Source organism: Myotis brandtii, unplaced genomic scaffold, assembly GCF_000412655.1.
Source record: "Myotis brandtii unplaced genomic scaffold, ASM41265v1 scaffold65, whole genome shotgun sequence".
NCBI lineage: Eukaryota > Metazoa > Chordata > Mammalia > Chiroptera > Vespertilionidae > Myotis > Myotis brandtii.
Window position 1 is genome coordinate 203880 of NW_005370516.1, and position 72089 is coordinate 275968.

At 42.1% G+C, this 72089-nt stretch overlaps 1 protein-coding gene and 1 long non-coding RNA gene across 3 annotated transcripts; one reads left to right on the forward strand and one right to left on the reverse strand.

Moving 5' to 3' along the window:
* The first annotated feature begins 4302 nt into the window (after positions 1-4302).
* On the forward strand, positions 4303-60216 carry PAH (phenylalanine hydroxylase). 2 transcript variants are annotated; one of them, XM_005880709.2, is made up of 13 exons: positions 4303-4474; positions 11121-11228; positions 21292-21475; positions 33851-33939; positions 45413-45480; positions 48264-48460; positions 50098-50233; positions 51295-51364; positions 54811-54867; positions 55653-55748; positions 56285-56418; positions 58395-58510; positions 59614-60216. In XM_005880709.2, exons 1-13 carry the CDS (start codon positions 4412-4414, stop codon positions 59655-59657), a joined length of 1362 nt encoding a protein of 453 aa, XP_005880771.1. In that variant the 5' UTR covers positions 4303-4411; the 3' UTR covers positions 59658-60216. The 2 variants fall into 2 exon arrangements, with proteins under 2 accessions (XP_005880771.1, XP_014384215.1); XM_014528729.1 differs by lacking the exon at positions 4303-4474 and adding an exon at positions 8574-8639.
* LOC102251079 lies at positions 14261-19113 on the reverse strand. Its single transcript, XR_314411.2, has 5 exons — positions 18902-19113; positions 18619-18663; positions 18227-18359; positions 16803-16927; positions 14261-14471 (listed from the first exon to the last, which is right to left on the reverse strand). It is a non-coding gene; the product is annotated as an uncharacterized LOC102251079 (long non-coding RNA).
* Positions 60217-72089: the final 11873 nt, after the last annotated feature.

A 72089-nucleotide genomic window follows, 5' to 3' on the forward strand; every position in this document is an offset into this window, starting at 1 on the left:
CTTTGTTGTTGAGAGTATTACAAATGTCCCCCTTTCCCCCCTCCATTGCCTCCCTCCACCTGATCCCTGCCCCACCCCAGGCCTTCACTACCCTATTGTCTCTGTCCATAGGTAATGCATATATGCATATAAGATCTTTAGTTGATCTCTTTCTGCCCCTCCTCCCCTCTTCCCTCTGAGATTCATCAGTGTGTTCCATGTTTCCATGCCTCTGATTCTATTTTATTCATCAGTTTCTTTTGTTCATTAGATTTCTAGTTCATTTATTTTGATTTTTAGATTCACTTGTTGATAGATATATATTTATTATTCATATTTTTTATCTTTATATTTTTCTTCTTCTTCCTCTTCTTAAAGAATACCCTTCAACATTTCATGTAATACTGGTTTGGTGGTGATGAACTCCTTTAGTGTTTTCTTTTCTGTGAAGCTCTTTATCTGACCTTCAATTCTAAATTTTCTGGGTAGAGTAATCTTGGTTGTAGATCCTTGCTATTCATCATTTTGAATGTTTCTTGCCACTCCCTCTGGCCTGCATAGTTTCTGTTGAGCAAACAGCTGACATTAATATGGGTGCTCCCTTGTAGGTAACTAACTGCTTTTCTCTTGCTGCTTTTAAGATTCTCTCTTTGTCTTTAGACATTGGCATTTTAATTATGATGTGTATTGGTGTGGGTTCTTCTTGTTTGGGATTCTCTGTGCTTCCTGAACGTCTAAGTCTATTTCTTTTACCAGGTAGGGAATGTTTTCTGTCATTATTTCTTCAAATAGGTTTTCAATATCTTGCTCACTCTCTTCTCCTTCTGGTTGCCCCCATTATGCGAATGTTGGTATGCTTGACGTTGTCCCAGAGGCTCCTTACACTATCTTCATATTTTTGGATTCTTTCTTCCTTTTGCTCTTCTGATTGGGTGTTTTTTGCTTCCTCATATTCCAAATCATTGATTTGATTCTTGGCATCCACTACTCTACTGTTGAATCCCTATAAAATATTCTTTATTTCAGTTAGTGTATATTTAATTTCTGACTGGTCCTTTTTCATGTCTTTGGTGTTCTCACTAAGGTTTTTGAAATTCTCACTAAGATCCTTGAAAGTCTCACCAAGTCCCTGGAAGTTCTCATTAGGATCCTTGAGCAAACTTATGACCATTGTTTTGAACTCTGTATCTAGTAGTTTGCTTGCTCCCATTTCATTTAGTTCTTTTTCTGCAGATTTCTTCTGTTCTTTTATTTGTGACATGTTTCTTTGTCTCCACATTTTGGCTGCTTTCTTGTATTTGTTTCTGTGTATTAGGTAGAGCTGTTCTGTCTCCTGGAGTGGCCTTGTGTGGTAGGTGTCCGGTAGGATCCAGTGGCTTATCCTCCCCAGTCACCTGAGCTGGGCACTCTAGGTGCATCCCTGTGTGGGCTGTGTGCATATTCTTGTTGTAGTTGAGCCTTGATTACTGTTGGTGTCACTGGGAGAAATTAACCTCCAGGCCAATTGGCTGTAAGGACTAGCTGTGACTACAGTGGAAGAACTGTTTTGCAGGAGACAACCCTATTTAATAGGACTCGTTTCAGTGGGGCTTTGGTGCTTACTGAGCCTGCCCCTTGAGTGTGTCACTTGTGGATATGTAGAGTTGTAATCTGGAATGGTCTAAAGCTGTCCACCAGGTGCACTGGCTCTGGGGCCTCCTGGAAATTGCAAAATCAGCCTGGGGCCACCCAACAGGAGCTATAGAGAGGTCTGCAGATGGCTGCTATTTGTATCAAGCTTGGAAGTGTCAGGTGAGGCCCAGCTGTGAAGCAAGGCAGGCTGATGATATTGCCAAGTCTCGGGCCTTTTACTAATAGGTTTGGGGCATGCTACTGCCAGCTGCTGCTTGCTTGAGCGATTTCAGCAAAGTCTGAAGCCTGAGTAAAACCCTCATTGTAAAGGCAAAGAAGCTGAGGCATGGACTTGACCAAAGGTACACAGCTAATCAGTGGTGGAATCCATTTGTTTTGAATCTCAAATCTGGGACTTTTTTGGGGGGTTGGGGGGGCAGATGCTTGGTCATTCCATCAAATAATTGTGGGAGGGGAGAGGGTGGATTTTTAGAAAACTCTTGTATTGGCTTGTTTTCTCTCAGTCCATTACCCCCTCCTGGGTAAATATTAGGCAGCCACTCAAGGCCTTGATGCCACTGATTTTTCAGATCCTTCCTGAACCTCTGAGTTTGCAGTGTTCTTTTATATGTTGTTTTGCTCCTATTGGCAACAAATGCCTCATCTCAGTTTCTTGATCTGAAAAAAAAGGGGGGAATGACATATTCCTGCCCACTTGAAAGAGTCCACTCTCCAACAGCCACCAACTTACTCCTAGCCCATCCCTTATTTTCTTAGGAGGCTGATCTCCGCCTACCCTTATTTATTTTCTGTCTTCTCCACCCCTTCTAGAAGGGCAGCATGGTGGGGGAGGCAGGGTCCTCTGTTCACTGACTGTATCATTCACTGTTGTATCCCCAATACCTACTGGAATGCAGTACAGATCCTCAATAATTATTTGTGGTCACATACTTTTTATTTATTATTATTTTAAATATATTTTTATTGATTTCAGAAAGGTAGAGGGAGAGATAGAAACATCAATGATGAATCATTGATCAGCTGCCTTCTGCAAGCCCCACACTGAGGATGGAGCCTGCAACCCGGGCATGTACTCTTGGCTATTTATTTATTTATTTATTTATTTATTTTAATTGAATCTATTGGAGTGACATTGGTTAATGAAATTATATAGATTTCTAGTGTACAATTCTATAGTACATCATCTGTCCACTGCATTGTGTGCTCACCACCCCAAGTCAAGTCTGCTTCCATTATCATTTATGCCCCCTTTATTATCTTCTACTTCCTCTCACCCCCATTTTCCTCTGGTAGTCATCATACTGTTATCTGTGTCTATTAGTTTTTTACTTAATCCCTTCACCTTTTTCATCCAGCTCTGTAATTCCCCTCCCCTCTTACAGGTGGCAGTCTGTTCTCTGAGTCTTTTTTTAGTTTGTTAGCTTATGTTGTTCATTAGATTCCACACAGCAATGAAATTATATGGTACTTGTCTTCCTCTGACTAGCTTATTTCACTTGGCAGCATGAAGAAAGTGGAACTGTTTTATGATCCAGCAATCCCACTTCTGGGAATATATCCAAAGAAACCTGAAACACTAACTCAAAAGAACATATGCTCCCCTATGCTCATTGCAACATTATTTACAATAGCCAAGATTTGGAAGCACTCCAGGTGCCCATCAGTAGATGAGTGGGTAAAAAAGCTGTGGTACATTTGCACAATGGAATACTACTCAGCTATTATGAGGGAAGTCTTGCCCTAGCAGGTTGGGCTCAGTGTATAGAGCGCCACCCTGTGGACTAAAAGGGTCCTGGGTTCAATTTCAGTCAAGGGCACATGCCCAGGTTGCGGGCTTGGTCCTCAGGAGGAGGGCATGCAGGAGGCAGCCAATCGATGATTCTCTGTCATCATTGATGTTTCTATCTCTCTCTCCCTCTCCCTTCCTCTCTGAAATCAGTAAAAATATATTTTAAAAAAGAAAATGAAGGAAGTATTACCCTTTACAACAGCATGGATGGACCTGGGGAGTATTATGCTGAGTGACACACTTTGAAATGCTACCTTCCGTTTACTAAGTGTTTAACTATATGGCAAGAACTGTACTAACTGTTTAATGCATTACCTCATTACTCTTATTACGCATATTCTTGAAACACCCTGGCAAGGGGGCTCTGCCATCCTCTTGGGGCAAAGTTAGGTAAATACCTTCAGGACACGTGGCTGGATTTCAATCCAGTTCTCTCTCTCTCTCTTTTACCTTTGCTCTTTAGCAACTGGGCTCAGCATTTCCAGTGTGATCTTGTATGTAGTTCTCTGAAGTCAAAGCCCAGAAAGGCAGTTTGTTCAGTGGTTAATAGAAAAGATTTTTAAAAAAATGTCAATTAGGGATCCTGACTCTGCTTCTGTGAGCAGAGGGCGGGACAAAGGGTTATTTCTTAAAATTGTATCATTAGAATCATCAGTGGTCTCAGGCTTACTCCAATGCAGAGAACCTGCTCCCCTTGCTTCTGAGAGTCCTGGAAAAGCCAAATCTGACTAATGACCAGCTTACATGTGGCCCTGGGCTCCTCCCAGGCAGCTTCCTCCACCCAGGGCGGGCAGCCAAGTCTGGCCTCCTCACACCCTCCAGCCCTGGAGCTCTCTGCGTCAGAACACACCCCCTGGGGCGGTACTGTGGCTGGAGCGCTGCAGGAGACACCTTTGCAAACCGCCCTCTTCTCCCTGATGTCAGGTTAAAAACCTCAGCACCACGTGTTGCTGACAAACCTGCCCGTGACTGACAGCCTAGAGCCAGAGACCTCACTTGCCCGGAGCCAGCATGTCAGCTGTGGTCCTGGAGAACCGAAGAGGCCTGACCAGGAAACTCTCAGACTTTGGCCAGGTGAGCCTCAGCCGCGCAGGGAGGGGGATGCTGGTGTCTCCTACTTCCATAAGCTCACCGCGATGTCTGTTTCCATTTGAAGATGATGAAATTGTCCAGGAAGTCATCAGATAATATAGGTCCTCAACAATTGTTTCCTGGGCAGGACATCAGCCCTGCGTGGCTTTCAGGGGGAAAGAGCACTACTTTAGGAGTTAGGGATCTGGCTTTTAGTAGCCACCAACTAGCTGTGTGTCTTTATTTATTTTAATATATTTTATTGATTTTTTACAGAGAGGAAGGGAGAGGGATAGAGAGTTAGAAACATCGATGAGAGAGAAACATCGATCAGCTGCCTCCTGCACACCTCCTACTGGGGATGTGTCCCCAACCAAGGTACATGCCCTTGACCTGAATCGAACCTAGGACCTCTTGGTCCACAGGCCGATGCTCTATCCTCTGCCTGAGCCAAACCGGTTAGGGCTAGCTGTGTGTCTTTAGACAGGTCACCCTCCCTTTCTGTTGCCTGCTTTTTCTTCTGTACATTGAAGGGGCTGGTCCTTAACGGTCTGGAATGGGAGATGGGGTCCTTCTCCATCTGCTCTTTTGTGATGTTTATAAAATGCTCGCAGGCATCTATTGAAGTGGCAAAATTGTGAGAAATTGCATCCTTTTTTTAATCTTTGGGAGAAAATGGGGCATGAAGAAAGTCTCAGACTTACTCAGACCTGGGGAAGGAGAAAATTAAACAGAGAGGAAAGTGAATAAGTTAGCCTTGGACTTGGAATGTGGGAGAGCCCTAAATGTGATTTGGGGATAAGGTGTTGTCTGATTCTCTGGGATTTGCTGCCTTTCTCTTGAGGTAAACAATTGCATTCTTTTATGATTTACCAGACTCCTGGACTCTCTGGTTCAGAACTAAAGCCCAGCTCAGGGAGCAAACCTAACTCTGCAGACACCTTTCATCAATAGGGTTAGTGAGAACCATCTAGAGAACAGGAAGGTGGAGGGGAGGGGATGAGTGGCTGATGTTTTAGGATAACCAGAGGAGCTGTAGAACTTTTCACTCACGTTTGTTTTGAGTTCTGAGCGGAAGACTTCCTTTGAAAATGTATGCGATGTTTGGAAGACGGGAGAGCTTGGGATTGAAGAGGGATGGTGTGGGAGTCAGACAGTTCCCAGAATAGATCCTGACTTGTCATCCTTTAGTTTCTGGCCACAGACCTCCACAATCATGAGAAGAAGTTAGGGGCAGCGACCTGGAGAGTAAAGCTTTGTTTATAAAGCACTGAGAATAAGATTGAGACCCACAGATCATCACTCTTAATGACTAGAGGTAAAGAGCAGGGTTTAGAACATGCCATGATACCCCCTGCACATTGAAAGCAGGGTATTTAACTTTGCAGAGCCTCACCTTTATTCATTTGAAAAATTTGAATAAAAGTACCCACATCCTAGGGTTGGTGTGAGGATGAAATGAAATAATGTCTATAAAGCACTTAGCACAGTTCCTGAAACAGGAAAGTGCCAGTGGTGTATAGCTGGAATGGGCTTAATTGTTCAACAAAATGTGTCTGGAACATTGGCAGGAGGGACCATCACTGAATCAGGTATAGTGACTGGTATAACTTTGTCAGGGAGCAATGCTGAGCATGAAGTCAGGAGACCTGGGATCTCATCTTTGGGTTAGTGAAGCTATGTATTGGGAAAGCAATGTAATTGGGGTGGGAAGAGGCCCAGTTCTGTGACTGTGAAATTGGGGAGGAGGAGTGTTTGAACTGGAATAGACTTAAGGATTTCATCCAAGTCTGACAGTCTGTGAAAAAGATACAGTTTATGCTTTCATGAAGCTATCAGCTCAGATAAAGACCATACACTGGATGTAATTCTGACATAAGGTTGGAAGGCATACGGTATGGCAAGCACTCCACACATGCAACAAGCAGAACAATTCTGCAAGAGATGTTGACTCACTCGTTCACCCAACAAAGACTTATTGAGCACCTACCACGTGTCAGGCACAACAGAGCTTCTATCCTGGAGAAACTTACATTGTACTGTAGGAGACAGACAATAAAAAAGTTAACCAAATGAACATATAATTTCTTGCAGAGATAAGTGCTGTGAAGAAAAATAGTGCAGGAAATGGAATAGAAGATGAAGGGAACTCAGAAATCACAACTAAGAATGGTGAAGCCAGTGTTCAAAACCAGATTTGACTCTGAGCCTTCCTTCTCCCCTGCATGCTCCTCTACCTCACTGCTTTCTCCTATAGAGAAATGCTGGAATATAGAGGTATAGTGTGTACATGGCAGGATGCTTGCATCTTTCTTGAGTTGTCTTACACGGTAGATACATGTGTGTTTAACCACTCAGGCAATTATGCACCTCTTACTATGGCCCCTCAAAAGCACTAAGAATGAAAAGCAATGCCCCTGGAGTATCCTTGCCAAAGAGTATTATTGCTTGTAATTTGGAAAAGTGTTCTTTTTTTCCATATACAATGAATGTATTTGTTAGACACAACCCAACACAATATATTTCTATTGTTAAATGTATTGCTCAATGATCAAAATACTTTTCTTTCTGGTTCCTAGTAAAGTTCTTTCTCCCAGCCCTATTTCTTCCTACTTAGTTTCTGAGCTTCTCTTGCCTGCTTTTACCCATCCTGGAGGTACCTTTGTTTCTAAGTCAACTCACATGTCTATTGGAAACAAATAAGGGTTGGATTATGAGCCAATAAAAACATATTCTGGAAGAGATTTGGCCAAGGTCCCATGCTGGGTCAATGTAGCAATGTTGAAATTAGTATCTACCCAAGACCACACCATTTCACAAACTTTCGTGAGCTTCCTTTCATTTAAAGTCTCTCAGGCTTTGAAAAGAGGAGCTGTAGTCCCAGTTGAGTCTGCCATTAGGAGGTAGAATAAGAACTTTGGAGTTGTTGGCCCCGAGTTCAAGTCCAGACTTTGCTACTTATGAGCTGGGTGTCTTGGACAGGCCACTTAACCTTGCTGAATTTATTTCTTTATTTGTAAAACTACTTCATGGGGCTACTGTGGAAACATGTAAACTCTTAGAATAGTGCTAGTTGCTGCCAATAATGAAGCTTATTAACTATGAAAAGTACCAAGTATGGTTCCTGGCCCACAGTGGGAACTCAGTCAATATTAATTTTACTAACACTAAAGAGTAGTGACTTATCATATGGCAAATGTAAATTTGCAGACACATTGGAGAAAAGTCATAATTTTTTAAAAAATAGGCTGTATATTTTTATCAGTGATTTTAAAATATTTCATGGTTAAGTAACAATCTGCGATGCTTTTGAAAATGCAGATTCTAAGATCCTACCCAAGATATCCTGATTTGATTGGTTTGGGAGGGACCCAGGGATCTGCATTTGAATAAGGAATCACCAGGTAATTCTGGAGTGGAGATCCAAGGAACACTCACTGAGAAGCCCTGATTTAGAAATTGTGTGGGGAGAATGGAGAAAGTAAAAGAGGCACAGGAACAGGTGAGGAGTGGTATTGAGTAACTGGTGATTAGATCAGAGAGGAGCTCTTTGTAAGAAACCTAGGTCTTAAGATGGACCTTATGTTCATAGCAGAGTTAATTGTATAGAATGACTGATAATTAGGATCCAGAGTTCTCGACCTGGGACCACTACCTGTGTGACCTCAGGTGAGTCACTTCCTTTAGCCCATAGTTTCTCTATCTGAAAAATGAGGGTTTGAACTAGATGAACTCTAAAGCCAAGTCTAGCTCTGTGAGTCAAATTCAAGTTCCTCATGGGCATCAGAAGCCAAAGCAATGCACAGAATGAAGAGGGATTGTTTCTAAGAGAAGCGAGACCCAAGAGGGCTTTTGGGGAAGGGTGAGCTGTTTGAAAGAGGGAGAGAGAGGAGTGCAGTGGATTTACCCCAATGAGGAGTTGAAAGGGCAAGGAGGAAACCAGTTGGATGGTGGGGAGGTTCTTGTGGGTGATCCTTAGGAGGCCCTTGACTCTCAGAAGGAAGTATTTTATCCCACTGGCCATCAGGGGGCTCTAAAGAACTGAGTAGGAAAAGGACATGAGCAAAATTATTTGGGTTGGATCTATGAGGATCACTAAGAGCTGGATTAGTGCGCTGGCAGTAGGAACAAAAGAAGGACCTGGCCCTGAGAGCTATGTCTGCAGAAGGTCAGATTGGTCTTGGTGGTTGGCTGAACATGCACAGGAGTGGGAAGGGGGTGGTGCTGGAATTTTGAGCACGGTACATACATGTCTGAATCGAGAGGTGACATCTGTGGAGATGTATCAGTAATATGTCCCTTTTCTTGGAGGCCAACAGGATAAGAGAATGTTGCCAAGGGAACTAGAAACAGGGACACCCTTTGTCATTTCAAGGAAATCAGAAAGGACTAAGGGCTCAGTGTTCTCTGGTGGGAAGAAGACTGCTGTCAGAAACTCATCTGCATATCTTTGGCAGGGCTTAGAGGAGGGAGAAGGTGGGATAGAGTCTGCTGTAAATCCGGATTCATAGATAGTATTCTGGGTTACATAACAATGGGTAAATTACTTAATTTCTCTAAACCTTAATTTTGTCCTCAGTAAAAGGAGGCACTTGGAAATTAATAAACCTACCTTCTAGATCAAGCATGTCAAACCCAAAGACTAACACGGGCCAAATAAACAAGGTTTATGTTTATGTGGGCCGCAAAAAAAACAAAAGCTTCAATTTTCATAGAACATAGGTTTATTTCGATAGAGACATGCTGAATACAAAGGGCTGAAATAAATGAGTAATAGTTAACATAAAATAATAGAACATTTTAATAAAAATTAATATTTTTTCTGGAATATTAACTTACCAGAAACTGAATAACTGCACAAATTAATAAGCGCAATGCAAATAAACCTATTTTTCTTGTTTTCCGAAAGCAAAATATTTCCCCTATTTTTCTTTTCCGAAAGCAAAATATTTCCTGTTGTGCACGCCAAACAAGTCAGCCCAAGACTAATGACGTGGCAATCAGCTGCTAAAATATATGCTGCTAGTATTAGTAGAAAGAAATGGTGCGCCTGCGCGTAAGGCGGGTAATGGAAATGAATGCAACATGATTATAGTAATCAGTCATTAGAGAACATTGTAGTTTGTTATTAATAATTATGTATAACAAAATATTTTAAAAGTTAAGTTACAAAATTTTTATTAAAATGTTTCTTACATACCGTTATATTGGCTGGGCCGCAAAAAATATTCGTTGTGGGCCGCATGTGACCCGAGGACCGTGAGTTTGACATGCTTGTCCTAGATTGTTACAAGAATTAAATGAGATCATCCAAATGCCTGTGACATTATAGGATCTTAATAAATGATGGATTAAAAATTTTTAAGAAAGACTACATTATGCTCCATATAAAGATATATAACAGTTCAGTCTTCTAATTCATTTGAAACTCCTAATCACACTTGCTCTGTTTCAGATAAGGTTCTGGGGAAATCTATTTTCTGAATTAAAAGAAGTTTGTCCTAAGGGTCATTGGTGTTTACGCAGGGCTTATTACACCCACTCATTGATAGACCCTGTCCAACACAGGGTCTATCCATTGAGATAATGTAACATCCATTCCACTAATTTCTTTAATCTGCTTATAAGAGAGTAATTTTCTGTACATTTTTTCCTAGTTTTAGGTACATGCTATTTATTTGTGGGCACACATGGAACTTTATATATTATTATAAAACTAATGTAAAAAATTTCAGCACTTTCTGGACTGCCAATCCTAATCCCACCCTAATTTGCTATCACATGCATGTAGAAAGTGCTAGATCCTTGACATGCTTTGCTGTTTTGTTTAAGACATCCACCTTCCAGTGGGTTATTTGTGTACTTTTATGTATCTGGTAACTTTTTTTATAGTTGTATATCGAAGATCCCAGTATACAAGAACAAGTTAATGCTTCCCTGAGAGCTTTGCCAAAGGCCAAGAAGTCATTCTCATGTATTTAAAATATTATCATCATTTTTATAGACTCCTCTTAATATTCTATTTGAATTACTTTATCTTTTCTTTTTTCATCATCTGAACAATACTTAGACAGGGCTTGTTATTAGCATAATTTTACAGATGAAGAAACTATGAAGGCTAAATGATTTGCCCAAAGTAGTTCAACTGAGAGAATCCTAACCCACATCTTCAGACTCAAAATTCTGTGTGTTCTGTTTTTAGGACTTTCCACCCTATATTTTTCAATGTTTTCCTGGGACACTTTTTGAACCAGCTCTAAGCATTTATTTTTTTAATTTATTTTTTTAGTTATTTGGTTTGTTGTGTGTCTATTCAACCAAATTTTGAGTTTCTTCATCTTTGAATCTCTGAGCCCTATTACCTGGCACTTGGCTGGTGCTCATTAAAAGGTACTGGATCTACAGGGTGACTGGTGACACCAGTGAATAACTGAAGCTTCTAAAGTTGAAATCTGACCTAGGAGTATTATTGAAAATATCACTGACCTTGACTTATTTCCCATCACATTATATACTTCTCTATAGAATCTATATATTCCAAGGTTTAACTAGATAAAAGAGTTCCTGATGGTCTCCTCCCTGGAGGTTTCACAGAAATGAGTTGCTAAGCCATGGAAAGCATTTTAACCAAGTATGTTTAATTCTGTAGGAAACAAGCTATATTGAAAACAACTCCAATGAAAATGATGCCGTATCACTGATTTTCTCACTCAAAGAAGAAGTTGGCGCACTAGCCAAAGTCTTGCGCTTATTTGAGGTAAGAGCATTATTCATTTCTGCCTGGGATAGTGGCATAGCTGACTTCTGTGTAATTTTCTAGTTGGGTGCAGTGAACATAGGATAGAATCTGGCAGACTTGCTTTTCAGCTTAGGCTTTTGCATTAACCAACTGTGACTTTAATTAAGTTGTTCTTCTCTCTGAGCCTCAGTTTCTGTATTCATAGTTAGAGTCATTCAGAATCCTGGTTGCACATCAAGGAAACCAGCCCTGGCCTTAGACTTCTTTTTATCAAACTTTTCTTGAATTAATTACCATCTTCTCAATGTTTTTGCTTTTTTTATAATTTTTAAAATATATTTTATTGATTTTTACAGAGAGGAAGGGAGAGAGATAGAGAGTTAGAAACATCGATGAGAGAGAAACATTGATCAGCTACCTCCTGCACACCCCCTACTGGGGATGTGCCTGCAACCAAGGTACATGCCCTTGACCGGAATCGAACCTGGGACCCTTCAGTCCGCAGGCCAACGCTCTATCCACTGAGGCAAACCAGTTAGGGCTCAATGTTTTTGCTTTTAACAGTAGCACTTGTTTGCCTTCAGGGTATACATTTCTCTCTGGCCCTGAGGATGGTTTCTTCAGGCAGGGAACCTTGGCTTAGTCATCTTACATCCTCTACACACCCAAATTTTAATATATTAAGTGATTCATTAAGAATGAAATTAAATTTAAATATAAGCAAAGGAAATCAGACTTTTCTTTTACTCTTTGCCCTGGATTTTAAGAAGGAATATTTTTGAACCAATTAAGTTTTACCCTGAGTTCTTTAATAAAATGAAATCTGGTGATTGAATATGTAAATAAATGGAGAAGAGACAAAACTCCCATGGAGAAGAATTCCAAATAATTTAAGTAGATATTCTACTCAGAGACAAGAACCAACCCCCGCCCCTTCTTCAGTGTGGATGGCACAGAGTGACTTTCTTCCATTGAAAATAATATGAGATGAGGGAAGAGTAACTTTTCTGTGGAGAACCCAACAAGGAGTAGCTCAGCCAGGTGATCAAGGTCAAAATCAATAGTGACAAGTCATATCGATAATGATGAGAATGGCACTTTGCCTCTGCAGTCTTCCTCCCCAAACCCATAACCACAGTCTAACCATGAGAAAAACATCTGACAAATTTTAGTTAAGGGACAATATATAAAATACCTGATCCATAACTCCTTAAAACTCAAGGTCATAAAAAACAAGAAATACCTGAGAAATTGTTATAGCCAAGAGGAACCTTAAGGGACATACTGACTATATGTAATATAGTGGTCTGAATGGGATCCTAGAACAGAAAAAAGACATTAGATATAAACTAAGGAAATTCAAATGCAGTAATATCTTTAGTTTATGACAATGTACTAATATTGGTTTATTAATATTTCACCACCAATATAAGATGTGAACAATAGGGAAACTGGGTGCAGAGTACGTTGGGATTTTCAGCAGTATTCTCTCAGTTTTTCTGTCAATCTGAAATTTATCTAAAAATAGTTAATTAAAAAATTAAACTTGACTATGAAAAAAGAGGGGTGGGATGGGAAATGTCAGTTCTCAAGCAATGGTTGGAGAAGAGAGGCAAGGTACTTTCTGAATGACAAACAGTTTATAAAAATAATGTATCTGTAAAATTCTCCTTTGTAATAATTTAGCCCTTGTATTATTCAGTCAATCAAATCAGCATTTTCCCCTTGAGAGGTCAGGCAGTAGAGTTAATAAATTAAATAATAGTAAATTAATAGGATGTTTTCAACTTAATAAATAAACCACAAGTAACTAAATTACCCAGACTGGATGAAATGTACCCAAGGAGTGTGTGTGTGTGTGTATGTGTGCACTCTGGGTAAACTTTTTAAAATTAAATTCATTGGGTGACATCGGTTACTAACATTACATAAGCCTCAAATATGCTATTCCACAACACATCATCTGTGTATTGCATTGTGTGCTCACCATTTGGGTGAACTTTTTAAAGCATTATCCCCAAATTTTAATTGCCCTGGTCAAGAAGTGATGTTATTAGACCCATTTACAGAGGAGGTCACAGAGGTTACTGTCCTGGGTGATTAATAAAAGGGTTGGTGTTAGTATGTATTGATTTTTTCCCCAGATGTATTTCAGAAACTGCCCTAAACATTGTATAAGCCAGCATACCTTCTGCTTCTCCTTACCAGCCTGGAAAATGCAGAGTTAAGTTATAATTATTCAAAGTGCCAAGGCAAGGAGGAAAATCTCATTCTAGCGGGTGTGGAACCACATTAGGTGGTAAGCCAGGCTTGATTTGGTCCTCATTCAACTTGGTGAAGAAGGTATTACTCCATTTTTTGAATGAGGAAACTGACATTCTGCGAGGCGACCACACAGCAAAGGTGTGGTAGAGATGGGGCTGAGCTCAGGTTCCGAGGCCCACAAGCTCTCTCTGAACTGCCAAATACAGCTCTCCCTGTACATCTGAAGCATCTATGGAGTTTTTCAAATGTGCAAATATTCTGGCCCCGTCCTCCTATTCTCTGGGGGCAGGAGGATCTGTTACAGGTATTCTTTCTTTCTTTTTTTCCAAATTGAAAAATGTGTCAAAATACAAGAAAAATAATTGTCCATAATTCCACCATCTACCATAAACCACTGTCAGCATGTGGACATATTCACTTTCATTTTTTCTCATGTATGATTATGGTTTCCAAAATTACAAATTGACATATTGTTCTTTAAAAATAGAGAACATTCAAGATATAGCTATAGTTCTTTCTATAGTCCTTCAATCGTGTCATCCTGCAAATGTCCAGGCCACAGCATTATTATTATATTTTTAAAATATGTTTTTATTGATTTTTAGAGAGAGAGAAAGGGGAAGGGAAAGAGAGATAGAAACATTGATGAGAGAGGAACATCATCAATTGGCTGCCTCCTGCACTCCCCGCACTGGGGATTGAGCCCGCAACCCGGGCATGTGCCCTGACCACGAATCGAATTGGTGACTTCTTGGTTCCTGGGTTGACACAACCACTGAGCCACAACGGCTGGCCTAGGCAACATTTTTATCAGTTTAGCATATTTCCTTCCAGTCCTTTAAAAAGCTTTATTGATATTGACAGGTCCCATGCTTTGCACATTGTTCTGAAACCTCTTTGTGTCAGTTCAGTAGAGTGGTCAAGGGCGTGGACTCTGGGAGACGGTGCTGTGGCTTTGGGAGAGCTGTTTGATTTTCCTGTGCTTCAGTTCCTTATCTGTAAAATGGGAATAGGATAGTGTCTGATTTAAAGGGTAGTTGTGCGGATTAAATATTAATGCCTGTAAAACCCTCAGAGCAGTTACATATTAAGTGTTCAGTAAGAATTGCTATATAGTTTTTTTCTGAATGCAATGTTTTTGAGATACAACCTTTAAGCTCTTAATATGTACTCCATGCGGTGGAAGCTTTCTTAGCCCCCATTCACCAGGAGCACATACGAGACATCCTAGCTCCTCAAACAGAAAGCGAGGTCTGCAGGGGAGGGCAAACTTCTCCCAGCGTGCGAGGTTTCATTCCCTTCCTGAGAGCCCATATTTTCCTTAGATGATTAGCACCAAAGCCACCATCCCATGAAGAGACGATGTTGCCTGCCAATGGGCCTGTGGCTTTGTAGACCTCAGCTAGTAACATCAGAATGCAACACAACTCGTTTGATGTTTATAACAGAGACACACAGGTGCTGTGTTTGCATGTGCTGGGTGGGTGGTGGGAGTAAAGAAGCAAATGTTTTAGTGAATTGGGGCCACAAGACTAGGAATATACCAAAAACTGTACCTGCTAACCTACCAATGCCCCATTGTCCTCAGGGACTTGTTCTGCCAATTCTTTATGCATTTATTTTAAACATTTTCCCTAGCTCTCTATTTTTTTAGCCTCTACTACTTCATGTCCCATACCTTCTTAACAACAAAAAAAGTCTCCTGCGAGACTTTACTGCAAGTGGTTAATGGGCTATAAAATTAGAAGCAGGCTCCTTGGGGAAGCTGCACAGAAGCGGTCTCTCCCCCTCATTCCCCCCGCCACTAGCCCTCTGCTAATCACCGCACTGTGTATTCCCTAGGGAAGGGAACAAGCAAATCAGCAGATATGCAGAGCTCTTAAGTGACGGGTATGCCCCATTAGCATCATATAATTGATGGAGACACAGAGGCTCAGGCGAAGCAAGCTGCCCAGGGCTAGACACTGGGAGCTAAACATTGCTTCAGACTTCCCCCTCCTTTTTCACAGTAGACTGGTCTTTTGGAAACAAATGGGAAAGGCACAAGCTATGTTAGTCACATTCACTTCCTACACTCTATCTACCTCTGCCTAGACGACCCACAATTTCCCCTCATCAGATATTCAGTGGGCTCATACTCTCTCCTGTATGCATTCAGCTTATATATATGCATCTCCTGTTTCCAGACCCTATATAGGTGCTGTGGAGACTGGGATGAGCCAGACAGACATTCTCTGTCGCTATAGACCTTGGAAGAGGTTGGGGTTCCACAAGCTTCCTTAACCCAGACTTGAGATAGAGTTGGTCAGGGGAGGCTTCTTGCAGGCATAATGTTTAAGCTGAAACATGAAGGGAGGTGGTCCAGGGGAGAGGCAGAGGGAAGTAAATTCCAAAACAAAGAAACAAATGACTTGAAGTAAGAGAATAAACAGGGGATCTGGCCATGAAATCCTCAAATCCTTGGCCCTTTGCCCACCTCATATTCCTGGGGACAAAGGCCGGGTGGCAGGGGGCATCCAGACAGGCAATGTTTATTACTCTACAGTTTGGACTTTGAGGCCTGCCCGTGACCCCTGGGCCTGGTGAGCAGGACAGGATTGAGAGCAAATCACGAGGGTTGCTTTTACCCCACCCTGACCTTAGATCCAGGGCAGCTGTGAACAGGAAAATGCTTACGGGAAACATTTCTTTTTTAATAAAAATAAGAACTTTGAGTCCCACTAGTGGAGAAAAGTTTTTAGAATCCAGATGATTTTCATTTTATTTAAATCCCCAAATATAGGCAATGATATAAAGAACACCCATGTAACTCACTTCCTGCCTAAGAAATAAAACACTGTATGAATGACTAATGTCCTTGGGTATCCCTTCCTCCTGCACTCCCTCCTGAGAGGTAGCTGTGAATTTAAATTTTATGCATATGATTCCCATGCATGTTTTATACTTTGTTCTATATAGACAAGCATTAGTGATGCATGGCATCGTTTTGCAAGCTTTAATCTTCATAACATTGTAACTCTCCTGCAGCTCTCTTTCTTGAGGAGAGGGTGGTGAGCATTGTTTTGGAGATTTGCTCACACAGTTCTTGCTCATTCCTTTCCCCTCTATCTATTCTTTTGTGTGGTTCTATTTATTCACTTCCTGTTGATGGATACCTAGGTGGCTTCCATGGTTTGTCCACACAAATGGTGCTGCACTAAACATTTCGTGCAGGTCTGATGTCCTATTTATTGAAGGGAAGAGCCTCAAATGGAAAACAGGTACTGTTTTTAGCTGCTGAACAGTTCAGAGCTGGACACACTTGAGAAATAGGAACAGAGAACTTACTTTTCCCACTTCTGTTATGAAGTTAGTTTAGACAGCGCTGTGGCCCATTGACAGCACACACGATTGCTTTTCGGTGGCCTGGACTGGAACAGACCACACCACGGTGCCTTTTTGATCAGATCGCTCTGGTGGCAAGAAAAGGTATAGAAAGAGGAATGTAAGAAAAAGAAAGGCCTTTTTCTCTAAAGCCTTGAGAAGATCCTGGATGAAGCTGCTACCCCAGCTCTCCCCAGGAAGGGGTCTCCTCCAAGTTGGACACAACCCCAATTACATGGAGGGGAGGGTGGAGAAGAAACAATCTAACAAAAAGGGTGAAGACTCAGGGAAGAAAAGGCCAAAAGATTTCAAGGGACACTTCCAAAGGAAGCAAGAGTAGAATCCCAAAAGATAGTCTCTGGGGTGTGAATCCTACTGAAAGTCCAGCGTGAATCTGCTCAAGAGCTCTCCTCCAAGGTAGAGTGTGTGTGGGGTGGGGAGTGGGGGGAGTAATCTTGAGCCCCCTCTAGAAATGAATTGTGTTTATATTTTTCTGAATATTTTCGGTTTCCTGTTAATCCCAGTGGGTTGAATTTCTAGACTCTTGATCAATTGGGGCTGTTGTGGGCCTTCTCACAAGAGGAGACCAGTGAAATACATAAGAAGCCCTGTCTGCACCTCCATGCAATTTCTTCTCAATCTTTGTAACTATCATTTCTCACAGAGCCTCTGGATCGTTCCTGCCCTTGCCCCATTACAGTCTATTCATAAAACAGTTGCCAGAATGTTCCTTTTAAAACATGAGTCAAAGGATGTCTCCTCTTCCAGATTACCTCCCTTAGCTTCTTCCATCACTTGGAGTGCAAACCAAACTTCAGGTAATGGCCAAAAATGCCTTACGTGGTCTATTCCCTGTTACTTCTCTTCCTCATTTCCTAGCGCCCTCCCTCTTGCTCACTCTGCCCTAGTCAGCACTGGCCTCCTTGATGGCTCTCAGTCATATTGGACATTATCTTAGCCCAGGGCCTTTGCAGTTACTGTTCCCTCATGCCTTCCTCCCTCACTGACTTCAGGTCGATGCTACATGTCACCTGTTTATTTTTTGAGGACTTCCTGACCACACTGTTTAAAATGGCACCTCCATTGCACCCCTGGGATAACTTACCCCTCTTTTCTGCTTTATTTTCCCCCATCCCATCTGAAGATGATTATTAGTTATTCATGACAGTTATTATTTGTCTCTTCCTTCAAGAATGTCAGCTTCAGGAGGGCAGGGATTCTTCCTGCCCTGTTCCCTATTGTACCCCAATGGTTGGCCCATGGAAAGTATTTGACTGGATGAGCTATTGGAAGTTTCCGTTTGTTTGCTTGAGACCAATGACTTGGGACATTCTTTGTGAATGTCTTTGATGTGACCTCTGAGATAGGCAGGGCATAACTTCACTTACGTGTACTCTCAGGCAGCAGCAGGTAGTGTGGTCCAAGAAGTTCTTGCTTCCAGTCTGGTCTCCTCTGAAAACATGCTCAGCTCTTCCTTCTCTTTTCTGAAACATGTTCCAGGGAAAGGAGCTGAGGAAAGAGCTGAAACAGAATATGTTTTGATGTCCAGGGAAATGTGTATCCTACCACAATGAGACAGGCAGAGTACAATGAGTTCTTACTGAATACCTATGAAGGCAGCCAACATAATACTTTCTCTCTTTCTAATTCTCACTAAGCTGTCAGGTAACATTATTATCTTTATTTCAAATATGATCAAACAAAAGCTTGATGCATTTCATTCTAGTCTTTTGTTGGCCTGGGCATCATTTTTTAAAAAAAATTGTTAATTATCACATACCTATATCCATCGTAAGTATTTTCCCAAGGGGTTGTCATTATAACCCTGTAAGAAATAAAGTGAATTTTTCATTATAAAAGTCAGAAACATTGTTTTAGAAAAGTTGAACTATGATAAAAATGAAAATAGAAAGAAGGAAACAAAATCATCTATAGGCCCATGATCTGAAGACCACCAATCATGCAATGGCCACTGACACTTTATTTTATATAAGATGTTGTTGTGACTTGCTTTTTAATAGTTGTGTCCTCTCTACTGAGTGATTACATTATAGTCTACCTACCCATTCCCCTATTGTGGGAATTTAGTTAGTTTACACACTTAGGTAAAGTATGTCCCCATAAGTGAAGTCTCTAGAATAGCACAAACTGAATTTGGGGTACAAATTGTTTTATGGCTCTTCCTAGAGGCAGTGCTGTTGCCAGGGGTGTGGTGTGGGTGGTGAGTACTAACAGCCTATGATCAGCCTTCCAGCCCTTCCTCCCCCTAACTGCCCCCCCCCCCACCACCTCTGTCCTCCTTAGTCAGCAGGTAAGCTTGCCAGAGGTGTGGCCTGTCCTGGCTATTGGCGTTGCTGTGTTCTCTGCTCTCCAAATGTCAGGGATTGGTTCTTTCTTCCTTTTGAAGTTTCAACTTACGTAAATAGCCGGTGGGACTCACCCACTCTTTTTCTTTCTGAGCCAAGAAGGATGACAATATTCTTTTCTTTGTTTAGGAAGTTACCTCTGTTTGCTTAGAAAGCTTCAAAGCGGCCGAAACCGGTTTGGCTCAGTGGATAGAGCGTCAGCCTGCGGACTGAAAGGTCCCAGGAAAAAATATATTTAAAAAAAAAAAAGAAAGCTTCAAAGCAACTGCTATCTCTCTGGCTTTCCCTCCTCCACCTTCTCTCTCTCTGGTCCATGTCCTCACATTGGGTAACCTGGGGTCATCATCGGGGCTGTATCCTCTGCAACTGGTGCCCACAGATAACCACCCCATCACCATGACTCTGAAGTCAGAAAAAATGAGCCCGTCTCCTACCACTTTTGGAAAAACCTCTTCATCTTTGATTTCACTCTCTATTTCTCCTTTAACCTTCTCAAAGGGTTGTGGGGACGATCACAGAAAATAATTCTAAACTGTGAAGTGACATTCAAAGTGAAAAATGTATTCATATTGTAATTATTCATGTTCTCTTTACCTGCCATTAACCATTAAGGGAAAAAATACTTCTTGAATGACAAAGTTGATTAATTTTGTGTTTTGAAGTTGTTGAGTTATTCAAGTTAAACATTATTTTTTCAGGGTATATTGTCTATTTAAATGTTTGGGGTAACCCCAGTTATTTGCTTCTTTTAAAAAATATTTTTATTGATTTCAGAGAGGAAGGGAGAGGGAGAGAGATAGAAACATCAATGATGAGAGAGAATCATAGATCAGCTGCCTCCTGCATGCTTCCTACTGGGGATTGAGCCCGCAACTCAGGCATGTGCCCTGACTGGGAATCGAACTGTGACCTCATGGTTCATAGGTCGACACTCCACCACTGAGCCACACTGGCTGGGCTATTTGCTTATTTTAATAAAGGGTAGAGGGTGCCCCTTGGTTGTCTTTATAATGAGCAGCGCTCTCAATGCAATCACCGACTTTCTGAACAAGTAGCAGATAACTTGCCATGCATTAAAATTTCACAGCAATTTAAGTAACTTTTTAATTACAAATTCATAATAGCGAAATCTCACCAGCTAAAGACATTGAATTTGAGTAGGTATATCAAGCAATTATTATTTTTGTGGCATTTAATACAAGCAGCCTCTCCCCTTCTCAAAAAGCCTCATGTGTCCTGTCCTGTCCTGTTAAATACTGCATTATGTTTGTGTTTATATCCCTATAACTTGAATGGAAGCTTTTATAAAGAGAAGTACCTTTGTTTTGTTCACTGATGTAGCCCAACCACCTAGAAGAGTAATGGGTATTGGTAGACGCTGCCTACACATTTGTTGTATATTTGAATAAACATGTGAGCAGTAATTACACTAAATAATTTTTACTGAGCATTTACCATGTACCTGGCAGTGTACATGTATCATTTCACCCAATGTTCCCAATAAATATATGAAGCAGGTGTCACTTTTATCACCAAATTACAGATGTGGAAACTGAAGGTTAGAAACATAAAGTAAATTGTTTCAGGTCTCATAGCCAATATAATTGAGAACTTGGATTTAAACCCAATTAGCTTGACTCCTATGGACCATGTTCAAGCAGAAAAATGTTGCTTCTGTATTATCTATTTATTGAAATATTATTATTGAGATTCCATGGGATTTCATTTGGGAAAGGGAGTTTTCCTATGTAAATATTTTTGGCAAACACTGTCCTAGACATTCGAACCAAATCAACATCTATGGTTGCAACTCTAGGCCTTGAGCAGATTTCCATGTGGTTAAATTCTGCAGTATTGGAACTATATCCTCACCTCTTGCCATTTGTTATTGGGTTTTGAAAAAAAAAAAGAAAATAGACAACTTGTGCGACTTCAAGGACTTTCTTCTACTCTGATTTGGAAAATCCTATTCGCCATCTGTCTGCATTTCCTTGTGCGGTGTGTTCTGCTCTGGTTTGGTGTGTTTGGTATGTTTGGTCTGCGTTCATGACAACTGTCCTCTTCACATGCCCAATTCTGTTTTCTAGGAGAATGAAATAAATCTGACCCACATTGAATCCAGACCTTCGCGCTTAAAGAAAGATGAGTATGAAATCTTCACCAGTCTGGACAAGAGCAGCATGCCTACTCTGGCCAACATCATTAAGATCTTGAAGCATGAAATTGGTGCCACTGTGCATGAGCTTTCCCGAGAGAAGAAGAAAGACACAGGTAAGAAAGAGAGGAATTTTGAAACCCTAGTTACTCTATATTCTGTTTATAATCATATCTACCCTGGAAGACTATTGGGGGTTTAAGCGAGAGGATGTAGGCTAGGGATCTAGACGAGAGCCTAGCATATTTTGGACATTTAGTAAATGTTAGTTCTTTCCCCGCTTCCTCCGGAGAACTATTTTTTATATTAATTGTTTTCTTTCTGCTGCTGAGATTTTTATATATTTTTCATTCTTGAGTTGGGTTGTCATGCTCTTCATCTCCTATCTCTAGAGGGAGGATGGTTAGGGTGTCGAGGGTGCTTTTTATGTAAACACAACTTCAAGACAAATTCCATGGTCATCTCCATTCCCACCAGAGGGCTGTTCCCACATCCTTGTCATAGTATGTAGATTCTGTAGCTGGCAACTGCCTGCCCTTGTCCTAGGGCTTTCATTTCTTTATCTGTCTTTTTCTCTAGATTATGAGCTTCCTATAGGAGGAGGGAGTATTTTTTAAAAAAATATTTATATTCTATGAATTTAGCCAGTGCTTAGAACACAAGTGCTGAGCAAATATTTGGGAGTGAATGATTAAATCCAGGAGTTGTCAAGACTTGCCCTGTCTCCTTATTGACTTATTGAAGTGCTGCCCATTGATGACCTCTGAACAATAAGTCAACAAAGTAGGGCTATAAAGTTGGGCTTGAACAGACTTTAGTTCAAGTCCTACCTCTTCCACTTAAAGACTTTGAGACCCCTGGCAAGTCCCTTTCACTGCTCTGACCTCAATTTTTCAGGGGGTTTCTGTGAGGGTTAAATGAGATCATACATATACTGCCTGTCTGGTGAATGATAGTATGTGGTTGTTGTTACCATTATGTGTATTCTAAAAGGAATACAGAGGAACATTGTGATTGCTTTCAGGATACAGAACATCTTCAGATAAACTATCCTATATAATAAAAGGGTAATAAGCAAATTGACCCTAATGGAGGAACGACTGGGAACAACTGGTCGCTATGATGCGCACTGACCACCAGGGGGCAGGTGATCAATGCAGGAACTGCCCCCTGGTAGTCATTGTGCTTCCACAGGGGGAGCTCCGCTCAGCCACAAGCTGGGCTGATGGCTGCAAGCGCAGCAGTGGTGGCGGGAGCCTCTCCTGCCTCCTCAGCAGCGCTAAGTATGTCCAACTGATGAGGAGTGGGCATAAGCCAGCAGATGGACATCCCCCGAGGGGTCCTGGACTGTGAGAGGGTGCAGGCTTGGCTGAGGGATCCCCCCTCCCAAGTGCATGAATTTTCATGCATTGGGCCTCTAGTGTTTAATAATGTTTTATTTTTTAGAGCAGGTTCATGCTTACGGGAAAATTGGGCAGGAAGTACAGAGAGTTCTCACATGTTCTCTTTCTCCCCCCCCCCTCCACCTCAGTTTCTTCTGTTATTAACATCTTGCATTACTGTGCTAAATTTTTAATAATTGATGAGCTGTAGTGATACAATATTGATAACTAAAGTCCATAGTTTATGTTAGAGATCATGCTTTGTATTGTACAATTCTTTTGGTTTTGACAGATGCAGATAATGACATGGTGATCAACAATGGTGGATAGTGTCATGTATCCATCATTCCAGGTTCATGCAGTTGATTTAACTGCCCCCCAAATACCCCATGCTCCACTGATTCTTCTCTACTTCTTCACTTGATCCCTTTGGAAACAATTGATCTTTTACTGTCTCTGTGATTCTGACTTTTCTAGAATGGCATATAGTTGGAATCAGAGTATGTGGTGGTTTCTTTCACTTAGCAACATATATTTAATTTCTTTATATCTTTTTGTGACTCAATGGCTCATTTCCTTTTTTTAAAAAAATATATTTTATTGATTCTTTACAGAGAGGAAGGGAGAGGGATAGAGAGTTAGAAACATCAATCAGCTGCCTCCTGCATACCCCCCCACTGGGGGTGGGCCTGAAACCAAGGTACATGCCCTTGACTGGAATCAAACCCAGGACCCTTGAGTCCGCAGGCTGATGCTCTATCCACTGAGCCAAACCAGTCAGGGCTCATTTCCTTTTATTGCTGAATAATGTTCAATTGTATGGATGTACCATATTTGGTTTATCCATTCACCAATCAAAGGACATTTTGGTTGCGTCCGAGTTGTGATGATTATTAATAAAGCTGTTATAAACATTCATGGGCAGGTTTTTATGTGGACCTGAGTTCTCAGTTCATTTGGGTAAATACGTAGGAGTACAATTGCTGAGAAGAACTAGTTTTTCTAAATAACTGAAAAAAAATTCTATTGTACAATCAAAAGTTTTTTGTAAAAACACTGAAGAGTTTAAGTCAAGAGGATTTCGGGCTCTGTCACTGAAAATAGCATTTTAATAGGCAGAGATGCTTTAAAATGAAACAAGACCCGCCTCTTAGCACAGGCCATTGACACAGTTTTTATAAGATGCCTCCAAGGCATTCCTAGGAGATCTCTACTCCTTCTCTGCCCTCATCCTCCTGTGGCTATCACACAAGCAAGTCCATCCAGGGCTCTGCCCTTGCCGAGGGTGGTCATCATGCTCACGGGCTCAGGTCACGGGGGGAGGGCACTTGGAATTCTTCCTCGGATCCACCCTGTCTGCCTGCCTCCCCCTTCCACCTTCCAAGCTGCTTCCCTGATGATCATCTCCTTTTGCTTTTCCGGCCACCTGCTCCCAACAGGAGTGCAGGCTCTCAGGACAAAGGCCCTGCTGGACCCGGGGCCAAGCTCTGCCTCTGCTTGGAGCAGGTGGAGGCCTGGCCAGCTGCGGCCCTGGGGTAGGAAATCAAAGCAATTGACAGGCAGGCACAGGGCCCCTTGGGGAGCCAGGGAAGATGTATGTAGATCAGATGAAGGGCTGGCAGCCTGAACTGGAGGCTCAGAAAGGAGACTCTTAACGGCCGTGGAAGAATAGTTAGGAGCCCAGACTTCGAAACCAGGGGACACCACGCTTAATAGAACTTTGGGCAAATCGCTGGCCTTTACGATCTCCCACTGTATCACATGGGAACAACAAGAATCTCTGTTTCGTAGGATTAATGAAATAACAGCGGTGGAGCATCGAGAGCAGTGCGGAGTGTGTTCAAGGGCTTAATAGATGTTCTCTATACCAGGATCACGGTTGCTATAAATAATGGCCCAAGCACAGGAGCCACGAAAAGCCAGCCCACACACAGCTCCTTTTTCAGAGATTCTGAGAACTAGCAAATGACCTCTGAGGTCATGCAGCCCAACAGACTACTTAATTTTTCATGGTACAAAACAGAGGCCGTGACTTGCCTTAAGGCACAGAGGGGATCCGGTGCAGTCGTGGGTAAGCGTGTGTTGAGTGATGCTTTGTGCCAGGCACTGTGCTAGGAGCTGGAGTGACAGAGGGCTGCACTGCTTGACCTTAAGGAGCTCACAGGCTGACAGAGGCAACGAGACACCCAGGTGGATACGGTAGAGGGACAGGGGCTGAACATAGCACAGTTTTGATTCCCTAACGGAGTGTTGAGATTTAAAATTGGGTTGACATTCTACCTGGTGGAGAAAAACTCTGAAGACTAAGCCTTTAAAACAGCACATGTTTTGTGACCCTCATTTCTTCAGACGCTTGGCCGCCCCATCCCATACTGGCTGCCCCTACCTGTCAGGGTTTCCTGACCTTCACGTCCTTGTAATAGAACAGATGCTAGGGACACAGGTGATGCTGAAACTTGTTAAGCTTGCACCTGTGGAGAGAGACGGGCCCTTTGGGCTTCTGGGGGTAGTTCTTGTGAAGTGAAACCTGGGCCCAGAAGCAGATTTTTTTTTAGGGGAAACAGCCATCCCTTTGCAAAGTTGCTCTTTCTGCAGAGCTCAGTGGGAGGATGATTAGAGAAAGAAAAGCATCATGGTAGATCCGAACCTTTGATTCTTTTCACTTGACAAAATGCCCTGTCTAGGGAGGGGCTCAGACCACAGGGGCAAGTCTGACAGCAAGTTGAAGTGGGAGATCTGAACCCCTCAAATCAATTAGGCTAAACCACTTTCCATTCTAGTGTTTAAACCATTCAAAAGGCCATGTGGGTAATAGAAAAATGAAACTTTTCAGTTTCTTAATTGCTAAACGTTCCCCACCCAAAAGAGCTTAAGAGAAGGTTAATTATGGTGACAAGTTAAAGAAACCCCAACCTCCTCAAATGCCTCCTGGAGAAGCTGATGTGAGTTTAATAGGATTTTAATCCAGAGTCTTTTGAATACTTGAGGTCTATTCTCCTGCTACCCACTCTGCTGATGACCTCAAATCCTTCTCCAACCCAACATAAAAGAGCATTAATATCTTCCATCGACCCATCTCCTAATCCTTTTACCTTTGCCTTTGAGTCGTCTGCATGACATTGCGTTTGGAGGGGGGTGGGAAATTCCTATGTGGAGACAGATTGCAGCCAGCAAAAGCAGACGGACCAAATGTCTGGGCTAGACGGAAGTAGAGGATCATCGCCTTTGGAGAAAATTATCTGTTGGGAATTATTTTCCAAAAGCAAATGGACATTTAGTGGATTTTGTTCAAGCTGTGGTGATTATGAAGATCCTGGTGTGGAAGCAAAAGGAGTCCAGATTGCTCTTGTGTGTGCTTGTGTGTGTGTGTGTGTGTGGGGGGGGGTAGAGGACTATTTATTTTATCTATCTATCTATCTAGCCTGGGGGCAATTAGGATTTTATTTCTTTTTTATTTGTATCAATTCATGAAGCAATGATTTAAGGGGGAAAATCACTGCAAGAAGACCTAAAGTAACATCATTATACTCATTCCTTTCCTCTCATACATCTCTGCCCCTCCCAGCCCTCTGGAGTTTTCTCTTTTCTGCTTCAATATCGTTGCCCCAAATAGCAGTGCCATGATGAGGCTGAAGTTTCAGATCAATTGTCAGGAGAAGAAGGATAGGGTTTCCTTGGAGGAATCTGAAAAGACCCTGAATTTGGGACATAATGGTACACACATGTGTGCGCGCGCGTGTGCATATTTTTTAAGAGACAAGATTTTTCAAAGGTATCTTGACTCTCAAAGAGATTATAAGCATCTTTAGGGAGAAGTTGCTTAAGGCTGGAGGGAGGTCCAGATGGTTAGGGGTTTCCCCATTTCCATCACCTGTGCCTGCCTTTCTTCTCTCTCTTCCTCTGCTCCTCTGTTCTGCATTCCCTCCTTCTCCTTGTCCCCTTCTCAGTTCCAAACCTCCTCCCATGCATTTCACTTGGACCAGGGGTGCCTCTCTGGGCTGTAGATGCTTGTGGTCCTGGGTCTGCAGGAGACCATGTATTTGCATGTTTGTAAAAACACACAGATTGATGGCCATTTGCAGCCTACCTGGATGCTTGCTGGATGTGTTGATGTTGCCATACGTCCTGGCGGCTAGAAATGGGACTTTTGTTTCAACATATCCCATCTTCCCCAACACCCAGAACTTGCTTCTCCCAGGTCTTACTTCCTTAAACCTTGTCCTGGATCTCCAAGGTGACAGCTGGTGAAGTTCTTGTCTAAATCCTTAGGCCTGGCCTGAGTCCTCTGAAGCCAGGGGGGTCGGGGAAGGGCTCCTGGAGGGTGATGTACATTCTATGGAAGAGTCTTCAGATGTCTTTTTTATCATCCAATGTAGCTTGACCATAACTCCAGTTGTAAGTGATAGGTAATCAGATCTCAGGGCAATGGGAATGCTCAGAAAACAGAATTCGGTATTTGGGAATAGAGTGGGCAACCTGCAAAAAAATATGTTTATGAGATATTGACATCTTAAAAAGGATATTGGGAGGACAGTTCTAGTTTAGATTGGTGAGTGGAATAATGACCTTGCAGGTCATTAAAAATATGAGTAATAAGGAGAGAGAGATAGAAACATTGATGGGACAGCAACATCTATTGGCTGCCTCCTGCATGCCCCGTATTGGGGATCAAGCCTGCAACCTGGGTTGTGCCCTGACCAGGAATCGAACAGGTGACTGCCTGGTGCATGTGACCTGCCAGCTGAGCCACACCAGCTAGGCACCTTGCAGGCCATTTAAAAAATGTATTTATTATTTCATTCATAACCATTTACTCATTCCATCCACTTATTTATTTCAACACATTTTTACTCTTTGTTTCATGGCTAGATCCCTTTCATCCATCCAGTTCTCATTCTCATTTTAACATATGGACAGAGAGAGAGCAAATGCTTTGCCTACCATGTCAATTATAGAAGTGGGCTCTGAACCCACCATGCCTGGCCACTGCCCTGTCCAGGAGGGACAGGGAAAGAGACTGGCACCACCAGCCAGCATTTGGCTCACTCCTTACCAAGGCTTTCCTAAAGAGTGTTTCTTCTCTAGAAAGCAAGTAGATGTTCCTTCAAAGAGAAAAAACAACAACACATTGAAAGTCTTCATGCTGCAGGACTTTGGGGAACCGCCCTCCTTTCTCAGGGGGAGATGTTGTGATTAGCACAGGGACTGCTTTTCTTGGGGGCTGGAGGCCATTGCCTTGGAGGAGAGACACCCAGGAGCCAGGAAGGGGGGGTGGGGAGCATCCTTCTATTTTGGGCCTAAGAAATGGAGGATTTATTGCTTTCACCGAGACAGGCTGGAGGCAGAAGTCTGGGGCAAGCCTGGGTGCCTCTTTGGCTAAACCCTGGGGCTGGTGAAAGTCTGGTGGAGGGAGGGGGTTAGATGGGATTCAGCCTGCACCTTGAACTGCTATAAATTTAAGGGGCCTGCTCTGACCCGCTGGCCAGGAAGCAGGCTCCAGCCGGGCCCATGGGGCCCTTTGGCTCAGGAGCCCTTCCAAGCCAGTCGCCCCTTGGTGTCTGAGCTGAGCAGTTGACCCCAACTTAATGAGACCACAACGTGGGTGTCCAGGGCCAGCTCTCCCGCGGGCTGCTTCCCTTGGAACCAAATCAATATTCATTAATGATCTGCCCCTCCCTGGGTGCCTCTGGCTTCACAGAGGGCCTCTGTTGCACCAGGCTGCCTAAGTCATTCATTAACCACCAAGCCCGGCAGTCCGCGAGGCCATGGAGGGGCTCACAGAGGCCAGCCCACCACCGAGGTATTTGCAAAGGTCATTAATGAACTAATCTGATTGAACTTTTCAAAACAGAGGCCTGGGTCATGGGGGTCAGTCTCCATTCCCAGCATTGTGAGTGAGACCGGGTGGTGGGGAGGCCTGTGACCTTCACTGAAGAAGAGAAGATGTGTGGGAGGCGCTGATAACTTAGGTATTAAAAAGTCACTACCTCTAAATCCAGAGAGGCTTGGGATGAAAGGTGGGAGGGCCCCGGGCTGTTCTGGGGATTATCTTCAAGAGCCTTTAGATTCCTGTTCAGGTTCGTCACCTCCTTTCCCTCTCCTGGTGAGAGGACGGGAATCTAAAACCAAGGACCCCTGCACCGCCTACCTTATTCTGAGCCAGCCCAACACAGCAGTGGAGTCCACAAACTGCAGAGTTCTAATTCCAGCCCAGGGAACCCAGGGAGCTTGAGCAAGTCTGTTCATCTCCCTGAGGCTCAGTTTGCTCATCAGTAAAGCAGAAATAATAATGGTACCACCTCAGATTGCTCTGAGAATTTAAGCAGATAATGAAAGGGAAGCGTTTAGCACAGGATCTGGTGCATTGTAAGCTCTCAAAAAAATGTAACTTTAAAGAAAAAAACAGTAGCTATAATTTTTTGGCTGGGAAACTTGGAAGAGCCCTGTTGTAGAGGATGGAGACACAGGAATGAATCCAGCCCTGCCACCAGTGTCCAGCATCACCTTACTTAACTAGATAAGTGTCTCTGTGTAATGAAGACACAGATTGACCTACTGCTGGTCAGTTGCTTCTCACCCCAACCCAGGAGGCCAGTGAGGGATTGGCTGCCTCACCCATTTCACAGATGAGAAGCCAGAGGCTCAGGCATCAAGTGACATTCTCAGAGTCATGCAGTTTGGGGTGAGAGAAAGAAAACTTGAATGCAGACCTGCTGGCTTCCAGTCCAGGGTGGGCACACCCATTGAGCAGTATAAAGGTCAGGCACAAATGCAAAGGCTTGGTCCTGACTTTGTCTGGGGTCCTCTGCAGTCTCTGTCCCTGGAGCTGTGGTGTCCCCACACTGCCCGCTTCACAGCCCTGCTCAGGTTGGCCTCTTCCCCAGAAATCGAGGCCTGTCGGGACCTTGATACCATATTCCCAACACCTTGAACTGCCTCTCCTGGGTCTCATTTCCTTCAGCCTTGTTTCTGCTCTCCAAGGGGACAGCTGGTGAACTCCTCATCAGGAGGCCTGGCTGGGTCCTCTTTCTACCCAGACAACACATAGGCTGTATTTAGCTTCACCAAGACTTCAATCTTTTTTGAGTCTTTGCAAACTTCCCAAATTTGCCACTTTTCTCCACCAAGGGGTCCGAACTAAGTTATGTGGCTCAACTAGTGTTTTCCCTTTGGAGGACACACACACACACACACACACACACACAGCCACCCAGAGCTGAAAATATTCTGGTTCTGCTGCCCTCTGGCGTTCAGTTGAGAAACAGCCAGCACGCACAACTGTGAATTAAGGTGGGGGCCCAAAGGCTTCTATTTGTGGGATAGAGATCTTTGTTTCTTTGGTGAGAGGAGAAACAGAAATGGTAGGGGCAATGCATTTTGGGAGCGGAACAAATGTAGTGACGAAACTTCCAGAAACAAGCGAGGTTGCACACAGATGGAACCAGAAGTGTGTTTTCAGGTGTCTAGGCCAGCCTCAGCCCGTCACAGGCATCCCATAGGTCTTGGAATCTGAAACCCAAAAGGGATTGCAGTAGCACGTGAATCCAAACACTCACATTTTATGGAGAAGGGAACTGAGGCCTAGGATTAGAAAGCCTGTTAATATCAGAGCTGGGCTGACCACCAGCTTCCCGATTCTAGTCTTGCTTCTCCCCCATCTTTTCCCTCCCCCCCCCCCGCCTCTAAATATTATCATCATTAAGATCGTTGTCATCGTAATGGTTAACCCTGAGCCCTTAAGTTGGGTCAGTCACTGTGCTGGGATTGTCACATTTGCTAATTTAATTCATGCAATAAGACAGATAGTTTTTGTCCATTTCATGGATAAAGAAACTAAGGCTCCGAGAGATAAAATGCTTGCTCAATTATACAAAAAATAAGTGGCAGACCTTCTAGCTTTGATGGAAGGCTTTCTCTTTTGTCCTCTGTGCTATGTTGAGCTAAGGGCAGAGTAAAATAATTCCCTGGAGTTTGTAGCTGAGCAATAATAGTGCGGTTGACCCTTGAACAACAGAAGGTTAGGGGCACTGACCCCTGTACTGTGTCAAAAATCCAAGTATCACTTAACTCCCTCAAAACTTAACTAACCACTAACAGCCTGCTGTTGACCAAAAGCTTTACTGATAACAAACGATCGATGAATACATATTGAAAAAAAATCCACGTACAGGTGGACCTGTGCAGTTCAAACCTGTGTTGTGCAAGGGTCAACTGTATTTACGATGTGCTGGTACTGTTCTCAGCAAGTCACATATATTAACTCATTTACCCTCATATTGTTCCTCTAAAGTAGTACTTTATAGCACTATTATTATCCCCATTTTATTGCTACAAAGACTGAGGCACAAAGAAGTTCTGGGTGCCACAGATAGTCAGCACAGAGACGGTGTTCCAGCCCCGACTATCCAGCTCTGTGGCCCATCTCTGTTCCTGTTGTTATTATCATCACAGAGAGCTGATTGGGAGATAAGGGCTGGGCTTTGAGACCATGGAAACCCCAGGTGGGAAGTTGCAAAGACGATCAGGCAGGCAGCTGTCCAAACCAGTGTGCTCTGCCCCCAGCCCCTGTGGTGGGGTGGATTCATGGTTAAGGCCTGAGACGGCGGAATAGCCGGGACTGAGTTAGAATCCTGACTGTTGTTTTCTCACAGTGTGTGTTGGGGTTTGCCCCTCAACCTCTCTGTATCTTAGCTTCCTCATTGTAATATGGGGAGACCAATAGCACCCACCTCATAGGTCAAATATTTAGAATGGCACCCAATGTTACTTTTTATTACTCACATAGGCAGTAGAGAGCTTAGCATCTCAGACCTATGGAAACAAGGCTCTAGTGACCCAGTGGTCGGCAAACTGCAGCCCCTTGAGTGTGGCTCTTCCACAAAATACCATGTTCTGGCACGCACGTACAGTGCGATTGAAACTTCGTGGCCACACTCAAGGGGCCAAAGAGATGCATGTGGCTCGTGAGCCACAGTTTGCCGACCACTGTGTCTAGTCGAAATGAACCTCTATTTTAAAAATTTTTTTAAAAATGAACCTTTATTAACGCTGCTGAGAAAAGCCTCTTGTTTTGGTGGACTGTGTAGATCATGGATGACATTTCCCCAGTCTGACCACTAGATGGCACACATGTTCTTTTCTGCACAACCTGAGCCTTTGAGCAGAATCAGAGATAACTTGCCCCAGATGGAAAGCTACCTTTTATGGGCCTGACACTGGGCTGCGCGCCTTGCCTACATTCTTATTTACTTTTCACAGCAATCCTCATATTAAAAGAGGCATTCCAACCAAAATGCTAAGCAAGCACCTGGTACATGGTAAGGCCTCAAAAAATGTTTGCTGTTCTTCCCAATATTGTTGCTGTTATTCCCATTTTTATAGTTAGGACTGAAGCACAGGGAGGATAAGTAGGTAGTTGGAGCCTGGATTCAAACACAGGCCAGGCTGACTGCAAGTTCAGCATCCTTTCCCCTAAATCTCATTTCAGGGGAATGAGGGGTGCCTTGAGCTCACTTCACTGTCTGCCCACCATGTCTACTTACGTCCTCTACTTATTTTCTGGGTCCACCACTTTCTTACTCCTGTGTGATTATAAAAGTTATTTAGGCTTTTCAGAGCCTCAGTTTCTCATCTGAACAATAGGAGTCATAATACCTTCCTAATGTTGGAGACACTTCAGAAATAGCAACTAAACCAGAATTAACACTCCACGCATGATGGTTACTATTATTAATGCCTTACATGTTAACATGACCAGACTTCTTTCCTTCCTTCCTCCCTCCCTTCCTTCCTCTCTTACCCTCCCTCCTTCTTTCCTTTTCTCCTTCCTCCCTTTCCCCCCTTTTTTTCTTCCTTTCCTCCCTCCTTTCCTCCTATGCACCTGGAACTACAGTGCACTCATAGTTCCTATCCTCATGGACCTTACAGTCCAAAATGTCCTAGTCTCTGTTCATTCCTGGGACAGTGCCACTCCTAAGATGCCTTCTTTCCTGTAGGCCACAGCGATTTGGGTGCCACCACCTACTCTCCTTCCTGGGGTCCCTCTCTCTGCATGACCAATGTCTGCAGGCCACACAGCTCAGACCCATCTTCTTTCCCATTATGCTGCTCCAAACACACGCAAGCCCACGGATTCCTTGGATTCTGCTGAGCATCCTCAAATCCTGCCACCTGACTCCATTCATTCTGCTTCACCAGTGGCTTCCAAATGGGCTTTGGCATCCAAAGGGTCTGCCAGGATGCCCGGAGGCCGTTGGGAGGGAGACCCGTGATAGGAAGATGGGGTCTCACGGGCTCATCCTTGCTGACAATAGAACAGCTCTGGTTTAATCTGGGTTACATTCTGGGGTTGCATATATATTCTGCTGCTAAAGAAAAACATCAAAAACTGTTCCACTCTACAATGATGGGTGGGAGGGAGATGAATTTTGAGATAATTCAGAGAAAATCTCCAGGAAAGAGAAAATGTTTGGGAATGTGTCTTAAAATTAGTTTCCAACATGCTAAGTGAAATAGGCAGAGGGAGAAAGACAAATACTGCATGGTATCACTTATATATGGACCCTAAAAATAAGTTAAACTCATAGAAATAGAGAGTAGGTAAGTAGTTGCCAGGAGCTGAGGGCAGAGGAAATAGGAGGTGGTAAAAGACTACAAACTTTCAGCTATAAGGTGAATAAGGTTCAAGGATCTAATATATAAAACAGTGATATAGTTGGTAGTACTGTATTGTATACTTGCAATTACTTAAGAGAGTGGAACTTAAATGTTCATACCCCTCCAAAAGAAGATAAATATGTGTGAGGTGATGGATGTGCTAATTAAAACGTGTGCTGGGATCCTTTCAATGTATACATATATCAAATAACAGTCATGTACCCTTCAAATATCTTACCATTTTGTCACTTATACTTAAACAAAGCTGAAATTTAAAAAAAGTTTTCAAGGGAAATGGGATATAGTGTTTGAATCAGTAATTTGGTGGCTGTCTGGAACTCCACTTTCACCACCATTGACCTGACTAATTGGGGCCGATTGCATACTTCTGACTTCTGACCTTGACTGTGTCCTGCCAATCTGCCACTCAGGACTTTGCTCTTTCTGTTGCAGTGCCCTGGTTCCCAAGGACCATTCAAGATCTGGACAGATTTGCCAACCAGATCCTCAGCTATGGAGCGGAACTGGATGCAGACCATCCCGTGAGTCCATGCCCTGCACATGAGATGCTTTTGGTTCCTCCCCATCCTACGCTGGAGCAATGTGTCTTTATTTGTTTTCTTGTACAGCAGTCGTTTATTGAGTGCCTACTCACTCATCATCATCATCATCATCATAGCCATTATTATTGTTGGATCAAATATGGGTTTTCATCTAGAAACTATTGTTTATATATAATATATGCATGTAAGTGTGTGCACACACACACTCAGATATGTAAGTAATCTTTATCTTTCTGACTTTCTATAATCACAGAGGTTTAATTCAAGTGCTTGGGAGACAGAAAAGTCTACTAACAACTCTGCCAGATCCATGGGGCGTGGGAAGTGGTGACATTGAACTAGATCTTGAAAACTGAGTGGAAGATGCTAGTCAAACAAGGAGACAGGAGGCAGTACGATCTGAGGGAACAGTACATGCGAAGGTTCAGGGTCTTGAAAGTACCTGGAATATTTTAGAAGGGCTGGCTGGTGCACTGCATGGTATCACTTATATATGGACCCTAAAAAATAAGTTAAACTCATAGAAACAGAGAGTGGGTAAGTAGTTGCCAGGAGCTGAGGGTGGAGGAAATAGGAGATGGTAAAAGGCTACAAACTTTCAGCTATAAGGTGAATAAGGTTCGAGGATCTAATATATAAAAACAGTGATATAGTTGGGAATACTGTATTGTATACTTGCAATTACCTAAGAGAGTGGAACTTAAATGTTCATACCCCTCCAAAAGAAGATAAATATGTGTGAGGTGATGGATGTGCTAATTAAAACGTGTGCTGGGATCCTTTCAATGTATACATATATCAAATAACAGTCATGTACCCTTCAAATATCTTACCATTTTGTCACTTATACTTAAACAAAGCTGAAATTAAAAAAATGTTTTCAAGGGAAATGGGATATAGTGTTTGAATCAGTAATTTGGTGGCTGTCTGGAACTCCACTTTCACCACCATTGACCTGACTAATTGGGGCCGATTGCATACTTCTGACTTCTGACCTTGACTGTGTCCTGCCAATCTGCCACTCAGGACTTTGCTCTTTCTGTTGCAGTGCCCTGGTTCCCAAGGACCATTCAAGATCTGGACAGATTTGCCAACCAGATCCTCAGCTATGGAGCGGAACTGGATGCAGACCATCCCGTGAGTCCATGCCCTGCACATGAGATGCTTTTGGTTCCTCCCCATCCTACTCTGGAGCAATGTGTCTTTATTTGTTTTCTTGTACAGCAGTCGTTTATTGAGTGCCTACTCACTCATCATCATCATCATAGCTATTATTACTGTTGGATCAAATATGGGTTTTCATCTAGAAACTATTGTTTATATATAATATATGCATGTAAGTGTGTGCACACACACACTCAGATATGTAAGTAATCTTTATTTTTCTGACTTTCTACAACCACAGAGGTTTAATTCAAGTGCTTGAGAGACAGCAAAGTCTACTAACAACTCTGCCAGAACCAGGGGGCATGGGGAGTGGTGACATTGAACTGGATCTTGAAAATTGAGTGGAAGATGCTAGTCAAACAAGGAGACAGGAGCCAGTACGATCTGAGGGAACAGTACATGCAAAGGTTCAGGGTCCTGAAAGTACCTGGAATATTTTAGAAGGGCTGGCTGGTGTGGTAGGTATGAAGGTCAGGTTTTAAAAGATCTGACGTACCAGACGGAGAAATCAGACTGCGTCCCATGACCTGTGGGCAGGGGGGTGGGTCCTTTAATGGCTTCTGGTTAGAGGACCGGGGTGGGGAGAGTTTATCCCCATTTTCTGTGGGGTTGGGGTCCTGGGATGGAGCCGCCCAGCCTGGCTCAGAGCCAGTTCTAGCAGCCTCTATAGGCAAGAGGTGCAACCGTGATCATGTTGACTGTCCTTTACTGTCTGCCCAGGCAAGTTGCTCCATTCGCCTTTAAATGACTTGAAGGTTGTTTCCATTTGCAGTGTGTTAGTCTAACACTAAGGGACTGTCTGTGTTTTACTCACAGTCTAATTTCTCCTCACGCCACGTGGGTCCTTACAGTTGAGTAAGTTGTGAATGACCCCCCTTTGACATGTCTCTGTCTGGGGCCTCTTGGCTAGGGGCCCTGAGAGCGAAGCATCTTCAAAGATATGGTTTCTCTGCAAAGCTGTCTGATGACCTTTGACCCAGCCAATGGGGTCGGCCCATCGTGGCCTTTCTCCTCTTACCAACCTCCAGTACCCCTGCCCTACCCCACGTCCTTTCCGTTGGGCACACCCCCTGTCATTTGGGGATGTGAGAGCAGAGGCCAGTCCATAGACACATCATAGCCATTATTATTGTTGGATCAAATATGGGTTATCATCTAGAAACTATTGTTTATATATAATATATGCATGTAAGTGTGTGCACACACACACTCAGATATGTAAGTAATCTTTATCTTTCTGACTTTCTATAATCACAGAGGTTTAATTCAAGTGCTTGGGAGACAGAAAAGTCTACTAACAACTCTGCCAGATCCATGGGGCGTGGGAAGTGGTGACATTGAACTAGATCTTGAAAACTGAGTGGAAGATGCTAGTCAAACAAGGAGACAGGAGGCAGTACGATCTGAGGGAACAGTACATGCGAAGGTTCAGGGTCTTGAAAGTACCTGGAATATTTTAGAAGGGCTGGCTGGTGTGGTAGGTATGAAGGTCAGGTTTTAAAAGATCTGACGTACCAGACGGAGAAATCAGACTGTGTCCCATGACCTGTGGGCAGGGGGGTGGGTCCTTTAATGGCTTCTGGTTAGAGGACAAGGGTGGGGAGAGTTTATCCCCATTTTCTGTGGGGTTGGGGGTCCTGGGATGGAGCAGCCCAGGCTGGCTCAGAGCCAGTTCTAGCAGCCTCTATAGGCAAGAGGTGCAACCATGATCATGTTGTCTGTCCTTTACTGTTTGCCCAGGCAAGTTGCTCCATTCGTCTTTAAATGACTTGAAGGTTGTTTCCATTTGCAGTGGGTTAGTCTAACACTAAGGGACTGTCTGTGTTTTACTCACAGTCTAATTTCTCCTCACATCACGTGGGTCCTTACAGTTGAGTAAGTTGTGAATGACCCCCCTTTGGCATGTCTCTGTCTGGGGCCTCTTGGCTAGGGGCCCTGAGAGCGAAGCATCTTCAAAGATATGGTTTCTCTGCAAAGCTGTCTGATGACCTTTGACCCAGCCAATGGGGTCGGCCCATCGTGGCCTTTCTCCTCTTACCAACCTCCAGTACCCCTGCCCTACCCCACGTCCTTTCCGTTGGGCACACCCCCTGTCATTTGGGGATGTGAGAGCAGAGGCCAGTCCATAGACATGGCCATCTCCCCACCTCTGTCCTGGTGTCTGTCTTCTGAGAGGCAGATGGGGCTGATCTTAAAACTCTGGAGTTAATTTCTCCTTACAGGCCCAGCCCACATCTTTGGCTCCCTGGCCTCTCAGTGACATGCACTTTATCGTAAAAATACAATTTATCAGGTACACTGTCCCCCTGAGGAGAGGCCAGGCTCTCCCTGTTCCTTCCTGTGGCTTCTCATCCGATCTGGGAAGAGATGGGCCAAGAACAGAACAGGCCCTCCAGGGTGTGGGCAGAGGTGTTCCTCGGAGAGGACCCTCTGTTCTTCTTTGTCCCACAGGCTCAGGAGGAGCGCGCCTCGCCCTGACCCCTGCTCTTGGCAGTAGGCACTGAGGTTTGACCCAATAGCCCACACCAGGGCCTCCAACACAGCCGCGCTGGAAAATGAGCCAGGGAAGGATTGTTCCCAAAACAGAGATGAAGGGGAATGAAGTAGGCTAGCTGTATCAGCTCCTCCATCCTGCCATCTCTTCATCCCTGTCCTCTGTCTTCCTTCCACTTGTGTTTATTAAGCACATTTCTTGAGCATGGATTGTGTACCAGGCACTGTGCTAAATGCTTTCCCTGCATTTTAAAAACTTAAATGTTCTAACCTGTGGGAAGGTTGTACTTTCTCATTTTCCGATGAGAAATCTCAGCCAGAGAGGGCTGTGTGGGCTCCTGTGTCCGTGAGCCATGTCCCAGGCCATGTGCAGGGAAGAGGGCTGAAATGACTAATAAAACAGGATATCTTCCTTCCATGAGCCTTCATTGTTAAGGTTGAGAGAAGAAGGGTGAGTGGCTACTCTTCCCAAAGGGATGGCAGAGGGGTTGAGGGTGCCATCCTAAGCCTGGCAAGTAGAATCCGAGTGGGTTTGTTTGATTTCCATTTCTAAAAGCAATTCTCCTTTCTCCAACTGTTCTCAGCCTCTGTGCTCTGGTCCACGTTGCTTCCTTTGCCAGGGATGCTTTTCCTTATCCCCCAGCTGCCCTTTCCCTGCTGGAAGGCCTCTATTTACTTTTAAGGCCCAACTCATATATTTTGGCCTCCCTAGAGCCTCCCATCCACCTGCTCCCCAGGCCCAGTGGTTCCCACACTCATGCTGTAGAGCTGTGTCACTGTGATTTATACTTTGAGCACAGAGTATCAGGTCAAAATAAATTCACCATGTCATGACTTATAATAACCTCACAGGAGCCATAAGATATATGCAAGTGAGACATATACATGTGTCCTGAACTAGAGTCTATGAAAAAGATCTCACGATCAAGGGGGGAAACGCTGTGTTCTAGAACCCCATTTTCAGCATTTACAAGTTCCATGGAAAACTTAAATGTTCTAACCTGTGGGAAGGTTGTACTTTCTCATTTTCCAATGAGAAATCTCAGCCAGAGAGGGCTGTGTGGGCTCCTGTGTCTGTGAGCCATGTCCCAGGCCATGTGCAGGGAAGGGGGCTGAAATGATTAATAAAACAGGATATCTTCCTTCCAGGAGCCTTTAGTTGTAAGGTTGAGAGAAGAAGGGTGAGTGGCTATTCTTCCCAAAGGGATGGCAGAGGGGTTGAGGGTGCAATCCTAAGCCTGGCAAGCAGAATCCAAGTGGGTTTGTTTGATTTCCATTTCCAAAAGCAATTCTCCTTTCTCCAACTGTTCTCAGCCTCTGTGCTCTGGTCCACGTTGCTTCCTTTGCCAGGGATGCTTTTCCTTATCCCCCAGCTGCCCTTTCCCTGCTGGAAGGCCTCTATTTACTTTTAAGGCCCAACTCATATATTTTGGCCTCCCTAGAGCCTCCCATCCACCTGCTCCCCAGGCCCAGTGGTTCCCACACTCATGCTGTAGAGCTGTGTCACTGTGATTTATACTTTGAGCACAGAGTATCAGGTCAAAATAAATTCACCATGTCATGACTTATAATAACCTCACAGGAGCCATAAGATATATGCAAGTGAGACATATACATGTGTCCTGAACTAGAGTCTATGAAAAAGATCTCACGATCAAAGGGGGAAATGCTGTGTTCTAGAACCCCATTTTCAGCATTTACAAGTTCCATGGTCTCATTAGAGGTTTTGGAAAGTCCTGCAAAAATGAAACTCATTTCACCTAATGGTTCTCAAACTTATTTACCCATGGAACCCCTTATTGACCCTTAGCAACATTATCTTGAATGGTAGTGTTCCATGGAATACAGTTTGGGTAATATTTGGCTAAATCATAAAGCAAAAATGTATATGAGTAAACACCAGGTTTACTGCTATGCTATCAGTTTTAATGTCACTGTGGGCAGAATGGTTAGGGAGGAGTTCCCAAACAGGGAGATCTGAGTTAAGCCCTCTGGTAACCAGGGTAGGCTAACTGCTTACTTATCAAACAGCCCCCAAACCTCCATGGCTTAACCCAAGGAAAGTTTATTTCCAATGTAGTCAAAAGGGAAATGGCTCCACGCAGTCTTGCAGAGATCAAGTCTCCTTCCAACTAAGGGCTGCACCCTCCTCCAAGTCCTTGGAGCCTCAGCATGGTGCCCGCGCATGAAAAAGACAGAGAATGGCTCCTGGGAGGTTCATATGGGCCAGGATGGAAGGTGACTCACATCTCTTCACTCAAATTCCACTGACTACAGCTCAGTCTCAGGCCCACAACTAACTTAGTAAGGACGCAGAGAAAAGTAGTTTAGCAATATTCTCAGAGATAATGAAGGGGATACCGGCAGCCCCTACCACACAGACCCCAACCTCAGAGCTCTCTCTTTCAGTTTCCCTAACACCTGCCTCTGTGTCTAGATGAAGACCCACACTGGAGGGAGCTTTCAGTGGGGAAAATGTGAGCAAACGCAACTGTTCTTCTGTGTTTATTTCTGTTCTTGATCCAAGTCTCTCAAACTGCTTTTCAATCTTTCATGGTATAGGCATTAACTTTTCCTACTCGCCAACAAGAGCCTGCTCTTTCCCAAGACCAGGACTATATTTCCAATACTTGTCTCCTTTTCTCTTCCTTCTGCTCACCTACCTGAGGGCCTGTCAGAATCTATCCTAAGAGTGAACCAGTTGAGTCATCATCAATGACTTGTTGCATTCCAACTAAGTTGCTCTGACAAAGTGTAATTTTTAAAAAAGTTAGAAACAACTGTTATACAGGTATATATAGTGAACGTGTGTCAAAGATCCATGGACTCAGGAATGGGGGACCCAGCAAGATGACAAAGATGGTGCAAAGGAAGACACAAGAGACCAAAGTATATATGGTCATTGAAAAATAGAGATCTGGAATAAGATCACAAAGATGGTTATACAAATTACCAATGTCCCAGAAGGTGGGAAAGCCATAACTGCGAGTGTTCTCTTTTCTACTGGACAGAAATAATTTGCAACAGGATCATAAAATAAATATTTTGGAACTTTGAATAAATATTACTCAGCATCCAACTTTGAAGTGTTGGGGCTTTACTAAGTTGTAAATTGCACTTCAAGCAAATGTCCATGCCCCTGGAGCACACAGTGAGCTTGTTAAATAGTGATCTGATAGGACTTTGAAAAGGCACACCGTAACATTTGTTTTGCTTAAGGTTTGCATAATTTTTAATAGGTCTTACTCAGGAGTGTGCCAAATATGCCAGGCACAGAAAATCCAGTGATAAGTAAGACAAACAGATTCCTGAATTAAATAATTATTAACAAGTATAATGATTGTGCCATGCCGGTGTGGTTCAGTGGTTGAGCATCAACCTATGAACCAGGAGGTCACTGTTCAATTCCTAGTCAGAGCACATGCCTGGGTTTTGGGCTCCATCCTCAGTAGTGGGCGTACAGGAGGCAGTCAATCAATGATTCTCTCTTATCAATGTTTCTATCTCTCCCTCTCCCTTCCTCTCTGAAATCAATAAAAATATATTTAAATAAAAACAAGTATAACGATTGTCTAAAAGGAAAAACACTCAGTTTGCTGAGGGAGTGTATTGTAGAAGAAAACCAATAAACTGGAAAAATCAAGGAAGGTGTGATGTGAACCAAGATGGAAAGACTGAGTAGTAGCTTATTAGTCTGAGAAAGTGAGGAAAAGTATTCCAATCAGAGGGAACAGAATGTATGAAGGCCTCCATGTGGGAGGAAAAGCATGGTGTGTTTAAAGAATTAAAATAAGACCAATCTGGACAAATTTGGAGATATAATATGTAGTTCTGCACAGAGTTGGAAATATAGGTAGGGCAGGATCACATAAAGCCCTGTGGACTATGTTCAGGATTTTGGACTGTATCCCAAAAGTGATGAGAAGCCATTGAAAGTTTCTAATGAGGGGAGCACCCCCACCAGATTTGCATTTTGTTAAATCTACATGGACTAAAGTGAAGAGAGATGGTTTGGGGGAGGAGACAAAGAAAGCAGTTATAGTAGTCCAGGCAAGAAAAGATGAAGGCCTGAATTAAGTTGTAGCAGTGAGAATAAAGTAAAAAAGGACAGATGCAAGATATTTGAAAGGAAAAATGGACAAAAATTGATTATTGAATGTGAAAGTAAGAGAGGAGGAGAGAAGTAAAACAATGACTTCCCGGCCTGGGCAACCAGGTGTCCAAATCCTTTCTAGAACAGGCTTCTTGGCATTATTGGTGGGGACCATGGCTGACAACATACAGTGGGCAAGGGTGGGGGGCATGCTCGCACTGCCCTTGTCTCTTGGCTTACAAATCTTTGGCCCATACCTATAGGATGGCAATGGTGGATACTTAAAAAAATGCCACTTTAAAACTCTTGTCTCCTGTGTATCATCCTTCCTCCAGTTGGCTTGGGACCAATAGGATGCAAAAAGGCTCTTACTATTGGGCTAGATGAACTATAAATAAATAGCAAGGTAAGAATTCTATAGATGCTGTTTAAGAAGCCCAAGGATGGGTGATGGACTCAGTGACCATTCCAGAGAGTATATCCTTTTTATGTTCAAAGCCAGATTTCTCAGCTTTGGGTTTTTTCCACCATTGTGCCCCAAAGCATCATTTTTTGAGTGTCTCCATTATACTCAGAATTTTACTTGATCTAATCCACCCCACCCTGTGAGGTAGCTTCCATTAACTGTCTCATTTTACTGATGAAGAAACTAAGGCTGTGAGAGGTGAACTGACCAACCCCAGGCCATTCTCCTAGTGATTGAATGGGTTAATAATCCAATAATTCAACCCAGCCTGTCTAATTTTTTTTTTAGATTAAAATTTACCTTTAGTTATTTTACTTTTTTTCAATTACAGTGGACATTAATGTTACTTTTATTAGTTCCAGCCTGTGTGACTAAAGATGGCATTTCTGAGGTTTAAGCTTAGCCATGTTATCAAGAAATAATGACGTAAGATCTCTGTCTAGAAGGATACTCAGAACTTTTCCATATAGCTACCCTTTCCCCCAAAGCCCCAGAAAAACAAAATCACATGCTTCAACACCCTCAAGGAAACAAAAATCCTGAGAATAAGAAAAGTGATTGTGTGTAGACTTTGCACCCTGTAGAATTCTCTGTACTTTCTTCCATCTGTCCTCCCCTCTTCCCCCTTCCCCTCATCACTTCTTCACCAGCAATATATTTTCCTGTCAAAACACACTTGGTTACCCGCAGTGCAACCCAAATTGCTGCTATTAGCCTAATTGAGACAGGGTGATTATAAATAAATTACATGCAGTGTTTCTGACATTGCTGCTGTTAGACTAAATTGAGACAGGATGATTAGTCATCACTGACTGTAGCTTAATTCAGAGTGTATTCCATGTGGTGTGGAGGCCCTGTGGTCACCCAGCAGCCCAAAGGATGGAAGGCCAGCTCCCTGAGAGATGGACTTCCAGGTTATAGCTCCCTTTCACTGGTAATAGGGAGAGCAAAAGTCCATGCAGCCTAGTTAGTGGGGTCCCCTTGCAGGCTAATAATGAACTTTTTAGTGACTTTGAGTTAAAAAGAACCGTGGTTAGAAACCATCCCACAGAGAGAATCCGTGTGTGTGTGTGTGTGTGTGTGTGTGTGTGATGGTTAGAAACCATCCCACAGAGAGAATCCGTGTGATATAGTGTATGTATGTATGTGTATATATATAGATATATATATCAATGGATGAATTTGCTGCCACTCTCCATAATGATTTGAGATGGATTTTTACTATTATTTTACTTTTTTCTAGCTATTAAAAACACCCTACACACCATAGAAAACTTCAAAAGCATAATAGTATATAAGACTAAAACAGTTACTTTTTCTCATTTTCATGACATTTGTTAGACTTTGGTGTATTTCTTCCATCATTTCATGTATATATTTATGTATTCCCTCTGACAAAGTTGACATTTACTGGATACATGATTTTATTTCAAGCTTTTTTTTTCACTGATGGAAAAATATTTAAACTACCTAGACAAAGTACATCACAGATTAAAGATAGAGAGTCCAAAGGGGAAGATAAATTGTCTTGGACACCCCTTTTCTGGAGGCGACATGATGAGGTGGAAATCTATGGGTTAAGGACATTCTTTTCTTGTCTCCCTGGTTTTTAGCTTCAACCCTCAAACCTCTATTTATCAGCCTGGTTAGGACCAGAAAACCTGAGTGGAGATCCTGGTTCTTTAGTTGAGGGTTCTTGGGCAGATGGTTCTCTGAGCTTCACCTTCCTCATATCTAGATCAAAATGTAGAAATAGATATTCCTCAAGGCACCTTGAAAGTGCAGAAGTCTACACTTCATACTTAGGGGATGTTTAAAGCCATTTACTACTGATTGTTAAATAAGACTGAGAGGTAAGGATGACAGTCACGATCAAGCCTTAATGATTGACACCCATTACATTTATATTTTGAGTTCTCAGTATGGAGATGTGCTCTTCTTTTAGCCCAGTAGATGGCTTCATGAAAGAGTATATTAGTGCTGCTTGGAAATAAAATCATGGTGCCCAATTTTCCTATCACATCAACTCATCTTCTCCCAGAAGAAGTAGACTCAATGGTAGTTCTAATTTTTCAGAGTCCTAGCTTTTCTATAGGAATTAATGATGCAAAACCATGCATTGCTCTAGGGAAAACAAGTTATTCTTTGTAATAATCACATCATAGAATTTTTCTAAACTAATAATTACTTAACTTATCTGGAAGTTAGGTTTGGAATGAAAAAAATGTCTGGTGATTTTACTTTACTTTTCCAGGGTGAAACATCTCAAACACCTTTGAGAAATTTCTCTATTTCTCAAATCATATACATATAAGTAAGACCATACAGTATTTGTTTTCACCGTCTGACTTATTTCACTTAGCACAATGCTGTCAAAGTTCATCCATATTGCCAGAAGGTTTTTCTCTTCTGTTTTATGGCTGAATAAATACATATAGGCAATGGAATATTATTCATTCACTCATCAATGAATCCTTAGGGGATTTCTCTATTTCTCAAATCATATACATATAAGTAAGACCATACAGTATTTGTTTTCACCATCTGACTTATTTCACTTAGCACAATGCTGTCAAAGTTCATCCATATTGCCAGAAGGTTTTTCTCTTCTGTTTTATGGCTGAATAAATACATATAGGCAATGGAATATTATTCATTCACTCATCAATGAATCCTTAGGTTGTTTCCATTTTTTGGCTATTGTGAATTATGCTACAATTAACATGAGGGTGCAGATTTCTCTTCAAAATAATGTACCTCACAAATGTGTTGTGAGAGTTATACATAAAATAAGTTTCTAGCACAGACTGGCACATAGTAGGCAATCAATATATGGTATTTTTTAAAATTGCAGTGGCAGTAAGCATGTACTGTTTGTCTATCAAGAAGTTAGGAGGCAATGCTAGATACTTATCATTAGTCAAACATTTAGTGGATATTGTATATCTTCATCATAGATATCAATCCTACTGGCTTGATCTAATTTAGCAAGTTTACAAGTTAGAAATGCTACGAATGAGATTTTTTTTAAAACCTGTACACTATTTGCACTTTGGAATCCCATGGCACAGGGGCTCAGTAAATTGAGGGTATTGCTAATGATGCATCGCTCATATTGGTGGGAGAGCTTACCCTTGGTTTAGCTGAGACTTTATTTTCAGGGTATAATCAAGGGAAGGAGCTCAAGGCTCTCATTCAAAGCTTTGAGATACCAAGTGTCTCCTTTCTCCTAGGGCTTTAAAGATCCTGTGTACCGAGCAAGACGGAAGTATTTTGCTGACATAGCCTACAACTACCGACAGTAAGTCTACTTGATTGTTGGGGGTAAGAGCACACTCCTAGACTGCCTCTTCCTGGCCTAAGTTTGGAAAACACCAGCATGAAGAGTCCTGCCTGGTGTGTGTGTGTGTGTGTGTGTGTGTTCGACCCCCCTTTAATAACACCTGTTTTAAAAAATGCTACTAGACAAAACGAAATTACCCACTGCACCAGGGCCCAGCTCTCTATCAGGCTTTGTTGTGTAATTACGCCGTGATGCCTGAAGTAATTATAAAAGGCCTCAGTGCTGAATAAAAGAGCCTCTGGTATTCTCCACATTAAACATGGAAGGAGAAAGAGCATCATTTACATTCAGGAGTTGGCTGCTTTGCTGAAATAATGAATCTGAGGTTTCAGGCGCGCCAGCCTCAGCGTTCTTCTTTCATCCCATCTGACCCAGCTGCAAAGGGCAATTTTCAGATGAGTGTCTTTTTCCCCCATCTGGGATTCTATGCTCCTCTTCTGACTTCTTTTAGCCAAAGGAAAATGCAAATATTAAATATGTTATTTGGAGGAGAACTGGTGAGCTATTGTGAGTCCCCAGGAACTTCAGATGTTCCCATGGGAAACAGTGTCTGGAGGTCTGAGCTCCGTTCCTGAGTTAAGGGCATGAGAAAAGGCGTCTACAAGAAGAAACTTAGCAATTCACCAGAACACTGAGTAATGGTTCTTTAACAACTTTGAGGGAGATAAAGGAGATGGTAGGGCTCTATATTCAGAAGACAAAGTCACCTTTCAAATGAGGAAGGTTCCTTCTCTGAATGACTCCTGGTAATAGAGAGATCCAGAACCGTACTGACCTTGGCCCAGTACATGTGGGTTTTGGCTGGTGGCAAGCAGGAATCACAGAACATGATCTCTCTCTCCTGTCCTTACCTTTGCCCCAATATGGTCAGGTGGACACCATCAAATCAGATATTGACAGGAGTCCTTCTTTAGCTGATCAATAAGAATAGGTCTCATTTACCTGTGTTATCTCCCTGCTCTGTCTGGGGCTTTGCTAAATGCTTTATGCACATAATTCCATTTAGTCTTTATAGTGACTACCCATTTTCCTGATGGAAAAACTACAGCTTGAAACAAGTAACTTGCCAAAGTCATATATTAGCAGGTGGCATGCTCTGATTTTGAACGTAGACTTGTTTAGTTCCAAAGTCATTCTCAGTCACTCACATGGGTGTCTGGGGACTCTCAGAGTCAGGAGACTGTACTTCTCCATAGATTTCACTTTCTGCTGGTTTCTCTCCTCCCTTTCTGAGGTTTCTTCTCAGTCTCCTCTGGCCAATTCCTCCCACCCCAGAAATTGTAACATCTTTCAGGACTCAACTTTGGCCCCCTTCCTTGGCTTCTGCTACCCTCCATGCCAACAGCCCCCACATTCGGGTCTCTAACACCTTCTCAATAATCGTTCCACATGGGGGTCAAACTTAGGCACCATGAATCATAGTCCCAGTATAGTGGTCAGTTGATAAAATGTGTCTCCAAATAGCTCATGTAACAGCTGCATAGGCTCAGAGAGGTTTACTAAATTGCCCAAGGCCATTTAGCTATGAACTGGTGCAGCCAAGTATTGAACCCAACTCTGTTTGTTTAAAAAACCTGTTATTTCCCTTCATCAGCACTTAGCCCTGAAATATTGGTGCAGCCTTAGGTGGGGGTCCACCTGATGTCCTTTCTACAATCACTGCTGGCCATTACAGAACCCCCTGAGCTTGTCTTGCTTTCAATACTTAAACAAAAATCCGTCTCTGCCCCCTGATCCCTGCCCACCTGTAGGCCATAGCAGTGCTTTCCTGTGAGCTACACTTCTGAAAAGGCAGGAGTGACCTAGTTTGGAGCCTGATGATGAGCCATTATTCTGAGATAAACAGTCTTGCCTTGTTCCAGACACTGTGTATCCTGTTAGGAAACAGGCCTACAGCCCACAGAACAGTCACGGGTCTTTGAAATCAGGCTTTCTTTGGTTTTCTTTTATTTCACTATTCATAACACAGCTCATTCTTAGATAGTTTTCAAAAGGACTATTCAAACTAATGACTCTTGAACTATAGCATGTCATCTGGAGAACTTATAGAAATCTAGATGCCTGGGCCCTCCCTCCCTACTGATTCAGGATCTACAGGGCAGGGCCCACAAGCTCCCTATAGTTCTGTTATGTCATAGCGGAAGATGCTAGATAAGCAGATCTTGTACCTAGCATGCATTTCAATACCTCTGGAACTTCCCAGGGACCCAAATATCAAATCCAGCAAGTGCATGCCCACTAAACAAGGGTCTTAAACTCATGGTGCACATATTCAATCCACTTTAGCCCACAATTGCTTTATTTGACATAATACAAAACTTTAATTGAACTCTGGTGCTTTAATTGAACTTGGATGCCATTGTTTAGAAAGAGGATGCATTCTTCAGTTGTCTCAACCCCACCCTCCTATTGCCTGTACCTGTTACTTTATATATTTACATTACCTGCCTGGCCCCTGAAGGTAAGTGAATTTCCACCTTACGTAAACAATTGGAGAGATAAGAGAGCAGAAAGGCCAAGTGATTTCCCAATGTGACTGCAAATCATTGGGGCAGTTGATGAGGTGAGACCTTGTATCATTGCTTAACCAATTCAGTTGAATGTTTCCTACATCGAGAAGTGGAATTTTCCTCTTTCAAATAACTTACATAATCCACTGGAGTCCAGGTGGTGGCACCTCTGCTCACGCTCCTTGATGCACCTGCCCTGCCAGAGACAAATATCTCATGCCTGTGTTCTAGTGGGCAACCCATTCCTCGAGTGGAATACACGGAGGAGGAAAAGAAAACCTGGGGCACGGTATTCAAGACCCTGAAGTCCTTGTATAAAACCCACGCTTGCTATGAGCACAACCACATCTTCCCACTTCTGGAAAAGTATTGTGGCTTCCGTGAAGATAACATTCCCCAGCTGGAGGATGTGTCTCAGTTTCTGCAGAGTAAGTGCACATCAGGGTCAAAGGTAAAGGGACAGGAGGGGAGGGCAATAAATGGAGGCCAGTGTGAGTGTGCTGATGGCAATGCATGCAGGTTGATTCTCCCAGGAAAAATGGAATGTCACTGCTGAGCTCTGCCTCACTTCCAGCCTCCACTGTTAATCTACTCTCATCGCCTCCCTCCTTAAAGGCACAAGGCATGGGTTTTGCCTATCAATGCACCTGAAACATTGTTTTTTTTCATACTCAAGGCCCAGGTTGCCCAGTCATGGTTTTCCTTGCAGCTCTGCTATGTTATGAGATGGCAGCAGTGTGCCTGTGTATAAGAAATGTATTATTTGTGGGCAGTGCTAAGAAAGCCTGAACTCCAAGTTTATACACCCATCTGGTACGAATCTTGCTTTGGACTTTCTCTAGTTGGGTGAACCTACCTCACTTTTGTCATCTGTCCAATGGAGTCTGTGTCAGCATTTTAGCCTTTCTCAGAGGGCAGTTGTGAGAATGAAAAAAGATGCTGCATGCTAAGATGCTGCATGAGTGATACATATACAGTAGATGCTCAGTGCATTTGGCTAACTTGGACTCAGTATCTTAGTGGGGAACCACATCATTGGGGTGACATCACTTCCAAGGAGATAAGGGTTTTCCTCTCTGCCAGGAGGTGGTGTTAATTCAGCAAAACCAAACTAAAACAGTCAACTAACCCATAGTAAACACCTACTTCCCCATTTGTAAAGTGGGGATAGTAAAAACATCTACCTCATAGGGGGATTGTGAGGATTAGTTAGTATGTATAAAGTACTTAGAACAGTGTCTGACATATAGTATGTAATGTACAGCATTAGCTATTATTATAATGATGCCCACTGTTATTATTCTCCTCCTAAGTCTGAAACAAATTGAGAAGAAAATAGAGGAACCAAAGAGATGGAGAACAAAATGTCACCTTTATTACTAATAAAAGCTACTTAGAGAATGCGGTAGAGATGTGTAGCCACCATGGACTTCCTTGCCAATTCATTGCCACAGTGTGTCATCCATTCCATGGCCAAGAGCAGACCAGAGTGTGCTCCTCTATGGACCAACAGTCAAGAGAGAAAGGGAAGAAAGTGTGAAATTGAGAATATTCATTCCTCTTCCCAAAGGCTCGAATCAGGGAAGTCACTGGTCCTCATGGGGTGGACTGTGTGAGGTGCGATAGAGAAGCCAGAGTGCTCCTTTCATCCTTTTCCTTCCTGGGAAGTGCCGTGAAAATTTTCTCTGCACTCTGGAAAGACAAGGAGTAGGGAATAAGCATTTCAACCTAACAAATAATAATAGAAGGTAAATTTATTGGATGTTTCCAAAGTGCTAGGCTCTGTGAAAGTACTTTGTTAGCTCTTTTGATTTTCAGAATGATCCTAAGAAGTATTTATCCACATGTTACAGGTGAGGAAACTGAGTCTCAGAGACTTGAACTTATTTGGCCCATATCACCCAGCTAGAAAGTATTGGGGTAGATATTTGAAGATGATAAGTCTATCTGGCATCAGCACCCATCTCCTGGACAGCAGGGTATATTGCTTCCCTACCTAAAAGTCTTCAGAGCCTCTGGCTCTGCTGTGATGGGCTTTGAGTTTCCTTTCTCTCTTGATTCCTAGGTTGCACTGGCTTCCGCCTCCGACCTGTGGCTGGCCTGCTTTCCTCTCGGGATTTCCTGGGTGGCCTGGCCTTCCGAGTCTTCCACTGCACCCAGTACATCAGACATGGGTCCAAGCCCATGTATACACCTGAACCGTAAGTATTATCCCCCCTCCACCAGTTGCCAGCAACAGTGTATGCCACCTCTCTCTAATCCAGGAATTAGGTTTGGTTTATTTGTGGACTCATCCATAGAACAAGGTGCCTGGATTGTTTGATGCTAAGAGAAAAACTCATCGCTTCTGGGGATTTTCTCTGTTCAAATAGACCATACTAATTGGAGATATGGACATCTTTTGAACCAAAGATTCAGACCTTCCCTGACCATGGGAATGAGAGGTCACATTCAAATTCCAAAGGGATTGTAGGAGTCAGAGCTATAAAGTTCCAAATGGGAACAGGAAAAAGAGATGGCAAGCTATCTCAACATCTCCTAAATACATGACTACATGATTCTAAGCTTTCTTTGCCTAGATTGTGTTTTGACTGAAAGTAGAGAATGGCTGGCTACTATGCTGCTTACTTTTGCATTTAGCTATCTCCTTAGGCAGCTAGAACTTAAGCAATTTATACAAAAAGTCAGCAGGACACCCAAAATGGTCTTTTCCTGCCTACAAAGTTTATTATTATAAATCAGAAAAGACCCGTTCTTAATGGACCTGGCACATAATGTTAAATCAATGTAAGTTTTCTTTCTTGATTGACTGCTGCCCACTCTAGAATAAGAGAGGAACAGTTCTATTAAAAATTATTTTTTATTTCCTGTGGAGAATAACTGAGCACATTGTATCTGCCCAGGAATTTCAATGCCAAGGTGAGGACTTGGGATGGGAAGTGTTCATGATCCACAACTCACTCAGGTGTCTGGGGGAATGCCAACAGAAATATTGGCTCTTCCGCACCCCACTGGGCATACTCCTAAGACCCCCTGGCTGCTGTGTCCTGCCCTGTCCCTTACTTTTCTTTCCCCTCTTCCTTTTCTCTTGTACTCTGCCTTACCTGATCCCAAGGTTTGTATACCACTTATTCTTGGAAGTGAGGGCATAAGCCAAAGGAATTACTTCCTTTCTTCCCACCCATTCCTTATGTAGTAAGACTGAGTTGGGCTTGCTTGTAACCCTTATTCACCCCCAAGCTCTGTGTTCTCTGTCTTTCAGTGACATCTGCCATGAGCTGTTGGGACATGTGCCCTTGTTTTCAGATCGCAGTTTTGCCCAGTTTTCCCAGGTGAGGAATGCATATCTTTAGCCTTCTAGCCTCATGTCTCTGGAAGGTACAGTTCTGTGCTACCACCTGAGATGGGTGTATGGTCCTATGGAGATACCCATTCTAGAGACCACAACATTTGAGTTGTGAATCCCTCATCCTCTGAATTAAATTGTTGAACTTGCTAATCTCACTTGTCCTACCAGGGGTGGTATATTAGCCTTTCATCCATGAAAAACCTCTCTGGTTCCCATGTAGAAGTGATTTTACCTTGTCAAGCAGTCATTTGGTTATGTTTTCATTAAGTAAGATGACATTTGCCAAGAATCCAATGCCAATAGCCCTACTCAGAGTTGGCAAAAAATAATAAGCCTAATGTTTTTTCACTATTATCAAAATAGCAGGCTAGATCTTGATTCATCTATAACAGTGGTGACCATGTTCAAAAAATGTTTTGGGGATCAGTAAAAGAATCCTACTAATGCTCTACAGGCTTTGAGAGGTGGCCTAGAACCATTGTTGGATCATGAGATTGTTGAATGACAATGCATGCATAGGTCCTACCAAGCCACCAATCACCTGTGTGACCTGAGAAAAGTTGTCTTGAGAGGTCACCCTGTTCTTCAAATGTGTATCAATAAAAAGCCCTCCTGACACACACACACACACACACACACACACACACACACACACACACGATCAAATGGAATGACCCGTGAACAAATGCTGGACCAAGCATGAATTTCAGAGTAATGGGATTGTGTGTGAATTTTATAAGCAGCTGGAAGAAATAAACATTCTACTGTTGAAAGAAGAGGCTACCACTTAATATATGAAACAAATGAACAAACAAAAAAGCTGAATTAATTGCTTGCTAAATAAGGAAAAACTGTACTTGTAAGACACAGACTTCCCCAAACAATGAAAACTTGCTTTTATGTAGGTTTCTGGGAAATGTGGATTCAGAAATTGTTGGACATTAAAAAGTGCTTAAGGATTGGTTGAACCTTAACTGTAGAAGCGTTACCACTGGACTGAAGTTACTGCTGATAGGCTGACTTTTAGAAGTGAGGTTCTTGCTGCCCAGTGCCACTGTTTGTTTTGGAAGCTTTAAAATTGGGATTGTTGCTATGGCCAAAGATAAATAAGTTTTCTTATCAGAATAGAACTTTTTGTTCTCACCATCAGAAGGTATTAAGGAGGCTAAGTAATACCCTTAAGCCATTTCCATTTTGGGGAGCTCCACAGAGAAGTGGACAATTACCTGAGTAGACTGTCCAACCTATGAGGGAAGGTGGGGGGTGAGGGGGTAAGAAATCAACCAAAGGACTTGTATGCATGCATATGAGTATAACCAATGGACACAGATAGGGGTGGGGGGAAGGGAGGAGGGCATGTGCTGGGGGTTAGGGGTGGCCGGGGAGAGGTCAGTGGGGAAAAAGGAGACTTATGTAATATATTAAACAATAAAGAACTTAAATTTTTTAAAAGAGAGAAATGGAAGCTCTGGGCCATGAGTGTCACACAGTTTCAACTTTGACCAGGACAGTTCTAAGGCAGAGAACCATTCTGAAGCTTCCCTGAGCACATCCCTTTTTTATCTAAAGGCAGGACTTGCTTTCTGCTACAGTAAAAGATGGGATGGGGATGGAACACAGGGATATCTTGGAACACTTGTGTCTAGGTTCACAAAGACTGGTGACAACTAGAACAGGGTGCAATTTTGATCTTGGATTTATCAATGGCTCCTGATAGACTTAGAACTGTGGCATGTCTGGAACAGAGATGGGGAAGGGGCAAGAGAGTAGATCCAGGCTAAGCCAGTATCTAAATTTGGTTCATTCTAACTGGACAGTGTTTTCTCAGTATGTAATCTGGGCCAGGTGCTGCATTTGGCCTAGACAGGAATACAGGGATGAAGACCATGTAACTTCTTGCTTCATTATGGGCCCAATTCTTAGTTCTTCTCTCTATCTACATTAATTTCTTGGTTATATCACCCAATTTCATGGCTTTAAATACAAGCTCTAACCTGATGATAAACACATTTATATCTCCACCCAGACTTTAATCCTAAAACTTAGACTTACATATCCAACCACCTATTCAATATCTCCACTTGGATGTCTAATAGACATCTTTATTCATCATGTCCAAAACTGAATTCTTTATCTTCCTGTTCAAACCTTCTCCACCCACAGCCCCCTATATTAGTTCATGGCAACTCCATCCTTCCAGTTTCTCAAACCAAAAGCACTTGGGGGAGATCATTGACTTTTCTTTCTTACATACCTACAACCATATCTTTCAGAAAATTCTAAGGGCTTACTTTCAAAATATATGTAGAATCTTGTCATTTCCCATCATATTCACTGCTACAACCTGGTGTTAGCCACTAGCATTCCTCACCCTGGTGACTGCAGTAGCCTTGTAACTGGTCTCCCTTCCTCTACCCTTGACCCCCTACAGTCTATTCTCACAGAGAAGCCAGAGTGAATCTTTGAAGACATAAATAAGATCTTGCCACTTCTCTGCTTAAAACCTGTAATGTCTCCCCATTTCACTGAGAGGACAATCTTAAGCCCCAAATAACCAAAAAGGTCCTACATGATGGGGCTCCAGATTCCTGTTTGATATCATCTGTCACTCCCCCCATCCTCTTACTCTGCTTTAAGCACACTGGCCCCTCTCTATTTCTTGAACCAACTGAATTACCTACTCAAAAGTAAAAACCATGAGATAAAGGATCTTTATCAATTTTGTATGTTTCCAGAAGAACACAATGTTTTTACATACAGTAGGAAAGACACACACACACACACACACACACACACACACACACACACACACACACACTGATACAAGGCAGACTGAAGCAAATGCTGCAAGAGAGACAAAAATACAGCTAGAGAAATTTTGCAGTTGAAGCTGTGATGAGAAGTGGTTCATGACATTTCAGACTCTCCAACTATATATACCTGGATGGATGTCAAGCACTTCTCCTGTGGTTTCTTCAGGGTGTATAATTAAGACTTATCTAGTACCACAGAAATGTTCCACTTCTGCTGTAGAAGAATAATTACTAAATTGGAATCAAGAGATGAAGCTTTAGACACAAAGTGCTGTGTGATCTTGAGCATATCATCTCCCTTTTCTGTGCCACAGTTTTCTCATCTGTAAAAAAATACACCTGTTGAATCAAGCCAACACTTTCATTCAGCCAACTCTTGATTCAACAGGTGATTGACCAGCTAGGGAACAGTTTCCCCCAGTCTAGAGATCTGTGATTCTATGATGTGTGGTTAAGGAAGACTTGACAGAGCAATTAGGGTCTCTCTGAGCTCTTCTGAAGACATCTAGCCAACCATCACCTTCTGTGATCAAGTACCTTTATCTTTAACTGAGGATAAAGGTTGAAAATAGGCAGACCCTGTCATGCCAATGACTCTGTTTTTTTATAATTACAGGAAATTGGCCTTGCCTCTTTGGGTGCACCTGATGAGTACATTGAGAAACTTGCCACGGTAAATTCTGTCTTTCTGTGGTGGGTAGTGGGAGTGTTATGGGTTACAGCCCTCAGGTCCCTGAAGCTTTGATCTTCCCCTGAAAGCCAGGTCATTTGGAAAGAAAGTCAGAATGCACTGGGTTACATTTGCACAAGTATAATTTTTCACTTGGATTACTCCTTAGTGGTTGGATTTTGAAATCAGCTGCATGCAGATGTTTACATGTGATTCTAAACAGAGTGCCTTGAAAATAGCAATAAGCTGTAATAATTGCCCTTGAGATTTCTCCAGCATAAAGTATGTGTGTATGTGGAAGCAATGATTGATAGGGGAGTCATTCAGAAATTCCAAGTTTAGCACAGATGAGGGGATGGCCCTTCATTGATTCTATCACCCTCCAATCTCCTGCCTCCCACTGCTGAGCCTGATGGGATTGCTTGGTAAGTTCGAACAACATAAAGGGAACATCTCACTCTAGTTGATTCCATGAAGAAGAAAGCAAAAGTGGCGAAGGAGTTCCTGTTCTAGAGAGAACAATTTGTTAGGGGTATACTTTGAGGGCACCCTCAATACTCTCCCCCACTGTCACTGCTTCCTGTCTCATCTTGCATTCAGCCAGCTCTTGATTCAACAGATGATTGGTTAGGGTGAGACACAAGAGACAGAGAGGTGACCTCAGGTCATGCTGATTCAGAGAACAAACCTGCACAAACTCTCACCTGGGCAGTCCTGTCCTTGATCGTGGGGCATCTGCTGTCTTTACCTCCCTTCGGGTGTGCTCTCAACTTGACTTTCCATTCCAGATTTACTGGTTTACTGTGGAGTTTGGGCTCTGCAAACAAGGAGACTCCATAAAGGCATATGGCGCTGGGCTCCTGTCATCCTTCGGTGAATTACAGGTATGACTCTAACAGGAACTAACAATAGATTTGAAAATGGTGGAAACAACTGACCATTCTTTTTTTTCTTGGTGCTATGGAAACCCCATTTACATTCATTTTGTGATTCAACCCAGGGGGTTAACCTTAAGAGATTGCTGCCTTAGCAGTTAAGATCTGATCATGAGTGTGGGTGTTAATTGAACTGTAAGTTCACAGGTCTCCAGGATAGAGGGGCCTCCTGATTCCAAGGTTTGACTGTGCATACAGATGTATGAAAACATGTGCCAGCAAATGTGATTGGCTCCCTCATCTGTTGATCACCTCATTTGAAAATGGTTGCAGTGCATTACTTCTTTCTATCTTGACTGTAGGTTTTAGATGAACTATAAAGGGTAGAATATAGCAGATGCAAAATATTTCAGTTTACTGCATTTGGGCTGGGGTGTGGAAGGAATCCGAGTGAGATGGGAGAAGGCGCACAAATGGCTTGTGGGATGCAGCAGGGACCATTGGCCCTGATTTAACTGTGAAATTTTTCCACTTGGTGTTTGCAGTACTGCTTGTCGGACAAGCCCATGCTCCTCCCACTGGATCTGGAGAAGACAGCCATCCAGGAGTACACGATCACAGAGTTCCAGCCCCTGTATTACGTGGCTGAGAGTTTTAATGATGCCAAAGAGAAAGTAAGGTGAGGTGGCAACTAAGGCAGGTCAGCAGCTCTTGGGACCTCCTTACTTGCTCTGGTGCCACTGATCTGTGGGTGGTTGGCCAGGAGGTGGACTCCAATGCCCACAGCAATAGTGTGCAGCAGACACAGCCTCCTACTCTTGTCCCTTTTCACCCTTGTTGGGAGGGGTTCCTTCGTGAGACCCTGTTTCGCAGCTTATTGTCCTCACGTGCCAATCCCTGAAGACTACCCAGCCACCTGATCCTTGTTCAATACAGCCACCAAATCCACAGATTTGAACCCTTCTGTGTGCAGAGTAGACACAGAAGTCCCTCCACCAAATCAGTCCTTGAAATCTTATAACCCATGTTCACGTTATTCTCCTAGATACCTGCAGAAATCACTCCCTGACCTCCTTCAAATCTTCACCCACATTTAACCTTCTTTGTGCATCTTTCTCTAACCAACTTATTTAAAATCACTACTCAGCCCTACCCCAGCACTACTTACCCCTTCTATGACTTCTTTTTCTGTTTTCTACTTATTAATGTCTACTATATTGTAGGATGTAAGATCCATGAGGATAGAGATTTTATCATTTCTGTTTTCTACTCTTCCCCCAGCCCTTAGAACATTGCATGACACTTAGTAGGCACTCAACAAGTAATTAGCAAATGCACTAATCTCAGGATGTGAGTGAGCCCAGGAATTCCAACTCTGGAACTTGGATATCCAGCCACTATGCTCCACCAGACTCGATAAACTTGGAGAGCCCTACTAGCCTCCCTTATAATTGTCTTCTCATTATGGCAGCTTCTACTTTCACCAGAAGCCAACTTAGAAATAGCATTTGTGATATCTTTGCATTTTATAAATCATTTTGGAATATCTTGTTAATTAATTGGTTAACATGCATTCCTCCCAGACCTAGGAGTAATGAAGAAGAAACAGGCCTACTGAAGAGTCAGACTACCTTCATCTTCCCAGCTTCACAATATATTGCCAGTATGGCCTTGGTAGACACTTAGCTGCTCCAAACCTCAGTTTTCTCATCTGTAAAATGGGGAAAATAATAGTACCTTCCCACTAGAGTTCTTATGAAGATTAAAATAAGAGTGAGATTTATAAAGACTATAGAACAGTAAGAACTTAATGTGGGGATAAGGACACATATGTAATAACTTAATCAATAAAAAAATTAAAAATAAAAATAAATAAATAATTTTTTTAAAAAAGAACTGTACATAGTTCTTGGTACAGGGGCGGCACTGGAGCTATGCTAAATTTCACTCATAATGTAGTGTTTTCTTCAACTCTTGAGAGCTGTATTCCCTCCTTGCACTGATTGCCAACCATCTCAGGACTTATTTTTTTCTATAACACTCTGTAGCTGGATTCTACTTACTCTTTTAAAAAAATATATATTTTATTGATTTTTTTACAGAGAGGAAGGGAAAAGGGTAGAGAATTAGAAACATTGATGAGAGAGAAACATTGATCAGCTGCCTCCTGTACACCCCCTTCTGGGGATGTGCCCACAACTAAGGTACATGCCCTTGACCAGAATCGAACCTGGGACCCTTCAGTCCACAGGCCGACGCTCTATCCACTGAGCCAAACCGGTTAGGGCTCTATTTACTCTTTTTATTTTATTTTATTTTATTTTATTTTATTTTATTTTATTTAATCCATGAGAATTTTGGCCTTATTTTAACCTGGGCTTTTATTGTAAGCTGCCTCTGTCCTTTTTGGAAGTAGGTGACCAAATAAATATGTGCATACATGTGTTTATATAGTCACATAGAAACACAAACAGCAAAGGGTTCCCAAGAGGACCTCACTAAAACTCTATCATACTTCTCAGCCTGGCATCTAAACCCTCTGTTCTAGTGTTTTCTGTGTTACTAATAGCCAAGTGAAAGGCCATTGAAAAATCTTTCAGAATTACCTTTTCCCCAAATGGTGCCCTTCACTCAGATCTATGGTTTTGATTTCAGGAACTTTGCTGCTACAATCCCACGGCCCTTCTCAGTTCGTTATGACCCATACACCCAAAGGATTGAGGTCTTGGACAATACCCAGCAACTTAAGATTTTGGCTGACTCCATCAACAGTAAGTAACATACCTTTGAGGCCACTCTCTTTCCCAGAAATCGAGAGTTGTGTTTTCTTATCTTCACGATAGAAACAGTAAGAAATTTATTAAATTTCTTGCCATGTTCTTATGAAGATTAAAATAGGAATGAGAATTATGAAGACTATAAAACAGTAAGAACTTAACATAGTTCTTGGTACAGGGGAGGCACTGGAGCCATGCTAAATTTTACTCATAACGTAGTGTTTTCTTCAACTCTTGAGAGCTGTATTCCCCTCCTTGCACTGATTGCCACGCATCTCAGAGCTTGGTAAGAACATGGCATGAATAAGAGTGGCTCCATCAGACCTTCTTAGTCCAGTGGTCTAGGCTGAGTTATCTATTTAGACTGTGCATTCTCAAACCTAGTGTGCATCAGAATCACTTGGGGTGATAGTTAAAAATGAATAGTTATGGGTCATAGCCCCAGACTACATTCACAAAATATGTGATGAGGATTGGGAGTTTGTATTTGTAATAAGGTCCCAGGTGATTCTGACACAGGAGGTTTGTATGAACCACACTTTTAGGTTCAATGGCTTAGCTTCTTGCAAGCATCAATGGATGGTCATGTAAAAGAGAAACAGAACAGCTGGTGATTTTCCCCGGGGGAGAAAACTGTTAACTCCTCTCCTGAGAAGCAGTCTATGGAAAGAGGAAGCCAATTATATTAATAGCTCTCTCACTTCCTAAAACTTGAAACTACCTAAGCCAGTGGTTCTCAACCTGTGGGTCGCGACCCCTTTGGGGGTCGAACGACTCTTTCACAGGGGTCGCCTAAGACCATCAGAAAACACATATATAATTACATATTGTTTTTGTGATTAATCACTATGCTTTAATTATGTTCAATTTGTAACAATGAAATTGGGGGTCACCACAACATGAGGAACTGTATTAAAGGGTCTCGGCATTAGGAAGGTTGAGAACCACTGACCTAAGCCATGATTGCCCAAATTCTATCACTGTGAGCTCCTTGAGGGTTGGGGTGCATCCCGATGATTTCCCCGTACTTTACACATTGTGGACATTTGAAGGGTGTGTGTTCATGATATGAGTGGTTCATCTATTTTTTTTTCTAGGTGAAGTTGGAATCCTTTGCAGTGCCCTCCAGAAAATAAAGTGAAACCATGGACAGAACCGGGTCTGTCAACTGAGAATCTGTTGATAGAAATCCAACTACTTCTTTTATTTTATCTGAGAAAGTCTGAAAATCAAACCTTAATTAGAAATGACAGCCTCAAATTACTTTTTTGAACAAGGTGAAGGAGCAACAAATAAGTCTAAATAATCTGAAATGACAGCCTATTAACACATACCCCAAAGCATAATGGTGGATCTTTAGGGGTCATCTTTTGATTTTGAGATGATAATCGCATACTCTCAACTGAGTTAAAATGAATAATGTCACTTTTCATCAAAGTTAATTAATCTGTGACCTGCTTCATTCAAGCTTCATATTTACCATAGAGAATTCCTAAAGGAGTATGTATCACTCAATGTAAAACACAAGCCTGTGATTAGAATTGAACTTTGGGGTTTAATATAAATCTTAGCCTACAAAAGTCATCTTCTATTTCATTGAACTATGATTCTAATAACTGCTTTATTGTGTTGCCTATGAAGATTTTCTTTAATTCAGAACCCTATTAAAATGGTTAGAAACATTAAAATTCATAGTATAATATCAAAACATTTCTGTATGTTTTATTGTAACCATAAATACTGCTGTGGAAGATAATACAACTCCCCACCTGACTCCTACAACTTGCAGCATCATCTTCCAATCATTGCAAAGTTTGTTTTGGGAGATATTTTGAAGACACTTAAGATTTATTAGATGTTAACTAAAAGCCTAGCTGGTAGATATTCAGTAAATAGTCATTGAATGAATAAGGAAATACATTATTAAAGAGCAAATGAGAATTTTTAATTATGATAAAGATATTTAGTGGTTACAAAATTTTGCATTTTCAAGTGTTTCTTGGAATGAAATATTTCTCTCGCTGCCTTAGAAATATATTAGCTGGATAATCTTGTGACATGAAACAATGGTCAAAGAATCTGATTTCCAATCCATTGCAGGGGCTCATTGTGATCATCTATGTCATATCTGGATGGATAGTCAACAGACTTAGACTTTTGTTGATTGTACATTTCACATGAACACTGGATATCTAAGGAAGAGTGGGGAGGTTTATAATGCCTTAAAAACTGTGCTTTGAAATAATTCTCACACCACAGAATTTAAACCTTTCAACATAGTCCAAATCTATATATACATGCAAATTAATGTTGTAAGCAATAAAATAATGACATGTTCATCAACATGAAGCTAAACCTGTATCTTGAAAAACATAACTTTGGAGATTGAAATGGAAATTTCTTCTTTGCAGCAGAAGGCAGTAGACCTTCATTCCTCTGTTCCCATTTCTGACAGTTGCACACCATTTTGAAGCTTCCTTTTCCTTCTAGAGCTGTAGCATTACCGGTTTTAAATCACAAGCTCCAAAAAGTCAACACTCTGCTGCTAATGACATTTTTTTTCATCTGGAAATATTGTGTTGTGCTCATTTTATGAAATAGTTAACATAAAGGAAATTGATTTAAACATCATCATTCTCCAGACATGTTGTTTTACTGAGGGTTCAACACAAGAAAACATGACTTCGCTTTCCTGCCCAACTTTAAGACTTTCCTGCCCAAGTGGTCAAACTTTTTGTCTTTCTAGGGGCAGGAAGTTGAGACCAATTTTTAAAATAAAGTTCATTATGCTGGCTGGTGTGGCTCAGTTGGTTGAGCATCACTCTAGGCACCAAAAGGTCACCAGTTGGATTCCCAGTCAGGGCACATGCCCAGGATATAGGTTTGATTCCTGGTCAGGGTGCATGCAAGAAGCAACCAATCAATGTTTCTCTGTCACATAGGTATTTCTCTTTGTCTCTCCCTCTCTCTCTTCCTCTCTTTAAAATCAATAAAAACATATTTTTAAATAAAATAAGTCATTGATACCATGATCAATGTCATTTCCTGCTCTGAATACTGCATTCCAATGCCAACCTTAGAAATAATTCTTGAAAAACCAAGCAGGACAAATTAGTCCCTCAACTATGGATGTGACAAGAAAGCATCCTGTTCTTTTAAGAGTAATGCTCTATCACCACTCATTAAAGGATTGTCAAATAAATGTCACCAAAATTAGTCATTAACTGTAGAAGTAAGAATCAACTAATATACAATGCTTAACAATGCAGTTTATTGCACTTTCTTGAATGCTCAGTAAAACAACAAATATTTATTTGACCAGCTATTTCCTTGCCAGTTCATTAATGGGACTAGGCTCATTAACATGGTTACCGGGTGGGCCGTGGGGCAGCACCTTGTTTCAGCAGGTCCTTGTTTCCATCTATGCACCATCCCACTCCTGGGCCTCCTTTTCTCTTCCACCCTGGGGCTCTCTGAACTAAAACGGAGAGTCTTTCATTTTTCAGTCCTGGCTCAGAATTTGCTCAGATGGAACCACAAACACAAGATCCATTTAAGAGACTCAAACCTCAGCATTCCAAAGATCCAGTTTCTATTTGGTGAAATTAAAAGCTCCATCTCCTGGACATACAGGCCATGGCAGTGGGTTTTAAGCCAATCCCAGTATTAGCCTGCCCTGGATTTACCAGGAGTAAAGATTAAAATGGCCATGTGCCTACGAAGCCCTCACCTGGTGCTTTTCCACCTACATCTGGAGGTGGGGCAGAGGAGGGAGCTGGAGGAGGAATAGATTCTGGCAGAGGGAAGGGTGAGAGGCATCAAAATAGCTAAAGTCTTTAAGTCTAAAACAGGAGGTGACACTGAGGGGGAACATGAAAAGAAACTGTCAGATTCGCCCAGGCAATGACATACGCTCTGGAGGGCGTGGAAATGGGGTTCTTCCATTTCCTTCTCAGCCAGCAGGTTAATTAAAACCAACTCCTGCCCCCCAAAACCTCAGACTCCTCCATCCACTTTAGGGGAAAATGGGCCGGCTGCTCTTGACCTTAAATATCCACGAGTTGACTTCAGCCAGAACCACGGACAGCTCCCGCCCCAGTTCTGCCCCTCCAGGCCCTGGATGGTCTCCAGTTCCACTGGAGATGACCTGGAGTGTGGCTCCCCAGATAGGCCTCCTCTTGCTCTGCTCACTCCATCCTCCCAGGTGTCTTGTTAAGAGCCTGGAGTCCTGTCTTGAGCCAGGTACCCAAACCTGCTCCCAAGACCAAGGGTACTTGGTCCCAAGTAGAAATTTACATGAATATGACCTTCCCAAGTCCAGTGTCAGCCTGTTTATTGATGTCTTAAAACAAAAGCTCAGAGATATACATATTTGCTCACAAGAAAGAGGCCTATAGTTGTATTCTCCTATTTCTTCTGAATCAAAACTGCATAGAGATGAAGTTCTGTCATTTCCCTGGATTAGTTGGGTGCCCTAACCTCGTCTCATTTTAAGGTAGTTTTTGGAATAGTGAAATGCCACAGAATCCTCAAAACTTTGTCCTTGGAAGAATTTTCTGATGAAGGAGACAACAGAACATGGTGATTAATCAAAGAAGTTGAAGTTGGATTGAATCCAGAGTTTCCCATTCCCTGAATATAAGGCCTTAAGCAATTTATGGCCTCAAGCAATTTATTTACCACCTTCTGCTTCTGTTCCTTCATCAGTAAGTTGAGAATATAATAGTATGTGCTTATTCACACATTTTGAATGGATAATGGTGAATCTCAAGTTGTATTGAAATTCAGACTTCTTTGGAAACCTATAGAATGAGCTACAGTTTTATTTAAAATGTCAATATTTTAATACACCAGAACTTAAATTATTTGCAACATATGATAAAAATTTTCAGATGGTAACTTACAAATATATGAGGGGTGTATAGTTTTATAAAATTCTTATAGGAGGTGTATGAAAAAATTTTGGATAGTAGGTGTGTACTATAGGCTGCACTGTATCTAGTGGCCCCTACAGGGAGTCCCTTCTCACACATTGCTCCAGTTTTACTTGAACAATTTGGAGAAGTGGAGAGCTGTCATTTGCATTGATTGTTCCATAAATTATTAGAAAGGCCCTAGATCAGAAGCTCACTGGGACGGAAATGCAGCACGATGGAAATAGCACTAGATCTCATGTGAGTTCTGAGTTCCCTCTGAACTAAGTCTTTGGCTCGCTGAACCATAGTGGCCCATCTGAAACATGAGCAAAGAAAACCTGCCCTCCCCAATTCACAGTGTAGTAGAATATAGAGCTGAAGAACACAGGCTCTGGGTTCAAATTCCAGCTCTGCCATGGACCAGCTAATATTTTTTATTTCTCTGTGCCTTCTGTTTGTCATCTGATACTTACATAATAGGAATAATAGTACCTCCTGAATAGTTGTTGTGATGGTTAACCAAGTTAATATTTACAAATAAAGTGCTTTCAATAGTGTCTGACACATAGCTATTATTACTACTACCTTAGCTATAACTGTTGTTGAGAACATTAAAAGCATTAGAAATGCTTTAAACCCTCTGGCTGCTACACAAATAAAAAATACTGATAAAACTATATTGGTTATGATGCTTTCACCAGCAAACTACCCCCACCCGCCAAAAAAATGCCCACAAAAAAACTTCAATAAAATGAGCTTAACCTATGAAGAGATTTATTATTGCCCATAACAGTAAGTCCATAGATGTCAGAATCAGGGCTCCAGTGCCATTACTCTGGGCTGTGTCCTAAGAGTGTGCTGTCTTTGTCTTCACAGTGACTTCCCTCATGCTCATAGGATGGCTACTGGCAGGAGCTGAAGCCAGGTGTTGCCTTTTTGCTGTAGTCTGAATGTTGACGTCCCCCCAAAATTCATATGTTGAAACCCTCACCTTGACCATGCTGATACCTTGATCTTTACCTTCCCAGCCTCCATCACTGTTGTGTACAAGGCACCCGGTCTGAGGTATTATGTTATGGCAGCCCAAACAGATTAAGATCTCTTCCATCTAATTGATCATCTTAAGTCAGGTGCCCATTTCTGTATTACAAACATTGCTTAAGGAAATACCACGCAGATTGCCTTCACCCTGGGTGTCTGAACTGATTATTGGAAAATGCAATACTGTGACTAGTTTAGAGTAATCAAGATCAAGGCCCTGCCCTAGCAGGTTTGGCTCAGTGGATAGAGTATCGGACCGAAGGGTTCCGGGTTTGATTCCAGTCAAAGGCACGTACCTCGGTTGCAGGCTCAATCCCTCAATCCCTGGCCCTGGTCAGGGCAAATGCAGGAGGCAACCAATCAATGTGTCTCACATCAATGTTTCTCTCTCTGTCTCTTCCCTTCCCTTCCACTCTCTACAAAAAGAGTCAATGGAAAAATATCCTCAGGTGAGGATTAACAACAACAACAACAAAGATCTAGGCCCTGAAACTTGGGAGTGAGTCCCATGCTATCTTAGGGTCTCAGCACGAAGCAGATGACATATTAAAACTAGTTAAATGGCCTGGCCAATGTAGCTCAGGGGTTGAGTTTCGACCTATGAACCAGGAGGTCTGCGGGGTCAGGGCACGTGCCCGGGTTTTGGGCTTGATCACCAGTGTGGGGTGTGCAGGAGGCAGCTGATCAATGATTCTCTCTCATCATTGATGTTCTATCTTTCTCTCCCTTCCCTTGAAATCAATAAAAATATACATTAAAAAAAACACCTAAACACATGAAGAGAATTTACTAAAGGGACTATAAAGTTGTGGGCAGAGTTTGGGTAACTCAACAAGGGACTGTGCAGGCCAGAGGTAGAAACAACAAGGAGCCATTATTACCATCCTCACTGTGAGGACCAGGGAGCTTCTCTGAGAAGGTGCGCACAGAGCATCGGAGGGAGAGGGCTGCCCCAGACGATCTCTGTCCATTCCCAGAGAGCTGCTGGCAACTGCAGCTACTTAGCAATGAACGAAACCAGCAAAATACCGCCCCCACCCCCAACCATACTTTTCTATCACTTGCTGAAAACCACAGAGGAAGGGAGTCATTAATGCCATTGGTATCCCCCCAGCCCCAGGTCAGACACCCAGGCCTGGGTCAGGGTGCAGAAAAAGAAAGCAAATGAAGAGTGTCACGCCTCATTTGGTGAAGCAAATGAAATAGTGTCACGCCTGGGCTGCACAGGGGAGAGGAGTGATATCTAAACAAGATGGTGTCCTGGTGGGAAAGAGGAAAGGAATGCTGGATAGGTACCTAACAAGATGCACTCCTCATATCCTCATTCAAAAGAAAAGTGTTCTGTTTCTTTTTCAAATGATCTAAAGTTGCAGACATCTCTTATTTGTAAGTAAAATCCAATCCATCCTCAAGGGAGCTGCACAAGAAGATAACACAAGGCTGAGCTGCCACCACTTGATGAGGGATTCAGGGAAAGGGGGGTGTCCAGATCTTTCAGGGAAAAGTGAAGAAATCCATCCCCATGAGGGATTGCAAAGGGAAGTGGCTGTTCCCTCGACAAAGCCAAAGAGAACAGCCTAATGAGGCCTAAGCCGGTTATGTGGTGTAATTTACTGAATCGTGTTGGCTGCCTTGCAATGTTTCAAGGCAATTTTTTTTTGTAATACATGATTAGTAGGAAAAGATTTGGATGTTGCCATTTTCCAAAGAAAACTTGACTACATTTAGTAATTAAGAAAAATGTTCTCCTTGGACAGTCTCATATTTCTATGCAAAGTGGTATCCTCAGTCAGAGTTTACACAAGGTATTATTGCCTAATGGATGAGGATCGCTAATTAGTTCTGAACTACATGTCAAGATAAACAAATGCAATCCCGAAAGGACTTCAAGAAGCTCTCTAAGTGGCACCATCCACAGCAGAGAGAATCTACCCCTGTGGTTCTCCATACTGGCTGCACATTAAAACTACGTGGGGGAGCTCTTTTTAAAAAACAAAACAAAACAAAACAAAAAAACCCCTCTACATTCAGACTTCACTCCATAGCAATTAAAAAAATGTTCAGTGAGGTCTAGGCATGGGTACTTTTGAAAATCTTCCCAAGCAATTCTAATATTCCACCAGGATTGAGAATCTCTGGCTTGTAAGATACTTACATCACTGATGGATGCAGCATGCTGAAATCAAGCGGATCATTTGCTTTGCTGATTAACTCAACAGTTCAATCCAAATAGCCATCCTGGCATGTGGAGCCTGTGGCTTTGTTTTGCTGTGTCTTTCAACCAGATATTGAGCAGCACAATGGAAGGGTTAGAAATGGGGCTCCGAGGTCAGGCTGATGGGGTCAAGTTCTGAGTCCACTCGTGGGTTATGTGATTTGGGGAAAGTCACTTAACCCTTTTGATGAATAGTTTCATGATCTGTAAAATGGGGGCAATGATAGGAATTACAACATAGATTGTGTTGAAGATTAACTTAGAATTAACTTCATGCCTATAAAGGTCTTAATATAGTGCCCAGCACAGAGTGAACTCTCAATAAATGTGGACTATAATTTGTCTAACTTTCAGCCAACGGGAAGTCTCCCTACATTCTGCTCACTTGGCTGTGTAGAGTTCTCTTTGGCATGGGGATGAGGAGATGAGCAAGTTCAAGGAGCTGGACCTTTGGCCCCTTCCAGCTCGGATTCTATGGATCTGTGAGATGCTTTGGAGTCACCCTACATGAAAGACAAATGACATTAACAAGTAGAAAACTACTACTATTTCAACCAATAAAAGCCAGTCTTTATTGAGTGTGCCAGGCACCGTGTTAGGCACTTTACAGCTTCTCTTCACTTAATCCCCATAAGAATCAAGCTTATTATTTGCTTTGCTGACGAAAATAGAAAATACCCACCCACACACACTTTAATTATGGGGATCCTTTGGCTCATAAATGATGAATAACTTTCCTAAGATATTCCAGCTAATATCTGACTGAGTTAGGGTTCAAACTGGGTCTCTCTGGCTTCAGGGCTCATGTTTGGTCAACTGGGCCATCCTGCCTGTCCTTAACGACACTCCTCAGTATTGGGGCTGACGTAACTGCTTCTCTTGGAGAAAGAGAAAACAAAATCCTTGCTGAACAAATGGGGCCATGTCCCAGGGATGGATCCTCATTAACTAATTTATTTTTTTCTCTGAAAACACAGATTTAGAATACAGATGTTCAGGAAACACTCATGTTGGCCCAATGTCCCCACTGGGGCACTGGCGGGGGTAGGGGAGAGGCAGGGAAAGGGGATCACAATGACTTTGCTGCCCTGCCCGGTGGCAGGTAAGAAGCAGGTTCTTAGTGGTTATAAATCAACTCACATTAACATCTTAGATATGAAATGTGAACAGCTCTCCACTGCTAATCACCTCCTACTGCTGAACACAATGAGAGTGAGTCCTCAGAAGAGCATTCAATGCAGATTTGGCCTTTCTTTCTCCAAAACAACAATACCTGATAGCTCATTTTGCAGGATAAAAAAAAATTTCCATGGGGAGATCATTCTCTTTCCAGGGAAAGTTCTGGATCCAGAAAGACTGCCCCAGCCTAAAGCCAGCACAGACATCTATACTCCAGACCTGAATTGTCCAGCAGGTGGTGGTGTGTCTGCTGAGCAGTGGTCTCATCAAGGCATATAAAGTGAAAAGACTGTCTTTTCATGGGTATAGTGCAGAGCCTTAGTTCTTGCTGCTCACTCTCCCTGGTAGTATCTATTTTATACTTAGTATTTAATAGAGCTCTTCTGCAAATCATTTTAAAGCATATTAACATAATATACTCTAGATCCATCCATGTTGTTGCAGATGGTAAGATTTTATTCTGTTTATGGCTGAGACAAATTCCATTGTAGGTATGTACAACATTTTCTTTATCCAATAATTTTTTGATGGGCACTTGGGTTGCTTTTATATCTTGGCTAGTGTAAATAATGCTAATACAAAATAATATTGCATGTAAACTGTAACTGAAAAATAAAAACTAAAAAAAGAAAAGAAAAGAAAACATTACCCACTCCCCCCCCCCCAAAAAGAAACACATCTTAACAGAAAAATTATTTGTTTGTTTGTTCACTTACTCTTTTTTGTATTTAAATAAGATTTTTACTTGTACAATAATGGGCTATCACAGTAATATAAAATAATTTCTCACAAGGTTTATTAAGACAGCAGACATGGAATTTTTCTTCCACGTTAAATTAAGAGAGGTTTAAATTAAGGAAATTTAATAAAAGTTGCTGTGTCTTTCTGGTATTTTTGGGTAAAGAAGACAACCATTGGCCTTAAAATGGAAGAAATAATGGCCTTGACCTTATTTGTGAGTTGCTTTCTCGCGCTCACATTAGCATGTTAGGCTAATATGTTTAGTTACTCTTTTTTTAAGTTTAGTTTTTATTGTTGACAGTATTACAGATGTTCCCTGTTTTCCTCCCACTTTCCCCCTCCACACACTCAACTACACCTGTGGAGAGCTTGGCTCTTAGATTCTAGGTTTGTGATCAAGACCCTTCTGTCCACCTGGGGGCAGCAGATCCTTAACTACAGAAGCACCTCAATGGAAACAACTGGCTTTTCAAGCTTCGGACTTTCAAACATAAGCTTTGGGAGTAGTGTTTCCCTAATGGTTGACTCCATAAATATTAATACTAAAATATTATACTTGAAGAAAGAATTCCACATTCAAATAAGTTTGGGGAACTCAGGCTTAAGCCAAGTTAAAAGTGTCCTTCCTGCAGGACTTCTCAGAATCTGTAATATGCTTTCATGACACAAAATCAACATTAGGGTATGCTCACACTGTGCCCGGGCCTGTGCTGAGTGTATTACCTACAAGTTAATTTTCACAAAAACCCCATGAGGTAGGCCTGTTACTATTCTCCAGCTCACAGATGAAGAAACAGGCACAGAGCTCAGTTTCAAACTTAGGCCCTGCAGCCACAGAACTTGCATATTTGACCATTCCACTATAATGTTTTGCCACGTGAGACTTCAAGGGGGGATTTTAGTAGTCAGTGTTCCCCAAATATATTTGGCTTTGGAGCTCTTTTGGTTTTCCGGTTGACATAGAAGACCAGTGTTTAATAGAGCACATTGTGTGAAATACTTCCATAATGTGATGACAAATGTCATCCCTTTTTATTTTTTAGTGTTTTGTTGTTGTTGTTAATCCTCACCTGAGGATATTTTTCCGTTGATTTTTAATGAAAGGACGGAAGGAAGGAAGGAAGGAAGGAAGGAAGGAAGGAAGGAAGGAAGGAAGGAAGGAAAGAAAGAAGGAAGGAAGGGAGGGAGAAAACATACACGTATGCAGTAGAGAAGTAAGACTAAAAATCCACAGGCTTCCACGGGGAAGCTAAATATAGTGTGGAATGTCCTGGAAAAATACAGAAATGTTCACCTCTTCATGAGAATCCAAAAATAAGACTGAGATTCTAAATAATGTTGAAGAATTAGACTGAAATAAGAGTGGTGCCTCTGGCCAACTCAAGGATTTTTTTTAGATTAAAGTTCAAGCAGCTAAGGGATCATCTTCCAAGAGGTCAGATGCCAGATAAGCCTGGTGGTTACTTTAAGCAGGATTTTTAAAACTTTAATCATTTATATACTAACTTCATGACTTTTTGCCTATCAAGATAACACTGCTATTATTTATCTATTATTCCCTATAAATTGTCTTACACATTTGTATAAATTTATTTTTTAAAAGCTTAATATCTGAGAAGTCATGGTTGAGAAGAGATAATTTTTCTAATTATAAATTTAAAAGTAAAGAAATCATTGTCTGTGTTCCACCTAAAACTAGTATGTGTACCGTTCTTTGGAAATGTTTTTCTAAATGATAAAAACATGCCAGTGTTGTGAAAAAAGAAAATGGCAGAATTGAGACTGAGTTAAAGAACTTGGAAATAAATTTGAAAAATAAGATTAACAGTAAGAGATGAAATATATCTATCACTTCCTTGAGGAACAATTTCAAAACCTGTTCATAAGTTGTTCTAAAAACATCAGTTGTTCACCCTGACTGGTTGTTCAGTGAGCTGGAGCATTGTCCCATACACCTAAAGGTTGCAGCTTCGATTCCTGATCAGGGCACATACCTAGGTTGCCAGTTCAATCCCCCATTGAGGTGAACACAGGAGGCAATTGATTGATTCTCTGTCACATCAATGTTTCTCTCTCTCTCCCTTCTTCTCTCTCTAAAATCAATTTAAAAATATCCTGGGGTGAGGATTTTAAAAAAATCAACTAAAATAATAAAAACATCAGTTCTTTTTTTAAATACAGTGATTATCTACTTAATTTAATAAACAGATGATCTTTTTCTTAGTTCTGCCTAATAACTTCAATAAAAATGTCAAATGTGTTTGATATAAACTGTCAAACCAAAGGAATGGTCATTTGTGGAATATTTTATTTATGGCAATTTATATGGCAGCTTTGTGATTCTTTAGAAATCAATTCTGAATGATTAAAAACTTACCTTTTATTCTAACAAGTTAACAATATATTAATACACTCAAAGCCCACTTCATCAATTCATAGATTACCCATGGCACCAAACATTCTTCCATATTGGGGTGTGACACAGAAATTGAAACACGAATGATTAAACTTGTTCCAACAACCTATGAACCAGAAGATTATTTGATAACAACAAGAGACATTCTCTGTAGCAACAGCATACAATAGAATTTTTTATGATGATGGAAAAGTTCTGTATCTGTATGTATAACAGGTAGCTATTGAATTGGAATTGCCATAGCCCAAGCCCAAAGCATGAGCAATGATAGTCACATGCAAATCAGCTAATGGCATAACCATAACTTTACCTGAATAATGTATACATTTTGCATTATTTTCTCTCTGGACCTCAAATAGATAGAACAAAAGCTAACCTGATTTTGTCAAAATCACATACCTGTCTCTCTCAGTAATGTCATTTTCAGATTTTCTAATAGGTTTATATTTTATTATTATCTTTATTATCATTTGGTAGCAGTAAAAAAAAATTGCAAAAGCAACTCGAGTTAATTCATTTGAAAAAGTATTTGAAAGCCTACTCTTGGCAGGATGCTGGAGATGTTGAGCTAAATAAGATGGACATGGTTTCTGCCTTCATGCTTAGATTCCAGCTGGGTAAGGCTTGTTGGTGTTGTAAAGCTTTATCAGTGAGACAACAGCCTCATGAGAACAATGCTCAGTAATCCAGAAACTAAGGTTCATAGAAATCCTTACACATGTATACTTAACTCTAGTACCCATGTGGGAAGAAACCAGTCTAAACCAGAAAGTGAGAATCTATTTGCAAAATGTGTTTTCTCTCTTCTCTTGCTTTCCAAGATATGACCCCTTTCTAAGAGTGGATTACATACCCCAGGAGATCTTAACTTGGTGAGCTAATTCCCTCCCTCCCTCCTTTTCTCCCTTCCTTCCTTCCTTCCTTCCTTCCTTCCTTCCTTCCTTCCTTCCTTCCTTCCTTCCTTTCTTCTTTTCCTTCCTCCCCTCTTGAAATTTGTGAAGAGACTTTTAAAATCATCATGAATGTATTTTTTTTGTATTACTTTTTGTTGATGTATTTTTGATA

Coding starts and splice junctions, on each gene's coding strand:
- PAH (XM_005880709.2), top strand. CDS start 4,412: ATGTCAGCTGTGGTCCTGGAGAACCGAAGAGGCCTGACCAGGAAACTC. Junction 48,461..50,097: donor TGTGTCTCAGTTTCTGCAGA/GTAAGTGCACAT, acceptor CTTGATTCCTAG/GTTGCACTGGCTTCCGCCTC. Junction 55,749..56,284: donor CATCCTTCGGTGAATTACAG/GTATGACTCTAA, acceptor TGGTGTTTGCAG/TACTGCTTGTCGGACAAGCC.